Genomic DNA, 72089 nt, shown 5'->3' with positions numbered 1-72089 from the left:
CAAGGGATGGTTAGAGCTGTTTGAAAACCTAACTGAGGATCAAATATAATGGATGTTCGAATGGTTCCCTACCGAGGAGTTTATCGCCCGATCCAGGGATGCGCTATTTCTGATATTAATCGGTCTGAGAGTAACCTACCCTTATGTCCCTCTCCGATCTATGAGACATGCTAGTAGGAAGCAGGTTATACCAAGTGTCGACAAGATGAGTCACTTCCGGGCTGACTTCCAAGCTGATGACAGTCCTTATAAGTGCCAAGCTCAGCATATGTGACATTGCAAGATCATCATGGAAAGAGATACTATCGAGCCAGACAGATACCATGCTAGTTGCGCTCCCTACTATTCAGGCTGGTTAGAATCCAATCACGATGGTCTGGGTCAGCCAGGACTTGCTAGGGGCCACAGGATCATAGATGAGAGGGCCGAGGCACAGGTCAAATACAATCAACTGTTCAAGAGGATTCGGGAATGCAAAAGCGAGCACCGTGAGATACAGGAAGCCAACCAAAAGCTGATTGAAGAGTGGAAAGACATGGTTGTCGGTGCCAACAAGCGACTAGGATACTTGGAGCAGGGCATAGTAGACCTAGAAAGGAAATTTCTCAAAAGGATCAAGGATTTCCAGAATGCTGAGGGAAATGAGGGCGGACATCTAGCCAGAGCCTACCTATTGCTGGGACTTCGAAAGTTGGGAAAGCTGTTCGACGGAGCCAAAGATGCCGAATCTGGGGAAGGTCCTTCTGGGACCAAATAAATAGGAGTTTTCTTTTGCTTTATGAAATGTAATAAGGCCAACGACCACTAGCGATATCTTATTTCCTATTATTTAGTGTCGATTTGGGATTCGTCTACTTTTTATCAATAAAATGAGGCATTTAGCATTCTAAGTTCTCCAAATCAACTTGTCGCTAGGCCTACCTCGGGCACAAAGAGGTTCCCAAATAGGACACGATTTACATTCTTGCACTATGTGTTTAAATATCGCAACATTTTCTTTTGTTTTTACTTTTTGTTTATTTATTCCCCTCCCTAAAGGTTAGTTCGTGCACTCTGGCAACATCATCTTATTCCACGAGATCCAGGGGCCCTCCACCCACTCCTCCTCTTAGTCCTATCAGAAACAAGAACAAAGGGAAGATGGAAGATCTGAACAACACTAGAAAGGAGAACTCAACTGAACGGGTAGAGGTCACTCATGCCCATGGTACTCAGGTTTCCAAAGAAAATGCATCCCAATTGGAACAAAAGCTGCTGAAGTTCCAAGAGGAACTTGATCAGGTTCGGAATTTGGCATATCTATCATTTTCCCTCACCACTCCGGATGTCAACTTCCCAAATTCTCAAAATCCGACACCTCCACAAAATATCCCAAAGCAACAAAACCATCCCGCTCCTCACCACCACTGCAACACCTGCCATACTTCAAACAACGCTCCACTGCTCATCCTAGAACCCTTGAACTCCACAAATGACCACTTCCACACCCATCATAACACCCCCATCTATGTGGAGACTATGCCATACTCTACCCAACCTGTCTAAAACACACCCGAGTCTGATGATAAAGACTCACTCATCAGGAACCTAGCTAAAGAACTTAAGAAATTGACTAGCCGAATTCAAGGCGTTGAAGTAAGTAAGAGAATTGAAGGGCTGAACTATGAAGATCTTTGCATACAACCCGATGTTGAACTGCCCGAGGGGTACAAACCTCCAAAGTTCGAAATGTTTGATGGTACAGGGGATCCAAGGGTCCATTTGAGAACTTACTGTGACAAGCTGGTCGGATTAGGGAAAGACGAGAGAATCCGCATGAAGTTGTTCATGGGGAGTTTGAAGGGAGATGCTCTATCTTGGTACATTAGTCAGGATCCAAAGAAGTGGTCAAATTGGGTAAGCATGGCGTCCGACTTCATAGACAGGTTCAGGTTCAACACCGAGAATGTGCCGGATGTGTTTTATATTCAGAATCTAAAGAAGAAACCTACAAAAACATTTCGCGAGTATGCTACTCGCTGGAGGTCCGAAGCTGCTAAGGTTAGACCTGCCTTAGAGGAGGAACGGATGAACAAATTCTTCGTTCGGGCTCAAGACCCGCAGTATTATGAATGACTAATGTTGATTGAGAGCCATAAATTTTCTGACATTATCAAGCTGGGTGAAAGGATCAAATAAGGCATCAAAAGCGGTATGGTTACGAACTTCGAGGCCTTGCAAGCTATAAATAAGCTTTGCAGTCTGGTGGTGTGTCCAATAAAAAGGACGTAGGGGCCGTAATAGTTGCACAGAGAACCAAATCTCCTATCAAATACCAAACTTACCCAATACCTCCACTCACATATCAACCAACTTCGAACTACCAAGCACCATCACCCGCATACCAAGCTCCACCACCCACTTATCAATCACCTCCACCTCCCACATATCAGCCTACTTCACCCAGATATTCCCAACCCGCACATGTTTACCAAGCCTACAATACTCAACCATCCTGTTATCAATCACCTCCTACACGCCAAAACTTTCCTAGACCTCGACTATATTTCGATCATAGACCTCCTAAACAATACACAGCCATTGCTAAACCTATTGACCAGTTGTACGAAAGACTCAAAGTTGCTGGTTATGTCACCCCTATCCCTGCGGCAACCCCTAAGAACCCTTCTCAGTAGGTTAATCCAAACAAATCATGTGCATACCATTACGGCATGAAAGGACACACCATCGACGAATGTCGCTCTTTGAAAGATAAAATCCAGGCTTTGATTGACAACAAGATTATTGTGGCAAAGGAACCCGCTCCGAATGTCTGCAATAACCCGCTACCAGACCGTAAGGGTGGAGGCGTTCATATGACTAAAATAGAGGATGATTGGGATCTCGGGGGATCGATCGGTTTGATCATAGAAGGTGATGACCCAAAGAAAACAATAGTTACTCTTAACCTAATCGTGGTCCAGATTCAGCCCTCTGGGGATGCTGAGGTAAATATGTCAGTACCACTTGAATTTGAAACAACGTCATCTATAAAGACACCAGCGCCTATTGAGGTTGAATTCGTGTCTCCAGCAAATGCACCTGTACCATTCGAAGTTGCAGTTTTACCACCCAAGGAACATGCTCCATTCGGAGTGAAGATAACTATGCTGATCCCAGTAGTGATGTCGACCATGACACCATTCCACACAAAGGCTATACCATGGGACTATACAGCTGAGGCAAGAAGGAAAGGCAAGGTTAGGTTCGAGGAAACTATTGCCGCACAGGGTATGACGAGAACTGATAGGATCTATACCTCAGAACACCTAGCTGAGTCAAGACGATCTTTGGAGAAAGATACAGGCCAAGGAATACTCAATCATCGACCAGTTGAACAAAACACCAGCGCAAATCTCCATACTTTCTTTGCTACAAAATTCTGAGGCACACAAGAATGCTCTGTTGAAGGTGCTGAGTGAAGCATATGTGCCAAACAATATTACTGGCGGAGAAATGGCTAACATGGTCGGACAGGTATAGGAGAGTCACAAAATTACTTTTCATGAGGATGAGCTACCGCCTGAAGGGTTGGGGCACAACAAAGCACTACACATCACTGTGTAATGCGAGGATTACTTTATCACCAGGATCCTAATTGATGGGGGTTCCAGCCTCAATATTTGTCCACTGGTAACACTCAAGAAATTGGGCAAAGGATTGCACGAGATAAAGGATGAAACTATCAATGTGAAAGCCTTTGACGGCTCCCAAAGATCCACCATTGGGGAGATTAGTCTGTGTTTGCAAATGGGGCCAACTTGGTTCGATGTTGACTTCCAAGTGATAGATGTACCGGGATCATACAATCTGCTGCTAGGACGACCATGGATTCATGCTGCTGGGGCTGTGGCATCGACACTGCATCAGGCAGTGAAATTCTAATGGAACCATCAAGAGGTAATCATTCACGGTGACAGAAGCAATCCTATATACAGTCGCCAGACCATTCCGTCAATAGAAGGAAGAAGAAAGCTAGGCAGAGAAACTTACCATCATATCGAAAGGGTGAATGTTGTTGACAATGACAAATAGTGGGATAACAAGATCGAGAGTATACTAAATTGGTGTGGATACGAACCTAGCAAAGGGCTCGGTAAAAACCTCCAAGGAATCGCTAAGCCCATAAAACTCAAGAAACATGGCACCACCTTCGGTCTGGGATATAAGTACACCTAAGAGGAATTCAACCATTGGTCGCCACCATGGCGCGGTCCTTACTATCCGCTGGAGCAGCCAGTACCACACTTGGAGAGGACTTTCCAACCGGTCAGTGTTATCTATAGGTCAGAAGAAGAAGAAGTACTTGCAGCGGTGAAGAATTTATTCCTAGAAGACAATGACATGGACTGTTATGTTGTTCTCGAGGAGGAGGGGGAGGAAGGCCCTTCCATACAGGTCATAAGCAGAGGGGCCCACCTCAATAAATGGACCATCAGGACAACCAAAGCCCGACGAGCCTCGGGGTAGCAAGGCTAAAACAAGCACTGTTTTAATTTACTGAAAGATTTTATTTTCCCATGTTTTCAATTCCTGCAATAAGATCTCCAATGTTTAAAACAATTATGCAATTTATCAAAGCATTTTGATTTTTCTTATGAATCAACACTTATTACTATTGTTTTCTCTCATTCCTTTACTTATACAACATTACTATTACTTATCTTGATGAACCGATGACTGTGAAATGTAACGAGACAACGCAACAAACGGACATAGATTCAGAGGAAGATGATATACCAGAAGAGATTGTTAAAGAAATCGAAAGTTTTAAGAATAGACCTAAGTCCAACTTGGATGAGACTGAGGTCATTAACCTGGGAGATGCAGAGAATGTCAAAGAAACACGAATCAACGTCCATTTGTCACCATCAGAAAAGGAAGAGTACATAGAATTTCTAAGGGAATATGAGGACATATTCGCCTGGTCATATGACAACATGACTGGTCTGAGTACATCTATTGTGGCTCACAAACTGCCAACCAATCCAATATGTCTACTAGTAAAGCAAAAGCTCAGAAAGTTCAAGCCTGATATGAGTCTGAAAATCAAAGAAGAAGTCACTAAGCAGGTCAAAGCTAAAGTTCTCAGGGTAGTAGAATATCCAACATGGTTAGCCAACATCGTGCCAGTACCAAAGAAGGATGGGAATGGTCAGAGTCTATGTCGAATACCGAGGTCTTAACTGGGCAAGTCCGAAAGATGACTTCCCTTTGCCGAATATACACATCCTGATCAACAATTGTGCCAAGCATGAGATACAGTCATTTGTAGATTGTTTTGCTGGGTATCATCAGATCTGGATGGATGAAGAAGATGCTGAGAAAATGACTTTCATTACACCATGGGGGATGTACTGTTACAAGATGATGCCGTTTGGATTAAAGAATGCTGGGGCCACCTACATGAGGGGCATGACTACCATTTTCCATGATATGATACATAAGGAGATAGAGGTATACATAGATGATGTTATCATCAAGTCCAAAAAGGAGGAAGTTCTTCAATAGATTGAGAAGGTACAACCTGAAACTGAATCCCGCAAAGTGTGCATTCGGGGTTCCTGCTGGGAAACTACTTGGGTTCATTGTGAGTCGCCGAGGAATAGAACTAGATCCATCAAAGGTCAAAGGTATTCAAGAATTGCCACCGCCAAAGAACAAGAAAGACGTGATGAGTTTCTTGGGGAGACTTAACTACATCAGCCGGTTCATAGCACAGTCTACAATTATCTGTGAGCCAATATTTAAGATGTTGAAGAAGGACGCCGCTACCAAATGGACTGATGACTGCCAAAAAGTTTTCAACAGAATCAAGGAGTACCTGTCAACACCACCTGTCTTGGTCCCACCAGAGCCAAGTAGACCTCTATTACTCTACCTTGTAGTATTGGATGGAGCTTTTAATTGCGTTCTAGGGCAGCATGACGAAACAGGGAGAAATGAGCATGCCATCTATTATCTCAGTAAGAAGTTCACCCCGTATGAGGCCCGGTATTCTCTGTTAGAGCGCACTTGTTATGTTTTGACTTGGGTAGCTCAGAAGCTGAGGCACTACCTCTGTACCTATACTACATATCTCATATCAATGATGGATCATTTAAAGTACATCTTCCAGAAGCCCATGCCCACTGGCAAGCTAGCCAAGTGGCAAATCCCTTTGAGCGAATTTGACATTGTTTACGTCACTCAGAAGGCAATCAAGGGACATGCACTAGCAGATCACCTTGCTGAAAACCCCGTGGACGGAGAATACGAACCCCTAAAAACGTATTTTCCTGATGAAAAGGTATTGTTCATAGGGAAGACATTGCGGAATCCTATGACGATTGGAGAATGTTTTTTGATGGAGCAGCAAATTTCAAAGAAGTTGGCATAGGAGCAGTCCTAGTATCAGAAATCGGTCAGCATTATCCGGTGTCCGCCAAGCTCAGGTTTCCCTGCACCAACAACATGGCCGAGTATGAAGCCTGCATCTTCGAGCTCAAAATGGCCATTGACATAAACATTCAAGAGTTGCTAGTGATCGGAGATTCAGACCTGCTTATACATCAGGTCCGGGAAGAAGGGGCAACCAAGAACTCCAAGATACTCATGTATCTGCATTATGTATAGGAATTGAGAAAGAGGTTCACAAAGACAGAATTCCAACATGTTCCCAAAGTCTAGAATGAGTTCGCCGATGCATTGTCGACCCTGTCCTCTATGATACAACATCTAGATAAAAACTTCATTGATCCTATTCTGGTAAAGGTCCATGATCAGCTAGCCTATTGTGCTCAGGTTGAAGAATATGCAGGCGGAAAGTCTTGGTTTCATGATATTAAGGAATACTTGGCGAAAGGAGAATACCCGAAACATGAAAATCCTACCCAGAAGTGCACACTTCGGAGGTTATCCAATAATTTCTTTCACAGCGGAGGAATCCTGTATAGGAGGACTCCTGATTTGGGATTACTAAGGTGTGTCGACGCGAAAGAAGCATACAAGCTATTAGAGGAGATTCATACAGGGACCTGCGGTCCACATTGTAAGCACGTGATTTTTGCCCTATATGAGAATTACTCCCAAAAAATTCAAAAATAAAATAATTTTTCTTGGTGTGCAATTTTTGTGATATTTTGTGTAACTATTTGTATGTTTGTCTATGCATGTTTATTTGTTAAATTAATAAAAAATACAAAAATAGGCATCTTTTGCATTTTTAGCATTTAATGTCCAAATGAACAATTTTATGCTTAATTATTACTTAATTGTGCGTTAATTGTTATTGGAAGTTAATTTGCGCTTTTATAACTTAATTTAGTTCTTAATAATAATTTAAGTACTTTTATAATTTAGTTTTAGAAAAATAAAAGAAGAAAAGAGAACAAAAATACAAAGAAAAATCGGATTGGGCCACTTCTTCAATTTCAAACCACAGGCCCAAATAATTGCCCAACTTTCCCCATGACCCGGTCCGTTTCAAATCGGGTCGATCCGGTCCGCTCCATTAACCCAACACCCCTTCTTCATTTTTGTCCAACACAAAACAAAACCAAAAAAAAAAAAGTGAATTATCACTATTAATAGTTTTATTTTTTGTTTTTTTATATATAAAAAAAATCCAAAAATATTTTATTTTATTTATTATTTTTATTTTAAAAAATATATATATATAGTAATTTCGGAAATGATTTTAAAAAAATAAAAAATAAAAAAATAAAAAAAAGTAAAAGAATGTAGAAAATTTAAAAAAAGTAAAAAGTTTTAAAAAATTTAAAAGTAAAATAAGGTTGGAATTAAAAAATAAATATAAAGGTATCTGAAAATTTAAAAAATTTAAAGTAATTGAAAGTAGCATTTTTAAAAGAAAAAGAAAATATAGTGGTTTGTTTTTTAAAGAAAAGTTAAATAAAGTGAGATTCTCTTTTAAAAAAATAAAAAGTGGGATTTTAAATAAGATAAAGTAATTAAATTTGGAATTTTAAAAATAAAAGTAAATAAAGGTGGGATTTCCTTTTCTAAAAAAATAAAAGCAATTTGTAAGTGGGATTTCTTTTAATTGAAAAAATAATAAAATAATAAAAAAACAAATCTGAAAATTTCGAAAATTTTGCTATAAATAGTAGAGAAAATTTAGGAAGAAGGTGGGAAAAAAAGAGAGGAAAAACTAGATAGAGAGAAGAAAAAAAGAGGGGGCGGAGTGAGAAGTATACACCCGATATACATTCCGGATACACTGAATATACAAGGGCAGAATTCATTTTGGAGAGTTTTTAGGACTTGAATGAAAAAACATTAAGGAAGAATTAGAGATTATTGGGAGAATATTTTTGAGAGTAATACATTCTGGAGAATTTCAAGAGTGTTAGAGAGTAAAAGAGAAAGACGACTTGAACTTCTACTTGAATAAATTCCGTTTGTCTTTTCTCAAGTGTGATTCAAGGTCAGAAACTACTGCATCTTGTATCTTTTCTCGCTTCTGCTTTGACTGTGATTGCACTTTGGCATTGCTGATTTTTCAATCCGTTGCTGGGTTATTCTACTGGTTGTTACTGGTTTGCGGTGTTGCTGAATCTGTTGTTGCTGTGGTATTATTGCTGCTGACTCTCCTTCTTTTGTTCTTGTACTGCTGTTTCCAGGTACACATTTGTACAATCTCGGCTTGAAGCAAAAAATGAAATATTAATCAGGCTTTGTTCCTGTTGAATTCCTCCTGTTTAGATTTGTGGTTGAATATAATTTTCTTTTCTTTGTATAAAAATGTAGTTGAATGATTAATGAGTAATGAGGTTGCATATGTATAATTTCTTCATCTAATAATGTTAGTTTAAATTAATCGGAGAATAATTAATCTGTTTTTGATATTATTATGTATCTATCTCATGTTCTAGCATTAGTAAATAACAGAATGAAAGCAGTTTTTCTTTGTACAAACTCGATCGCAATTTTTCATTCGCATTAGCCGTAAACTAATAACTAATAAGTTACGTTTTTCAGCATGTAAATAATTAAGAGATTTTCTTTTATTTTAGAGACGAATTTAATAGAAAATATAGTCACTGTAGGTTTATCCTTAAAATAAAAATGAGACGAGCCTCGCCAAATAAATCACACATCGCTGGGGCCCTCAATAAATACATAAGCATTTACTAGACTTTGGATTTGGCCGTTTAATGAACGTTCACGGCCTCTTCCTAAAATAACAATACGTTAGTCTCTTTAGGACGCGCCTTAATAAATCTTACCTTCTTAAACTCGGGTGCACATTTATGTGACCCAAATCCAAATCTCAACGGAGTCGAAATGTGTTTCTAATCACGGGTACATTAATTGTGACGTGATTCGAGATGCGTGTCCACAACGTTGCAAATTCCTTTAAAAAATAAGAATGAGATGAGCCTCGCCAAATAAAAATACAAAATTGCGGGGCCCTCAATAAATATTTGCTTTCAAATTGCTTAGATTTCGGGATAGACCGTTTTAGAAAAATTCCACGGTCCTACCCAAAATAAATACTCTAGTCGCCTTAGGCGCACCTTTAATAATTTAATTTCCTTAAACTCGGGTGCACATTGATGTGACCCAAATCCAAATCTCGACGGAGTCAAAGTGTGTCGACGACCACAGGTACATTGATTGTAACGCGGTTCGAGATACATTTTCACAACGTTGCAATTCTTGATAAAAACAGTAAATGATAAAAGCGGTTAAAAGTTAAATTTTGCACATAAGTTCACACTTGTATAAAATCAGATAATCAAGCCGAATATAACAATTGAGTGACCGTTCTAGAACCACGAAACTCGGGAATGCCTAACACCTTCTCCCGGGTTAACAGAGTTCCTTATCCGGATTTTTGGTACGCAGACTGTAATATGGAGTCATTCTTTTCCTCGATTCGGGATTAAAATTGGTGACTTGGGACACCCTAAATCTCCCAAGTGGCGACTCTGAAATAATTAAACCAATCCCGTTTTGATTGTCCTTTAATTGGAAAAAACTCCCTTGCACCCTCGCGGGTGCGTAAAAAGGAGGTGTGACACACATATGAAGAGTTTTGTCTTAGCAAAGAAGATACTCTGTGCTGGTTACTTTTGGATGACTATGAAAACGGACTGCATCCAATATGTCCGAAAATGCCACCACTGTCAGATACACACAGACATGATAAAGGTACCTCCAAACGAGCTTAATGCAACAAGCTCACCATGGCCGTTCGCCGCCTAGAGAATGGATGTTATTGGACCAATCGAACCAACCGCATCAAACGGGCATATGTTTATCTTGGTAGCAATTGACTATTTTACCAAATGGGTTGAAGCAACATCTTATAGAGCAGTAACCAGGAAGGTCGTGGCAGACTTTGTCCGCAACCGCATTGTTTGTCGATTCAGGATTCTAGAGTCAATCATTACCGACAATGGCTCCAACCTCAATAGTGACTTGATGAAAGCCATGTGTGACACTTTCAGAATCAGACACAAGAATTATACAGCCTAGAGACCTCAGATGAATGGAGCCGTAGAAGCCGCCAATAAGAATATCAAGAAGATATTGAGGAAAATGATAGAGAAGCATAAGCAGTGGCACGAGAAGTTATCATTTGCTCTTCTAGGGTACCGCACCACAGTCCGCACATCAACTGGGGCAACCCCTTATATGCTGGTTTATGGTACAAAAGCAACCATTCCAGCCGAGGTAGAAATTCCCTCCCTAAGGATCATACAGGAAACTGAGCTCGACGACGCAGAGTGGGTGAAAAATTGTTATGAGCAGCTAGCCCTCATAGACGGAAAGAGGATGAATGCAGTTTGCCATGGTCAACTTTATCAGAACAGAATGTCCAGAGCCTTCAACAAAAGAGTCAAGCCAAGACAACTCACACCGGGCAGCTGGTGTTAAAGAAAATCTTTCCACATCAAGATGGAGCCACAGGGAAATTCTCTCCCAACTGGTAGGGTCCATACATGGTTCACCGGGTTCTGACAGGAGGAGCCCTAATACTTGCAGAAATGGACGGAGAAGTTTGGACAAAGCTAATTAATTCAGATGCAGTCAACCGTTACTGTGTGTAATCTTTATGCTTTCCTATATGATGTAATTTGAACTACACCTGACCTGATTCCCGTTTAAGAGGGGATACGTAGGCAGCCCTATGGTTTCGGTCACAATGCAATAAAATTTTTATTTCCCCCGCAATTGGAAACTGGGGCAGAATTTTGAGGAGGACCCTCAATATTCCGAAGTAATTTCAGCCAATCGTCGCAAACAAGTGTCAAAAGCATCAACCCAGTAAACTGGGGCAGAATTTTGAGAAGGACCCTCAAAATTCTGTAACAAGAAGGGCTGCAATGTCTTGAACCACGTCGCAGTCATTGGTTCATCAAAAGAAAGCTATTCTTAATTATGTTTTAATATATGCCTTTGCTAAATCATGCATGTTTATTACCAAAATTGCCTTGTTTGGCAACACTACCCCAATGATACAAGCAGTATAACCAGATCAAAGCCGAGCAGGTCAAGCAGAGCCAGCGGGAATACGAACTAACCTCCCCTCTTTACAAAACTCACGATTTTTCTTTGGATGCAGGCACTTGAGTTGCAAAATCATCGAATATACTATACACTCATGAGACTCACATTGCTTAGAAATATAACTCTTAGAAGCGTGCACTTACTAACAGCTGCTATCCGTACGTAGTGTCCTCAACAGACACAGTATCCCCAGCAGTCGCAATATCGCAATCCGCTATCAGCTAAGAAAATTCTATTATCATTTTCCCTTTTACTTCTTGCATAAGGCTACCATTCTGCCTTTCGAGGTTAATCTCTACCTCCGTCTGCACTCTTGCATTGAATAAGGCTACCATTCTGCTTTCCGAGGTTAAGCTCTACCTCCATCTGCATGGCTGAAAGATCGCCACTTTATTTGCATGCTGAAAGATCGCCACCTTTACATTTGCATGGCTGAAAGATCGCCACCTTATTTGCATGGCTGAAAGATCACCACCTTTACATTTGCATGGCTAAAAGATCTCCACCTTATTTGCATGGCTGAAAGATCGCCACCTTTACATTTGCATGGCTGAAAGATCGCCACCTTATTTGTATGGCTGAAAGATCGCCACTTTTACATTTGCATGGCTGAAAGATCATCACCTTTACATTTGAATGGCTGAAAGATTGCCACTTTTACATTTGCATGGCTGAAAGATTGCCGCCTTATTTACATTTTCACGGCTGAAAGATCGCCGCCTTATTTATATTTGCATGGCTGAAAGATCGCCACCTTATTTGCATAGCTGAAAGATCGCCACCTTTATATTTGCATGGATAAATTATTGCCACCTTATTTGCATAGCTAAAAGATCACCACCTTTACATTTGCATAGCTGAAAGATCACCACCTTATTTGAATGGCTGAAAGATCGTCACCTTTGCATTTGCATGGCTAAAAGATCGCCACCTTATTTGCATGGCTGAAAGATCGCCACCTTTACATTTGCATGGCTAAAAGATCGTCACCTTATTTGCATGGCTGAAAGATTGCCACCTTTACATTCGCATGGCTGAAAGATCGCCACCTTATTTGTATGGATGAAAGATCGCCACCTTTACATTTGCATGGCTGAAAGATTGCCACCTTATTTACATGGCTGAAAGATCGCCACCTTTACATTTGCATGGCTGAAAGATTGCCGCTTTATTTATATTTGTATGGCTAAAAGAACGCCATCTTATTTTCAAGGCTGAAAGATCGCCACCTTTACATTTGCAAGGCTGAAAGATCGCCACTTTATTTGCATGACTGAAAGATCGCCACCATTACATTTGCATGGCTGAAAGATCGCCACCTTATTTGCATGGCTGAAAGATTGCCACTTTTACATTTGCATGGCTGAAAGATCGCCGCCTTATTTACATCTGCATGGCTGAAAGATCGCCACCTTATTTGCATAGCTGAAAGATCGCCACTTTTATATTTGCATGGCTGAAAGATCGCCACCTTATTTGTATGGCTAAAAGATCGCCACCTTACATTTGCATGGCTGAAAGATCACCACCTTATTTGCATGGCTGAAAGATCGTCACCTTTACATTTGCATGGATGAAAGATCGCCACCTTATTTGCATGGCTGAAAGATCGCCACCTTTACATTTGCATGGCTGAAAGGCTGCCACCTTATTTGCATGGCTGAAAGATCGCCAGCTTTACATTTGCATGGCTGAAAGATTGCCACCTTATTTGCATGGCTGAAAGATCGCCACCTTTACATTTGGATGGCTGAAAGATCGCCGCCTTATTTACATTTGCATGGCTGAAAGATCGCCACCTTATTTGCATATCTGAAAGATCGCCACCTTTATATTTGCATGGCTGAAAGATCGCCACCGTATTTGCATGGCTGAAAGATCGCCACCTTTATATTTGCATGGCTGAAAGATCGCAGCCTTATTTACATTTGCATGGCTGAAAGATCGCCACCTTTACATTTGCATGGCTGAAAGATCGCCACCTTATTTGTATGGCTGAAAGATTGCCACCTTTACATTTGCATGGCTGAAAGATCGCCACCTTATTTGCATGGCTGAAAGATCGCCACCTTATTTGCATGGCTGAAAGATCGCCACCTTTACATTTGCATGACTGAAAGATTGCCACCTTATTTGCATGGCTGAAAGATCGCCACCTTTACATTTGCATGGCTAAAAGATCGCCACTTTATTTGTATGGCTGAAAGATTGCCACATTTACATTTGCATGGCTAAAAGATGGCGCCTTATTTGCATGGCTGAAAGATCGCCACCTTTACATTTGCATGGTTGAAAGATCGCCACCTTTATATTTGCATGGCTGAAAGATCGCCACCTTTACATTTGCGTGGCTGAAAGATCACCACCTACTGCATCTCATGGGCTGAAAGATTGCCAAATCATCCGAAGGCGTCGTTGTTCAGAGGCATCATTTTCATAGCTCGAGAACACCATATCATGGCCTGAGGACCCCTTTTAATCTTTTGCATATCATTATTCAAAGGCATCATAGTTCGGAGGCATCATTTGCATAGCCCGAAAGCATCATTTCATGGCCTGTGAATCCTTTATTATATGTTTCATGGCCCAGGACATCATGGTCTGAGGACGTCATCCTAACCGTCTAAAGACAACATTCATGGTCCGACGGAAACTTGCATCATGTTTAAATTTACGCACAATATACGATCGTATTGCTCATTTGCAGGTAAATCAGCGAGCAACTGCCATCTCAGCAGGAGCGATCCCGCTCCAGTTCCCGCAACCCTGTTAGACTTTGATCATTCACACCGTCCTCAATATCGCATCCGTTTTTGAAAAGTCTCTATCGGCATACTTCACCGACGGATCCTGAACTACATATGGCCTGATTCCTATAAGACCAGGGATATGTAGGCAGCTCAGAAGCCAAAGTACAGCCTAAATCTCCTCGAACCATTTCGTTCGGTCAAAATTGGTCATCATATCTTTACCCGACAACTCTTTCATCCTTCCTAGGTAAAGAGGGGCAACTGTTGATACCCAATTTTTTCCTGTATATTTTTATATGCAAATTACCTTTCAAATAGCATATGTATGCATATATAAGTATGTCCAAGGGTTTTCTTATTTTTCATTAATTTTTAAATATTTTTAGATCAATTTATTGCCCTATTTTATCAAGAGAAACCCAATAATTATTCCCAAAATTGTCATTTTGGCAATTCACTTATTAGATTCTTATATTTATACTAAAATATAGCTAACATAATTTTTTTGCATAATTTTACAAATTTATTTAGTATTTTTAAAAGCTAAATTGCATATAATTGCAATATTAGCCTATTTTAAGATTTAATTGTGTTTAAAATTATAAAATTGACTCCAGTATTTTTATTTTTATAATTATATATTATTAAATATTTTACTACCTTTAAATTATTGCCATAAATTATTTTACTATTTTTTATAAAATAAATAAGGGAAAATAGCTATTTAAATGATAGCCCATTTGTATTTCAATTTTGGCCAGATTGGGCACCCCTAATTGAACCCAATTTCAGATCCCATTACCTAGACCAAATCTTAAATTTACCCAACCCACGACCCTCTTAATAACCCGCCCAGATCCCCCTTTCAATCCCAGCCGTTGATCATTTAGATCAACGGCTCACACTCACCCTTTCCTTTTTAATTTCCCAATACCCCCAAACCCTAATCATTTCTCACCGGTACCGCCCCCCGATTCACCCTCTCCCAAATTCTCTCTCAGAAACCCTAGCTGCCTCCCTCCACTTCCACCCTAAAACCACCGGAATCCATGGCTTCCAAGGCCATAGAAGTCCTATATCGGCCTCTTATATCTCCTACACGTTTGGTTATTGAAGTTTCAAGGCCTGACCATGAAGAAGCTTGGCCCAAAGCTTGTTTGATTCGAGTTCTATAGCCACCTACGGCCTTGCTCCGGCAAGCCATGGCTATTCGAGCCTGATCTCGACTTCTCCTGCTTAGATCAACAACTCTCCAAGCCTTTCTCACCATCTGGTTTCTTTTGAAACTCTAACTTTTGAGGTTCTTCTGATTTTTTTAGATCTGTTCTAGATCCGTGTTTTCCCTAAACTTTTAAACGGTTTCTCGAGATTTCTTTCAACAAACTATGCCTTCAAAACCTTTATCTTTCCGATTTAGGGTTTTTGTTAAGTTATATAGATGCTTCTCTCATTTTGTTTTTCTCTTGTGTGTTTCTTCTACTATGTTTCTTATTAGTTTCTTCTACTGTGATTTTTACGTGTCTCTCCTAGTGTGTTCTTATGAGTTCTTCTACTGTGTCTTCCTATGTGTTTCTTCTACTATGTTCTTATGAGTTCTTCTACTGTGTTTCGCATATTTTTCTTTACTATGTTTCTCATGAGTTTCTTCTACTGAAAGATGCATGTTAAAGGTCTCAGTTCCTTTCTGAAATCTTTGAACTTGTTTGATTTCAAAAGAAAAAAAACCCTAACTTCTTTGAACCTATTTCAAGTTTCTGAAATTATCTCATCTACTTCTCGATTAGGCTTCCAAAGCTTTGTTTCGACCTTTGTTTCTTTATATGATTTTGATTTCTTGTTAAAATCTTCTAAGGTCTTTCTACTGGACCCTTTGTATGCTATTTGATACTCTCTCTCTCTCTTCTACATTGCTGAGTTACTGAGACTGACCTATGTGACTACCATATTCCTATAGTCAACTACTTATTGATTTTGCAATTGCATGACGTTTTTCTTTGTCCTAAATTCAGCCTCACATACTTTTGTGCTCTTTATATGTGGTGAACTTCCCTCTAAAATGGCTTTCAATTTTTGATTAATTTCAGACTTCCTTTGTGTAAGCCTGATTGATTTCTTTCCTTGTTTGTTGATTTCCCTGTTACTTGGTCGAAAACTTTCCTTAGCTTTTCTGACTTGGTTTATTCATGGACCAGTAATTACAAATCTCTGACTCCTTGATTTACTATGTACTAATTAATTTTAACCTTATTTATTTAATCGTGTATTTCAAAAAATTTCCCTTAAGTAAACTCCTATGTATCTACCCCTAATTGCCTACTTTGTACAAGATGCTTACTTGATCCCTTTCCTTAAATAATTTTGTTCATTACCGTTTAAGTTTAAACTCCTTAATTAAAAGAAGTCTCGTACTAATTGATTTTAATTGATACCCAGTTCCTTAATTATTTTCTTACCTTCTTTTCGCCTGTTTTCACACTATAAATACCTGTTCTTCATTGACACAAACACACCAACACTCATAGTCTTTCTGAACTTATACCCATACTCAAAAGTATTTTCTCTTGTTACTTGTACTATGGCCTATTTGCATGTCTTGCTGCTTGCTTTTCTCTATTTGCTTCTTTAAAAACTGGTATGTCCTGATTTAAGGTTTTCAGTACCATAACAATGTGTTTACTTACTACCTTTGTATGCATGTCTGCCTACTGCTTATGTATAGTTCAACACTTATTCTAGCATGCTGAAATTTCTTTCTGCCTGTTCTATTATGAATCCTAAACCCCTACCCCTATGTGTTCATGCTATGGTTTGAGGCACGACAATACTGCAAATTATTGTCCATGAATCAAACTTGATCCCCTGGGATCCTAGCCTCTACTAATGTGTGTTCTAGCAGGCTTATAGGTATGCTAGCATCCTCTATTGCTGGGCATGCCTAAAGCCTACCCTTGCCTAAGCAATAGGCTCTTCACAATTTCCCTATTCCCCTAGACCCCTTATGGGTACTTACTTGTAGTTGTTTCCCTCTCCTTTCCCCCATTTAGCATTCTGTTCTTCACTAGCAGACTTTCTTAGTCTTTAAGTTCTGCCGCCCTCGTGTGAGCCTTGCCTTGGGACCCTTTGAGCTCCCTCTGAACATGGACACTTGAGGGCTGGCCTTTCCACACTGCACTTATCCCTGTTCTAATAATATATTTGGTTGTGAGCATTGCCCGGAGTCCCATTGAGGCTCTTAGGGACCTTTGACACACTCAAATGGGAGAAAGGCTTTGGATCATGATCTCTTAGAGTTGGTTTACCTCATAACTCAGTGATGAAGTCAGAATTAGGCTCCCTCTAGTTGTACTTTTATTTATATTTTTCTAATGTATTCTTATTTTATTCCGGGTTGTAATAATTTATAATAAACTCTTGGGGATGGCTAGTGAAAAGGGTGGGTAACTATGTATGCAAAGGGTAGATACCATAGGTATTTTGAATTCTGCATATTCAAATGCATATAGAAATCATGCCTATAGGTCATTTTGAATTTTGCATGTCCCAATTCTTACATAGATACCATGTCTATAGGTATTGTGAATTCTGTATACTCAAATGCATATAGAAATCATGCCTATAGGTCGTTATGAATATCCAATTCTCATATAGAAATCATGTCTATATGTATTTTGAATTCTGCACATTCAAATACATGTAGAAGTCATGTCTATAGGATTGTTCAATTTTGCGTATTCAATTACACCTAGATACCATACACATAGGTCTTAAGCAAAATTATGCAAACTAGATACCATATTTGTAGGATTAAAACCAGTCTTATGCATTTAGGTACTATGCCAATAAGGTTTTCTGCATTTTTACACCATGACTACAAGGTTCAAAATCAACAACGCGTAGAAAGCATGCCTTTAGGAACTCCTAATCGAACTTGAGCCGCTTCATTCACGTATAGAGCTAAAATTGGTAATAATGGGTACTGTCAGTTGCAGAACTTGTAACCAATTCATTAAGGCTTGCCTCTCTTTTAACAATCTGATTACCCTTATTTAGCGAGTTTAACCAGTATGTTTTAGACCCTAATATTTCATTGTTTTTCTGAATCCAGTAGATATTATGCCTATAGGATCCTTGTCCAATGCTTAGGCAAGCCTTAGGGTAAAATTATAAGTTGAATCTGTTTTTGTTAATTATTACAACCAGCAGGCAGGCCTGATTCGGACTTCTTAACTGAGTTATGTAATAAACTAAAATTGCCTCAGTAACCGTCCTTCTTCATCTATAATAATCAGACCTAAACACTATGTGTAAGTCATGTTGATTACGTTCTTCTTTGTTCAAGGGAGGTATATCTGAGCCTCTGCTTGTTATGTGCTTTCCCTCAACTTGCAATACGTGTTTTGTATGTCGCCTTAGAGTTTTTACCTTTGAAACTACAAATAAGCCCAATATCCCTCCTTTAGGATTAGTAGTCTTAAATGCCTCCGGGACTGATAGGATTGGGACGGATAATAGCATGCAATAAGTAAACGAGACTAACCCACGCTTTAAATACCTTAATGGGGTAGGAAGGGTAGATATGGATATGATGACTACGCGATAACGTCACGTGTATCTCCACATTGAGGAGTGATTACCGAACGTTGTGTGGGGTGATCCATATTTTTAGTAAACCTAGGACCCCCATTTCCTTTACTCTTATTTCTTTAACATTTTCATTCTAGAATTCGCTTCCTCAAATTGCTCTTTTAAACTTTGTCTATTTTCAAACCTTTATATGTGAAATCCCCTCCTATTTGAGCTTTATTTGTCTACATGTTAATTGTACCCTAAACTCACAATAATTGTCTGGCCGGAAACCACACTAGTGGATTCTGAGGGGTGTCTAACACCTTCCTCTTGGAATAATTTCAAGCCCTTACCTAATATCTGGTTATTCAAATCAAACCCTCTTGGTGTACTAATGCACCCTAATCATTAGGTGGCGACTCTTCAAATCAAACCCAGTTCCCAAAAGGAATGAGTTGTCCCTCCAAATGTCATAAACCCGATTTCGCAAAAAAAAGGGGGGCACGACAGAGACAACCCAACTTTACTGCTTTCTTTTATTTTTTATTTTTATTTTATTATTTTTGTGGTATTTGTTTTGATTTTGTAGGATTATAAGTAATGGAAACAAAGCCAATAGAAGGGTGAAAAAACAAGCTAGATGGTGAGAACAAAGTGTGGGGTGCCCACACAAAGGACCATATCTAGGGGAAGTCTGAGTACCAGTGAGCTGCTAATTCTTCGGCCTTTAGCCTTTTAGGGAGTTTCTTACACCCTCGTTATTGTTTTGCTTTATTTGTGCATTGGGGGACACTACGCTCTTTTAAGTGTGGGGTGGGAGAATTTTCCTAGATAATTAGTAATTGTATGTTGGAAAAATATTAACTTACTTTTTTTTCCGTATTTGTGTAGTATTTTAGTAGCTCCTAAGAAAAATTAAAAAAAAAACTAAAAAGGTAGAAACATTATACTTTTCCGAACGATGGATCTCCTAGACATTTTTCTTGAAGGATTGAAGTCGGAAGGAAAAAGACAAAAAAAATTTCTTTAGTGTAATAATTCGCCCTTGGTTTTTCTTTGTCCCACAGTTCTTTTTTAAGGGTTTTGTTTGAACTGAGTGTATTTAGTTTTATTTTTTTAGGAGTAGGAAACATTGTGATGTAATTGGAATTGAAGCAATATCTCGACTTTGTTATGCCTTGAGAATAGTGAGTACTTTGGTTGTGACGCCGAGGCTCAGTTTTTGACTCCTGTATAAGTACCTTAAATTGTATGATCTTATCTTTGCTTAACTGCTTTGACTAGAGTATCTTGATGAGTCCAATCTTGAGTGAGTTATGTGTCATGTGTGTGAGAGGTTTGTGTATTATTCTGTGCAATGCATTTGATGTCTAGAACTTGCCTCGTGTGTTTGCAAAGCAAAATAGTAGTTTTGTTCAGTCTTGGAAGTGATATAGGCATTTTTTTGTTGAAACAGTTATATATTTTACCCACCTAATCGTACTTCGGGAGTAGGCTACGAGTAATATTAACCCTGTCAACTAATAAATCAGACAAATTAATTAAACAATTTAAGTGGAAGATTCAACGGAATTGCTAGCTAACTCATAGCCCTAGAATATCGTCTCTCATTGAATTTGTCACTAATATTACCAATTTGTTTCCTTTATTTATTAGTTTACTACTCTAGATTAGCTTTAGTTAAATATTCATACTTTAGAAAATCACTTGGATAGATTAATGGTCTTAGTTTAATTTAGTAAATAGTTAATCACAAGTCCCTCTGGGTACGGTATCTGGACTTACAATCCTATATTACTTGTACGACCACGTATACTTGTGTGTGCGTTTGGGAGAAATACTCATGCACTAGTATAAGTGACATGATAAGGTGTATGCATGTGCGAAGTATGCTACCATAGTTCAAATTAGGCAATCACATTATGAAAGTAGCAGTTTCATATTCAATCAGGAGATTAACCTCAAACATGATTTGAAAATCTCACAAAGGGGTACAAGCATAAGAAGCATAATGACTTAAATCTTAGCAATCAATTCAAAGCATATCATAGCCTAAGGACTACCCCGAGCATAATAATACTCCGGTACACGCACATGGGCTCATCCCCTCACATGTGTGCCACTCATAGCACACAACCATCACTAATAACTCAGACAACTAGTTCCTCAACTAAGTTTAGGTAAGATACTTACCTCAAGAAAGAAAATCAATACTCTATGAATTCTTTCCTGCACGAAGCGGTCTCCGAATGACTCAAATCTAGTAAAAACAGCTCAATAATATTAAATAAGGCCTTAGAAAACAACCCAAAAAATAAAGCTTTGATCTTTTTAAAATACACAAAGTCAACCAAAAATGTCAGCGCGGGCCCGCACCCAGGAACATGAAAAAAGTAACAAATCCCGAACACTCATTCGGATACAAGCCCAACCATACAAGTTTCATACAATTCAGACTCCGAATCGGGGTTCTCATTTTTTATTTTAGAAAATATTTTGCCAAAACCCCAATTTTCCTCACTTGGATTCACCAATCAAATGCTAAAATCAAGGTTAGAATTATGATTATAAACAATCAAGTCAAAACATTTATCCCAATTCAAGTTGTGTCCTCTCGAAAATTGCCCAAATCCGAGCACCCAATCTCAATTATTGATACAATGTGCAAAAGTCCTGAAATTCAACTCTTGAAAGGTCTGCCTAGGTATTCCCTTCACGAATGCGGCACGTGTGTCCCTTTCGGGAAGCACAAAATGATGATTGCCTCAAATGCACCTTCGTGTTCGCGTCAACACCAGCGCGAACGCGATGAATAACTCACCTAACCTTACACAACCGCGACCAGGACATCACGAATGTGTAGGCCAACATCCCCCAGCTCCCTGCTGCTTCGCAAATGGCGAACCCCACAGCGAACGCGATGAAGAGCTACTTCCCAGCTCACACTTACTCTCCACGAATGCGACTGCCATGTCGTGAACGCATTGAAGAATCAGAAACCAGCAAAATATGCACTTTCCAAAAATGCTCCTAGTGATCCAAAATCCACCCGAGTCCCTTGGAACCCCGTCTAATCACACCGACAAGTCCATAGTCACTTTTAGGTCTTAACCAATGCCTTCAAACACTTGCCGTAACTCCATAACAACGAATCAAAATCCAAAACACAGATAGAACTTCTCTTAAGTTCAAGAATATTCAAACTTCGAACAAAGCGTCCGATTCAAGCCTAAACAATCTGGAATGAACTAAAATTTTGCACAGAAGTTTCAAATAACAAAATGAACTTATTCCAACTTTAGGACCAAAATTCAAATTCGATAACAGCAAAGTCAACCCCCGTTAAAACTTATGAACTTTCCAAACCTTCAAATTGCCAAATTTATCCAATAGAACCAAATCGACCTAGAAACCTCCAAATCCAAATCCAGACATATAGCTAAATTCAAAATTATCATACAAAAACTATTGGAACCATCAAATTACCATTCTGAGCTTGTCTACACAAAACTCAAAACTCTGTATAACTTAAGCTTCCAACCATGGAACTAAATATTCTAATTCGCTCCAAAACCTTTTCGTACTTGTCACGCCCCGACCTCAAGGAGCGCAATCGGCGCTCAACCAAGATACTCCGATCAAGAAAGCCTACTTGATGACTTCTACCCAACCTTACCCATGAACGATATAAGAATCAATAATAAGAGATAGACATGAGAAGAGTAAAGTGTTTCACATTCTTTTTCAATTACTCAAAGAAGATTCATTTACAATTTTCAAAATATTACAAGTTCATCGTTATAACGGAAAACATATTTGACAAATACCAACACTTCTAATTCATTATCCAACATCGAACACCACACACAATATTTCTACGTAGCCTCTAAGTACAACCGAAGAGTAGTATAAAAGTGACGGCGACAAGGCCCCGCTATACCTCAAAACATAAAGTACAACATCAAGTGACATAAGGCCCGGAACAGAGTAGGGCTCACCAAAACCTATTGAATAGAGAGTAACTTCTAATGAGGATCAAAGCTGCCCGCTGACCAACCACATGCATTTATTGAAGATGCAGTGCCCCCGGCAAAAGGGACGTTAGTACATATGGAATAGTACTAATATGTGAGTCTAAATGTTCTCTTTCGAAATAGAATGCCAATATAAGAAGGAAAAAACCATGGAGGTAGCAAGTAACAATCAATGGTATCCAAATGCCAAGTTAAAACACAATAATTTTCAAAATAGAAAATATAATATTATTTTCTTGGTTGGGAGGCCAGTAGCACCGATATACCACCGTATTTTTAGTATGGAGTCCGATTACGCCCGATCGGCTAGGCTATCTCTCCACGAAAAATATGGATTGACATAGTGGTGCAAAAAAAAAGTGTTACCAAGAGCATGAACCACCATGCGTGCGACATGGCGTCTGATCTCCACCCGATCGACCATGATGCCTTTCCACATATGTCGTGTGGGTAGACTTACAATAGACTTCTTTCCAAAGTATGGAGCAAAATGACTTGCAATCACAATACAACTTAAAAATCATAAACGAGTAATACACTATTGTTTTTTTTTGAAATACTTCTCTAAAAAGGAAATGCACAGTTTCAACTCATGGGTAATTAAGAAGTCAAAATACATTGGAAACTCTTACAAAGAATATCATGGTGATTTACGATTGAAACACAAATTAAAATTATATGCTCTAGTTACAACAATCATGGCTACATTATATGTCTCGCTCTCACTTCCTTCACTTCTAAACATTGTCATAATTTATCAACAATAAGGGCATTTGGAAAAATAGATATTTGATATGCATATGAGAAATATGAGTCTTAGGCACACTGAGTTTTCTTTCCAAGTTAAGCATAATAGACTTTTATTTAATATACTAATTTAAGTCATAATATTTTAATACATAAACCGCACTTGAACACATTCTCGAAGAGGTCATAATAAGATAGGAGCAATTGAAACACATTTTGAGTATATACATCTTTGAAAACAATGCTTACTTGGGATAATCGACTCTATTAGGAACAACTCGGAACAGAGATATTAGGAACCTGGGCCAACCATACTTGAAACTTACAGGAACATCATGGAATTCGATTCTAAGAGAGAAGTTTAGCCAACATACCTTTCTTGAGCATTCCTTAGATTGCTACAATGTCCCAATACTCTTAGCAATATCAATCTATAGGAAGATAGCAAAAATCGGATAATAATTAGAAGGATTCTCATGGTATAACTCTCTTGTGAATTTTGTCAAACACCTATTATGTAAAATTGACTACAAGACTCTACAATGGTAATCCATTCCTCCCTCAACCAATTTTAACAAAAAAACTACCCAAAATAGTCCAACAACCTCCACATACTACTACCTATTATCACATGTGTGGCCTATCTCCAACTCGATAACCTACTTAAATCCATAATAATTGCATGAAGATTTTAGGACAAGGTATTACCCTGGTAGATGATAGTCTAGTGAGTGGCTTCCCTTGAATCTTCAAGATTGGGGCAAGAATTGATGATCAAAGCACTTGGGTTATAAAAATAGAAAATGGACCCTCCGAACTGAACTCTGCGGTCGTAGAGTGAACCACAGAATAGATATGCGGCCCACAAAATAGACCGCAAAAATGATCCCAAAAAAATTAGGCTGGCCTGGACAAGTCTGCGGTTCGCAAACCAGTTATGCAGCCGCGAAATGAACCACAGAATCATCCTCCAAAATTCTTCATGCTAACTCTGTGACGGAAGTACTGACCGCAAAACGGATATGCGATTGCATAATGTAAACCTTCAAAATTCAACAATTTTTCTGCTCAACTTTGCGATGGGTATGTGGCCCGCGGAGTGGTTCTGCTGTCGTGAAATTGACTGCAGAATTGCCTTCTTCTACAAAAAACTTCCTTCAACTCCTCAATACATTTTTCAATCCAAAAAATATGTACCTTCGAATACATTAGCCTACATCGGTATCACAAAACCTTAAATTCTTTGAAATTTTTTTACAGGCCTTACAGAACCCAAACCATCCATCTCCGCAAGTCACATAATAACAAATACACATATGGGGAGCATCAAATAGGAGAACGAAGCTAAAATACACAAAATAACCAACCTAGTTGTTACAATTTCAGTAAAGAAGAGTCGAGTCGTCTCTTTAGCAGATACATACTTCGGAACCGCAATAAAAATAGCATATTTAAAAAATCGATCCACCCCGATAAGAATGATAGTAAGATCTCCGACCTTGGGCAAGCCGGAGATAAAATCCAGTGAGACACTCTCTAAAGGCCTCTTTGGCTCTTCTACCTGCAATATATTTAGCTATTCTACCAATGTGATCTTGGACAATTTTTTTTGTTTTCTAAGGTAACTATGGATACTTCATATCTTTCTTGCACCGTAACGAGAATTTTTTGAACAATTATTGAATTCTTAAATTTAGTACCAACCAATCTTATATTGTTAACCATTCTAAGCGATCGATCTGAATATTCTTTGACGGTCTCAGATTCCTTTATTTTCTGCAACTCAAATTCTCTTATTAAATTCAACACTTTCATGCCCTCTATTCTTTCATCTTCTGTATATTCTTCTTTCATATAATCTCAAAACAAATGCCGATTTGAGAGCCATAACTCGTAAAGATTGTCATAGATATACCAGCAAATTAAGTTACCTTTATTTTTGATTTTCTGATTTTCTTGTCGTTGTGGCTCTTGATCTAGCCCACGATGGGATTGTCGGGAAGCGGAACAACATTGTAATCCTTTTCCATGGTCTTACAAAGATCTAAAACCTCTAAGTGAGTCTTCAATCACACTGTCCACAGTTGGTAATTTTTACCATCAAAGATTAGAGGAGTCAATTGAGAAAAATTCGTTTCAATCTCCATCTTATTCAAAAAAAAATTTACTCACTCAGATACCTTAAGAAGATGGCTCTTGATACTAATTGTTGAATTTTTTTAGAAGAAATTGGAAAATAACGTAGGAATTGCTAAGAGAAGTAATACTAGAATAGAAGTAGCAAATGAAACTGTGTTTCTCATTGATTAATTTCAACTTAGATACATAAAGAAAATAACTGAAAGACTTGACAAACTGCTGAAAATATGCTAAAGATAACACAAATAACAAACTCTTACTTTGAAGCCACGAAAGATTATAACAGCTAACAATAGAAATCCTAAAACCTAGCTATTGATGGGCTAATTTTCGGCAAATTTCTTAGAGATAATGCAGTTGTCTTTTTATTTTTGCAACTTCCTAATGCATATTGTCAACAAGGAATATGAAAATACATAAGGGATAATAAGGTAAATTAGTTGGTCACATCTCAAGTGCTTTTAAGCCCAAAATATAATAAGTTTGGGTAGATAACTTATTGCTTTTGGCTTATTTTGAATTGTTTTTGGCGTAAAAGCTTTTTTTAAGTTTGTCATACATCAAAACATGTTGAAGAGTTCTTTTGAGCTAGTTTGACGAGCAGGGGCAGATGCAATAAGGATGAAGCGGTGTCATCATCGGAAATTTTTGTTAAATGTATATATAAATATTCTATAAAATACCATGTGTGACACCACTTGTCATCAAGCACTTCGAGGCGGTTTGTGTAGCGCCTGATTTTTGAAGGCAAGGTCGCGGGATCGAACATGCTTTGCAGGGTTTTTAATTCTTCATTTTTGTTATGCTTTGCGGGTTTTTTAATTCTTCATTTTTGTTTTGAGGATTTCAGCTGGGAAAAAAAAAAGACAAGTATTTGATGAAAAAGAATTTATCTCTTGAGATGGAGAGTGTTTCTTGCTGCGTTTGTTTTGTGGGGTCAAGTAAGTTAATTTGTTACTTTTTCATTATTTCATTCTTTTAGTTTTTTTTAGAATTTCTTAAAATTATTTTACTTTATGAGTGTACTCTATAAAATTATTCCGAGGTCTCAAAAGATATTTTAATTTGTAATTCAACTTAAATTTTAATAGATTATCGTAAAGCATCTTCCAAACTTTCAAAATCAAGTTCAAAATCTCAAAATTCATCTAACTTGGAAGAAGGGGTCAATGGTCGTAGCAACATCGACAAATTGAAGGAGTTAATTTAAATTCCTTAAAGGTTGACCCTGAAAAAAGATTGACAACTCAAAAATATTATCCAAATAACCATGATGTAATAAGAACAACGTATCTTCAAAAAAGTCTTTTCCAACCTCGAAATCACAATTTTTCTTAAAGAAAATTTATGATAAATTTGTTGCTTTGATCTTCAAAGGTTTGTTAAGTTGTTGGAGAATAGTGTAACCAAATATATGACTTTTTACTTTTATTGTTACTTAATTCAAAATGAATGCATTAATCAAGGGGGAGGAAATGTGTCTTTAAGTATAAGGTTCAAATAGGGACGGATGCACCAAGGTTATGTTGAAGCAGTGTCGAAAATGTTATTTTTCACTTCTTAATGTGACACCACTTACAAAAAATCTTGCTTACGCCCCGGTTAACCAGAGCTTAAACCGATCTCGACGCCCTCTTGATATGTGAACTTACCCACCGAAATATTTGGACAAATTTGACGGCCAAATCAAGTGCTGCTTTTTCAACTCAAATAGAAAAACAAATTTCTCAAAGAAAGAAAATAAACAAATGATGCCACATGTGAAGTTTGTCAAAAGCATCTGTCATGCGACACCATTTTTTTCCAGGTTACCTCCTATTTTCCAACCAATCCTCGATTTGTATTCCAGCATTGAGTCCCTTTAAATTAGAAAGATTCAGAACACATGAGACCATTGGGTCGCACAGTAGACAAAAAAGTCAATTCTTCACTTTTCATAATGAGCGTGATCATATTATATGTATACATTTAAAAGTTCTTTGTGTGTATATAGATAGGTCACACCAAAAGTAATAAGTCCAATTGAACCCATAGAATGTCGTTTGTTGACATTGTACGTATTATTGCAACAATGGTCTGCCAGAGTTCAAAGAAGGAAAATGCACTAAAGAGTAGTTGTAAAGGAAGAAGAAAAGGTATTTCCTCGGTGTAATGGAAAAACAGTTCATATCCTCGTTTCCCAGTAATATGATATTCATTTTCTTTCAATGCAGTGGTTTTGGGGGCAATTGTATGGTCCTAGATAATGCAAAAGGTGCTGCATATTATGCAAAGAGTTCTTGTTTATGCGTGAAATGTAGTCACTGGTTTCAAATTTGAAAGCTATTTCTCCCAAAAGGACCACTCGAAAATGTAAGCTCCTCTTAAAAATTTCCTATCCAGCCAGCTAAATCCAGTAAGTGTGGAATGAGGTAGGTTTTTTATGCCCAAACCTCATCAAGTGAAACTCCAGGATTATCCACAATATCATCCAAAATTCCCCTATAACATTTCTGCAAAAACATATGGTCCACTTTTAAACAGGTGAATGACTTTCAACCTGGGAAAATTGCGGACTTGCAAGTCAAAACAAGAACTCCCTCTATTTCAAAAAGATTGACACTATTTTCTTATTAATCTGTTTCAAAAAAAATTAGCAAGTTTCAACATTTCTTATAAAAAGCATTTATAGTCACACAAATGTTATGACAGATTTTAGACCACAAATTACAAAAGTTTTACGGTCACACAGATGCTATGGCTTATTTAGGACCACATATCTCAAAAGTCTTCCCTTCTTTATCAAAGTTTGTGTCAAGTCAACAAAGACAACCTTTCTGAAACGGAGGAAACACTCAATAATCAGATCAATGTCTGCAGCACACATAATACTAAGAGTGTCTACTTACAGATAATAGATATATCTGCATAGTAAATAAGTATTTGTCTCTAGTTTTATTCATGACATTGTCGACATGGGAGAAGACTTTGGAAATACAGAAGGAAAAGGTTACAGAAAAAAGATAACTCTTCTCTTCTGATGTACAATGGAAAAAAGTTCCCTCTATGTACAGGAACATACTATCAGAAACATAGTTACAGCCAAGCACTTATTTCTGAACCCCACTTTTACCAAGGACCTGTCTGGGTCCTTCTCAAGCATCGTCTTTTAGCTCCTCGTTGAAGGTTCATCATCTCCTGAACCTGTAACATCAAATGTAAGTAGTGTCAACTGAACTGAAGCAGCCAAAATGCCTTAACAAACTCAATTTTGAAATTTGTTAAACTAGTAGAAAAAGCAAAGCAACGTTGAGCCTCAACATATAAAGATACAGGTGGGAGAAATGGGGCCAGCCTATGTGGATTAGACAGTGAAATCGCCAAGGTAGATAGTAATTTGTATGGATGGAATTGATGTACTAGCAGAACTAGGACTTTTCAGACACTTCAAACTTTTATTAGGAAAATTTTGAAGTCTAGCATGGTAAAAACAGAAGTGACACATAAGTTTATCATCAGTTTTAGCATAAGAAACTAGATAGGTAAGTAAACTTTATGTAAAAGAAATAGAGCAGCCTAGCACTAAGATGGTGCTAACAGCTAAGGCTTTCTACAGGTTAGGAATCCCCCATGCAAAAACAAAAGGACAGGATTCCCATTGTACAAAGACAAATGTTTCTATGAAATCTAGCATGCTTCCTTATCTACCTTGGCAATTTCACTGTGAATGGCACGGCAAAAGATACCCTGAAAAGGTTTAAGAATGAAGACCAAATTTGGACATTGCAGAAAGAGGTGGAGCAGCTTTCTACCTCACTGTTACACATAAAAAACCTACTGCATATTGCAATTTCCCCTACTCTGCAGATTACTGCGAGTGAGACACGCATTGCGAATGACAAGCCACATAGAACAACTAATTTCGTAAGGTGCCTTGGATTTCCATAACGACTTCCATGGACAATTGGTAAGGTTGTCCCCTACACTATTGATCGTCATATAACATGAATTTAGAGGAGTCCATTCTGTTGCCTAGTCCATTCCATGCAATACCAGCTTTAGCCTTTAAAGACACTTTTTTCTAAATCTTTCAACAGGAGAGCAATTCTAGGAACTTCCGAATCAAAGCAATTTTTCCTAAAACTTATAAATCAACTTCTAGCATTCCAGCATCATGAGACAAGGTTTCCTGCAGTGTTAATGAAAACCATAAAGACCATGGACAGAATATTTAATGGTAAATGTCCAATCCAAGCATCATTCCAAAACTTTGTATTCCTGCTATTACCAATATAGATCTGTGCAAGTCTCAAAAGTAGGGCAAAGGATGCAAATATTTTTCCATAAACCTAATCCATCAGTATTGTGGACTAAAACCCTATGTTGCTCGAACTCTCCGAAAATGTGGCCGGATACGTGTCGGATCCTCCAAAAGTAGTGCATTTTTAAAGGATCCGACATGGGTGCGGCTACATTTTGGAGAGTCCGTGCAACATAGCTAAAACTAGCAAAGTTTATTAAAAAAATCATGTTGAACCCGTCAAGCCCTAGGGCCTTTACACCCTCAGAGCTTCTAATGATTTCTTCCACTTCCCCCTCTAAGAAAGGCATTTGTAGCCACTCCTTATGCACTTCTGATAATCTGGGACAATTTGATGGCCTCCACTCCTCCTTCTCCTTATACAGATTGTCATAAAAGTTGATCATCTCTCTCTTGATAGTTTTCTGGTCCTCCACCACCTACCTGTTCACTTTCAACTTTTTCATGGAATTGTGCCTTCTATTCGCATTTGCACCTGGTATTTTTGTCCCCAACCTTAATTCACAAGATTTTTTATCTTTGCCTCCATGAGATATCTTCAAGTTTTACCACCACCTGAAGCTCCATCACAGTGGCTGCCCTTTGTGCTAACTACTCTTCATTTAGCATACCTTCTTCTTTAGCACTTTCTAAAGCCTTTTGCTTATTCAAAACATCTCTTTCTTCTGTATAGGCAGCATTATGACTCACCATCCATGCTTTTAAGTTTTGCTTCAACATCTTTAGTTTACAGAAGCATATAATCAGGATAACCTTTAACCACAAAAGAATTCCACCAATCTTTTAGCCTTTCCAGGAACCCTTCATAATCGATCAACATGGTTTCAAACTTGAACTAGGATTTTTTCTTTCCCCATCTGCCACATTGTAATTCTTTCAGATTATGGTCTGACTAATGTTTGGTTACACTAACTTTTTAATGTTGTTGAACTGATCACCCCATTCACTGGAAAATAAGAATCTGTCAAACCTTGATACCATCTCTGAATTATCCCCCGCAGACCAAGTAAAATTTCCTCCACAAAGATACAGGTCAAATAAGTTTCACTCTTGAATAAAATCCTAGAAGTCTTGCATTTCTGAAGTGTCTTTGCTATTCTCTCCCTTCTAATGTATCTAGCAACATTTAAATCACTTGTCATCATCAACGGTAGTTGCCTGAAACCTCTAGTTGCTGCGAGCAAACCATAATCCCCTTCTAAGTACCTTCCGGTGAGGACCATAGATAGCTGAAATGGTCCATTTAAAATCACTGACAGAGCTTGTCAATAATGAGCAGTTACCCCTGACACGATCAACTGCTTCCCATAGTCTCTTATCCCATAAAATAATCACACCTCTTGATGTTGATAGCCTCAAACACTCCTAATTTATCTGTTAGGCCAAATTTGTCTTGTCATTTTCACTCTCCAATGTTGCATTTTAGTCCCTTGAAAGCAACACAAGTAGCTTTCCAGCTATTAACTAGAGACTTTGTAACCCTCCTCTTCCTACTACAGTTTAGACCCCCCACATTCCAACTAATAATTTTAACCTAAATCCTGGTGCAATTTTACCCCATCTTTTCTCTTCCGAATCCCCATAATCGATGTTAAAAACCAAATATTTAAGTTCCCTAAGACCAATTTGTTTCTATTGAACCGGAGTTCTGCATTGTATGAGACTTGATTAAATTTGTAATTTTTCAATTATGATTAAAAAATACGATAGATAATACCATGCAATTAAAAGTTAATAAAATCAAATAGTATTGAACAATGAAAGAATTTCTAAGTAACGAATAAATAAACTTACTCACAAGAAAAATAATAAAAATTATTATAAAATTCTAGAGATAAAACTTATCTGAATTTGAGAAGAGAAAGTATCTTCTAAATTATGATGAGAAAATTCATACAAATAGTAAAACAAAACTAAAACCATAATACATAAAGTCAAAAATAAAAAGTTATAGAACAATGAATGAATTTCAAGTAAAAGAGTAATAAATTAATCACCAACTTTCTCAGGAGTAAGAAATCTATATTATCCATGTTATATTATATAAGGTAATAAGCAAGGACATTAAATCTAAAGGCAAACTAACAAAAAATTCAAATGATAGTGCAATAATACTGAGCAACGAATAAAGCAATATTCTTTTGAGCCGAGGATCTTTTCGAAACAGCCTCTCTACCTTCATTAGGTAGGGGTAAGGTCTATGTACACTTCACCCTCCCCAGACCCAACTTGATGGATTTCACTAGGCTTGTTGTTGTAACGAATAAAGCAATAAGGATAATCGAGGAACAAAAGGAGAAAAAATGGTACAAAATATAAAATGGTATGATTTAGTAAATCAGAAAGTGTATTTGATTTATAATGACAAAAATAATACATATGTAAAACATCACGTAACTTAAATCTTAATAGATAAAGTCAAAAACAAAAAATATTAGGCAATGAAAGAATACAAAGCAATAAAGCATAATTTTAAATGATAGTTGACTTTAATAATTAAATCTTAAAAGTCAAAATTTTAATAAAAAGTCAAAGAAGAAGAAAAACTTATATTTCTAGGCATATAATACAAAAATATCAATTATTAAAAGAATTGGTACATTTATAACTAATAGAGAAAAAATTAATTTATATTTTGGACGAATTCAAATGAAGATGTAATAGAGAACATATATTATAACATAACATGAAAGTTGGTTCCGAAAAAAGCTTGGCTTTTATAGTGAAGTGTTGTTACATAGAGATGTTATAAAGAGCTCTGACTGTAACAGAGAAAAAAAAAATTTATATTTTGGACGAATTCAAATGAAGATGTACAATGGAAAAAAAGTTTCAAGAAAAAAATTTTAGGAGTAAAAAAAATTGATATCTTTATCTATATCATATTAAAAAGAGAGAATTAACAAAAATACCAAGCTAATAAAACGTCATAATAACAAATGAAAAATACTAAATATAGTAGATTATGTAATAAAAAAAAGTGAGGAACTGAAAAGTTATTCGATGACCATATAAATCTTTTTCTAATTTCATAAGATGTTCTTATTGGGCATGTTTCACCGGATAAAAGAAAGGAAATTGAAATTTAATTCAAGAAATATGATATAATATGGTCAAACAAATCAGATCACACAACATGATTTATATTCTCCGCGCATCGCGCGGGTGCTATACTAGTGAGAATAACACAATGGGCTGTCATCTCTAGCAACTAAATCTATACAACTGCCCGTCTCTAGTTTTTCAGTTACTTCGAAGTTCAGAAATCTTTCATTAGTTAGGCCATTTCTCTGTGAGGTAGGAGCTCGGACATACCGGAATGAGTTGTCCAGGAACCATTCGTATTAGTACCGGGAGCTATGTTAATGACATCGTCGCACTTAGGCTTGTGAAATTTCCACCGTCACTGGGTCCAACCTGGGCTCATTAAAGATTGCATTCTGATGGGCCAAAACAAAATCAGACAAGTAGTCCCCTTTCTCAATTAAAACAGCATTCGCTAGCCTAACATTCAAGGCCCATAGTAAGAGAACTGGGGTCCTTTGGGCAAGCATGCTTATGACGTGTATGGTCAATGAGATTGTTTTTTCTTTGTGAGCAAAGAACCCACACTTCTTTGTGAGCAAAAAAATCACACCGTATTTTCAGACCAATGAAAATGCTTGAAAATGATTTTAAAGTAACTGCCACCCTAAAAGAAACTACAGGCTGATAGAAGAAGTTTCGAAATGGGTACACATGTAAGTAACGCAGAAAATTGTAACAGACGTTCTATGCACTAAATAAAAATATACTAGTCATACACAGAGATGACAGGATTCTAATGAATATAATGCATTTTGGTCTGGTACCAATGTGATGGTATCAGTCAACTATATCTGTATCTGTGATCCAAAATCAAGCAGACATGACTACATGATTCACCAAGACTTGTTCACTTTTCCCTTCAAGAAAGTAGATAAAGCATGAGGGGTTTGACTTAGAAGTAAGAGGAAAACAATAATTTGAAGTACCCGATTCTTCTGCATTTCCATCATCTCTGCCTGCAGCAACACAGTCTAGTTAGTGATGCATCATCAAGAAGTGGCTATGCATGGATTCACTGAACAAAAGGTCACCTGTTTCTTCCGCAATTCTTCGTTTTCTTCTTTAAGTTTTGCAACTTCTGCTTCTAGCTCCATTGTGTAGGCCTACAGTATGTTAAACAGGTGGATCAGCAGTGATGAAAGTATAAACCATATTAAATAAGTGTTATGCTGGTAAGTATAGGAATCTGGCAGTATGTTAAACAGGTGGATCAGCAGCGATGAAAGTACAAACCATTTTAAATAAGTGTTATGCTGGTAAGTAGAGGAATTTGGTAGGGGCAGATTCGATGTTTGCTATATTTATGAAGATTAAAGCACAAGGTTTTGAGAAATTTAAAATTTGTGATTGCTCTCTAAAGCACACATTCTCTAAAGCTTCTCATGAAGTGTATCCTGTCATGTCTTGCCACATCAGATAGCTATCATATTACCGTTCTGCTATATAAGATATCCAATCTTTTTGTGGAGTTGAAAGATCCATCATGGCCATCGATAATAAAGCAGAATGTTTGTTTAGAAACATTTTCTTGTGTGGGTTGGGGTGGGGTGGGGTGGGGTGGGGTGGGGTGGGGTGGGGGAGGGAGTTAGAGGCACTATTAATGATCATTTTTCTACACCTTCCAAACAACACAACGGATGACAGATAGAGGACACGGTTTTCTTTGGTAAGTGTAGCAAACCAGAGTAACAACAACAACAACCCAATAAAATCCCACAAGTGGGGTCTAGGGAGGGTAGTATGTACGCAGACCTTACCCCTACCTCAAAGGAGTAGAGAGGCTTTTTCCAGAAGACCCTCGGCTCAAGATAATAAGAAAAACAAAAAGGAGAGAATATTAGTTTCACCACAGAGATCATAGGAAAAATAGGAACATAAAATGCAGAAGGAAAATGCAAAACAAAAATAACGGCTAGTAAATAGGTCCTACACCGAAAAGAGAAAATAGTACGACACGACAATGCCCCTAGCTATTTCAGACAAAAACCCTACCAGACTAGGCTCACAACAGTACAAGGTAACGCAAGACTCATCTACATCCTAGCCTACAACCGTAATACTCGACCTCCATAACTTCCTATCAAGTGTCATGTCCTCGGAAATCTGAAGTCTCGTCATATCCTGCCTGATCACTTCTCCCCAATACTTCTTAGGCCGCCCTCTACCTCTTCTCGTGCCCTCCACAACCAGTCGTTCACAGCTCCTTACTGGAGCATCTGGGCTTCTCTTCTGTACATGTCCGGACCATCTGAGTTTCGCTTCCCGCATCTTGTCATCAATGGGAGCTACGTGCACCTTCTCTCGAATATCATCATTTCTAATCTTGTACATCCTAATGTGCCTGCACATCCACCTCAACATCCTCATTTCTGCTACTTTCATCTTTTGGATATGTGAGTTCTTAACAGGCCAACACTCAGCCCCATACATCATGGCCGGTCTAACCACTACTTTATAGAACTTACCTTTGAGTATCGTTGGCACTCTCTTGTCACACAAAACTACGGATGCTAACCCCCACTTCATCCATCCTACCCCAATACGGTGTGCGACATCCTCATCGATCTCCCCTCCCCCGTGGATAACCGAACCAAGGTACTTGAAGCTGCCTCTACTTGGGATAACCTGTGATTCAAGCCTCACATCCACGCCCACTTCCCCCGGCTCAGTGCTGAACTTACACTCCAGGTATTCCGTCTTTGTTCTGCTCAGCTTGAAACCTTTAGACTCAAGAGTCTGTCTCCAAACTTCTAGTCTCTCGTTAACACCGGCCCGTGACTCATCAATCAGAACTATGTCATCGGCAAATAGTATGCACCATGGCACCTCCCCTTGAATATGGTTTGTTAATGCATCCATCATCAGAGCGAATAAGAACGGACTGAGTGCAGAGCCTTGGGGTAACCCCATTTCAATCGGAAAATGCTCAGAGTCGCCTCTTACTGTCCTAACCCGAGTCTTAGCCCTATCATACATGTCCCTAATCGCCATAATATAGGGAACCGACACACCTTTTGTCTCCAAGCATCTCCAGAGAACTTCTCTAGGAACTTTGTCATACGCTTTATCTAGGTCAATAAACACCATGTGTAGATCCTTCTTTCTCTCTCTGTACAATTCCACTAACCTCCTAACAAGGTGTATAGCTTTTGTGGTAGAACGACCCGGCATGAACCCGAACTGGTTGTCGGATACAGACACTATCATCCTCACCCTCGCTTCAATGACCCTCTCCCATACTTTCATGGAATGACTCAGTAATTTAATACCCCTATAATTGTTACAACTTTGGATATCACCTTTGTTCTTATATAATGGAACCACCGTACTCCACCTCCACTTATCCGTCATCCTCTTCGCCTTAAAAATAACATTAAACAACCTAGTCAACCACTCCAAACCTGCTCTCCCTACACACTTCCAAAATTTCACCGGAATCTCGTCTGGCCCGATTGCTCTGCCCCTACTCATCTTACGCATAGCCCCCGCAACCTCCTCAACCTCGATACGCCTGCAGTGCCCGAAGTCACGGTGACTTTCGGAATGCTCCAATTCGCCTAGCACAATATCCCGATCCCCTTTTTCATTCAGAAGTTTATGGAAGTAAGTCTGTCATCTCCTCTTAATCTAGGCATCTTCCATCAGTATCCTAACATCTTCGTCCTTGATGCATCTCACTTGGTCCAAATCCCGAGCCTTCCTCTCTCTCAACTTGGCTAGTCGGAATAACTTCTTCTCCCCGCCCTTTTCCCCTAGTTCCTCGTATATACGACCATAAGCCGCAGTCTTTGCCTCCGTGACTAACAGTTTAGCTTCCTTCCTAGCTACCTTATATCTCTCCATGCACGCTCGCCTCTCCTCCTCACCTATGCTCCCCACTAACTTCATGTATGCTGCCTTCTTCGCTTCCACTTTACCTTGGACCACTTCATTCCACCACCAGGCTCCTTTATGCCCACCAGAGACACCAGTCGAGACCCCTAACACCTCTCTCACAGACGCCCTTATACAGTCTGCTATTGCTGACCACATAGTGTTTGCGTCCCCACTACTCCTCCAAGCACCCATAGCCAACAGCCGTCACTCAACTCTTGGGCTTTATCCTTAGTCAAGGCTCCCCACCTGATTCTCGGTGCTCCCCGAGCAGTCTATTTCCTCCTCTTTAACCTAATACCAATGTCTATCACCAAGAGTCTATGCTTCGTCGCGAGTGTCTCACTCGGAATCACCTTGCAGTCCTTGCATAGCACGTTGTCACACCTCCTGAGGAGGAGATAGTCAATCTAAGTCTTCGCTACCGCATTTTGAAAAGTAACAAATGCTCATTCCTCTTCGGAAATCTAGAGTTCGCAATCACCAACCCGAAAGCCTTAGCAAAGTCCAACAGCATGGTACCTCCTCCGTTCCTCTCCCCAAAACCAAAGCCTCCACGCACCTCGCCATAACAACCCGCGGTCGCCCCAATATGACCATTGAAATCCCCTCCTATGAATAGCTTCTCGGCAGGCGGAACCTGGCGCACAATCTCATCTATCCCCTCACAAAAGCATCGTTTAACCTCCTCATCTAGGCCCACATGCGACGCATAGGCGCTAATGACGTTTAGGGTGTACTCACTAACCACCAACTTAATAACCATCAATCTATCATTCACTCGTCTAACTTTGACCACAGACTCTCTAAGTTCCCTATCCACCAAGATACACACTCCGTTCTTACCTCTCTCGACCCCTGAGTACCAAAGTTTATACCCATCCGCATCCTTCGCACTCGACCCTACCCACCTTGTCTCCTGGACACACGCTATATTGACCCTCCTCTTCTGGAGAATCTTCGCCAACTCTATAGACTTACCTGTCAATGTGCCTACATTCCATGACCCGATTCTTAACCTATAGGCACCCTTGTTCCCTTTACTTCCCTTGCCTCCCGACCCACCCCCTAACCCCTGCCCTACCTCCCGCCCCACCCCTCGCTCCCCTCGAGGACATGACCTCACTCGACCATCCCAGACCACAGCCACTATACCTACGACAGACTAAGGGTAAAATTTAAAAGAAGAAAAAGAACGGGGACACCAGAATTTACATGGATAAAGTATCTAGTTGCTTTTTCTTCTATCTCCAAGTGTACTCATATATTCTATGTTTACGACCTTATATTATTTTTAAGATACTGAAAAAGGTTATTAGGTCATAAAACCTTGATCAACCCCTGCCCTTAACATGAGACTGCACCCACAATACCAAGCCTCTACATACCACCACACTCAACCAGTTCCCAGTAACCATATCTTTACCTGCCTACCATTGCACCTCAGCCTAGACAACTGATATATACACAGGGAGAATACCCTGGCATTGATACCACAAGGGAGAGTGTAGTACCTGGAATCAGAGTGATAACAATTATAGTAGAGATTAAATCATTTTAGCAAAAGTCCTACTAGCCTAGCTCACAGAGGCGGTCTTACCAACAAATTGCTACACTTAACATTAATTCGGAAAACCTCTCACTATAATAAACACATTTACTAAAAACATGTAACACCCTACATTATATAAGGATCAACCTCCCATACTTTGAGAAAAGAAACAAGAGAGAATTTAGCTAGAAGAAGACATGGAAGAAGACATTTCTATTACATATTATATTTACAAAGGTTACCAGTTGTTTTCCAACTACTACAAAAACTCCTTTAGCTTTATGTAGGATATGGAGAACTACTACAACATACAATTTGTGAATTTACATAGCATAAGTAAAACTAAAATAAACATGACAAGTGGTCTTCCACAAATAAAAGATATAAAACTTAATGCTAGATCACCTATGTTAGTTGGTGTTTCATGTGCAAAGGTTCGGGGGAAGATGTTGATCATCTCCTTTTGCATTGTCGAGTGGCTTCACGACTTTGGACTTTGGTCCTTAATTGGTTTGGAGTGCAATAGGTGATGCCGGGCACCGTGAAAGAGGTGATGCAAAATTGGGACGACATGAATAGGAAGATAAGTCCAAGGGTGTGGAAGTTTGTTCCTTTAGCTATCATGCGGGTTATATGGAAAGAGATAAATAGGAGAGCTTTTGGAAGGGTTGAGTTAGGTTTTGTAGAGTTGCAAAATAGTCTTTATCTCAAGTTTCTTTTTGGTGTATCCATGAGGTGTCTATTTGTATTGATGATTTGGCGTCTTTAGTTAAGAACCATATTTTGGTGTAGGTTCTCTTTTTCTGGTATACTACTTGCATATGAGGTTTCCCCTTCTATTAATATAATTATTTACACCAAAAAAAAAAAAAGAATGCTAGATAAGTAGTAGGGAATCTCTAACATTTTAGAGACTTTTAGTAATGATGGACAAGACACAGGATAGAATAGAGAATCTTTTTCATGAGCTAGGGAATAAGTCATAGGATAAAGTGATCTATTATAGCAAAAAAGATATTGAATGGAGTAATTTGCATGGCATGGGATAGTGGGCTTTTTATAGCACAACAAGATATGGGATAGTGGGATTTTATGGCAAAGGGACCTAAAAGATAGTGGAAAATATGGAATAGTGAGAAATTTTAACGGTACATAATTAGACAAAGATAATAGAAAAACATGGAATAGTGGAAAGTTTTGACAAGACATGATTAGACAAAAGATGGTGATCTTGAAAGAAAGGCTTTGGATTTTAATTGGAAATTAGGGTGAGATAAAAATGGCTAAAGGGTTTAATGACTTGTGAAATATTTTAACCCGCCACTTTAGGCCATGCTTTTTTTTGTTAACCTTATTTTATTTTTCAACCCCCTTTTTTCTTTTTGTTTGGCATCTTACCAACCTGTTTTTTTCTGTTTTTGTGAAATTTCTTTTTCCATATGATGATTCTTCTTCTATATAATTTGTTCCTCTTTTTTTTCCTTCCGTTTGGTGAAGTATTGGTTGGCATATTATCTAATCCCAACAATTTCTACTGGATCAATTTCATTTAGGTCTTGAGAGTCTTGAAAAATTTCATAAGGTGCATTGTACTCCTTACATCCTTTTACATTTTCCCATGAAGATGACTCGAAGTATGATTCCAGCTTGCTTCTTTTCGCCATATCGCATTTCGAATGCCTATTTTGTTAGACGATTATCATGTGAGCTTCATAATATGAAATGTTCAAGCTAAATGGTTCTCTCCTTAAAAATTTATAGTCAAACACTTGAAAGGTTAGAATAATATTCTTGCAGATTTTTTCAAGACCAGATGAATTTTCAAAGAAAAATCTTGTAAACAGCATAAGCCAAAACAAAGGTCAACAAGTTAGTTATTCATATTCTCAAAGGTCTCAATATCATCATCATAACCATCTCATCATCTTCCACATTTTAGTCCCAGTTGATTTATCCATCCTATTGGAGAGAGGGACTTTTATGAGCGATGGAGGTTTCGTTCTTAAACCCTTTGGTGTTAACCCAGAATATCTATTTTGCTAGGTGTTCATAGCACAGCTCAAGAATTTTCCTCAAGAGCATTTATGGTTCTTTTGGTACTTGTGTCACCAATAATATATCTTCATGGAATTTAAGTGTGATAAGTTTAGGGATTTTGAAAATTTTGAACCTTTACTTAAAATATTTCTGTTGTGGTTAAAACCTTAGAAATATGGGGGTCATTATTTTACATATTCCCCTGGATGCAAAACATTTATGTTTCATAGGCCAATAAATATTGTCAATGATGTTGTCTAAGCACTACTCCCTCGGAATAGGGATAAGGTCTGCGTACACACTACCCTCCCCAGACCCCACTAGTGGGATTTACTGGGTCGTTGTTGTTGTTGGTGGCGTTGTCTAAGCAATGCATTCAGTGTCATTTTAGTTGCGATTGTCAGTCATGATCTTGGATTTGGAAGAAGATATTTTTTGAGTAATAAGATTTTATTAACGTTTGGGCAAAACGTGCTCGTACACAAGAAGTATACCCAAAACAATGTAGAAACTTATAAACATAGATGATTTTCTATGAACGACACCCAATCTTCTATATATTCAGGAACCCACTGGGCGCACCAAAAAGAAATGAAGGAAAAGAGGCTACGCGTAACTGTACAACAATCATCTCAACACCCTAAAAAATTCTCCTATTTCTATCCTTCCAAACAACCCACATAAGCATTAGCAGCGCAATCTTCCACACCGTGTGTCGTCTCTTTCTACCATTATTCCAGCAGAACATTAACTCCTTCATGGTGCCTGTCATCACCCAATATATACCAAACCATCTTAACATTTCCCACCACAATCTCGATGCTACCGGACAGTATATGAGTAAGTGATCGACGTCTTCACCCGAAACCTTACACATAAAGCACCAACTAACATAATTAACCTTCCTTTTTCTCAAGTGTTCATCCGTGAAAATCACTGTTCTTATTGCTAATCATGCGAAAAAGCAGACCTTTCTTGGAATATTTGGGATCCAAATTGAACTGTGGAAAGACAACTTCCTTCCTAGTCAAAAGCTTTCCATGTGGACTTAACAGAGAACACTCTATTATTCTCCAACCCTCACCTCCAAACATCAAAACTATCATCTGGTGTACAGTGTACTTTGTCTGTGGAGTAACTCGATCAAACTTTGAAACTCTACCACCTCCCAGTGCTGAAAGTTGGAAGAAGAATATTATGAAGCTCAAAGAACAATCTTCCAACAAAATAGGTGCATCGTAAATGAGATATGGCCAAAAGAAAAAAGAAGATGGAATTATACTTCGAGCCATCCTCATCGGGAAATGTAAAAGAAACACTTAGGGGTCGTTTGGTTGGAAAACGATTTATACCGGTATAAGTTATGCTGGTATAAGTTATATTGGGATACGTTATGCTGGGATTAGTTATGCTGGGATTGTTGTTTATTCATTGTTTGGTATGTTGTATTAAGAATGACAATTGCATAATTTCTAAAAAGAAGGTATAAATTATACCGGTGCTAATTACCCCACCTTCTATAAGGTATAAGGTATCCCAGTGTTAAAATTAACACCGGGATAACTTATACCTGGTTTGCTAACCAAACAAAGTATTAAGGTGGTATTAAATTTTTATACCACCCTTATACCTTCTTATACCTTATACCAAACGACTCATTAAGGAGTACAATGCAAACAACAACTACACGTCAGTCCCAAACAAGTTGGGGTCTGCGATATGAATCGTCATTCCGTCATTGAGCTCCACTCATATCATCATCATTACCAAAATAAATTGTAAGGCCCCGTAAAATTTCGTCAAGGAATTTAAGGTTTTATGGTGCCGAAGTAGGCAAACGTGTCGGAAAGTTGTAGAAAATTTCGCGGCGAGGGTTGTGCAATGCATTGTGGAGTTGGTGGAAATTTTTGCAGAACATGGCGTTATAGCGGTCCACTATGCGACCGCAGAACTATTCTGCTGGCCACAGATCCGTCGCAGAGTGAACCAGGTGAAACTTATTTTGAAGGTCATTCCGTGGTCCATTATGCGACTGCATAACCGTTTCGCAGGCCGCACATTCGTCGCAGAATCAACATGAGAATTTTCGGAGGGAGATTTCGCGGTGCGTTATGTGGTCGCATAACTGATCAGCGAACAGCAAATCTGTTGCAAACTAGGCCAGGCTAGCCCAATTTTGGAGGACGATTTCGAGGTCCCCTTCGCAAACCGCAAACATGTTCTGCAGTGCATTCTCCGATCGCAGATTGGGTTCAAAACGTCCATTTCGTGTATTTTATAATCCGACCCTATTTTGATTAAATCCATTGAGGCTCATTTTGAAGGCAAAAATCAAGCATTTTAGAGAGAGGTGAGAGCTAGCTAGGGAGAAAAGGTGAAGCTCAATCACTTCAACACTCCACTCTTTGATCAAGCTTTGGAAATTCAAGCGGAGAACACACAAGGTTTTCTTCTAATAGGTTAGGTTCTACCCCTAGCTCTCAATTCCGAAGTTGGGCTGAATATAGGTAGTGGGAAGTATAATTCATGAGAGTATGAGTTGGTCATTTGTGCATGCATGTACCAATCGAGAAGGTGGGGAGGTTGTTGAACTAATATTGGTGAGCTATTGATGTGGGAATTGGTTGTGGGGTGAAGGATTACCACCATAGGACCTTGTAATCAAATTTGCACATCTAGTGTTTGATGAAATGCCGAAGTGAGATGAACCTATGGGCACCCTCCTAATTATGGTTCGATTTTGTTATGTCTCTAAAGATTGAAATCGCTAGGAGTTTTGGAACATTGTAGTAATTTTAAGGAAAGCTCATTGAGGTATGTTGGCTGAACTCTTTCTGTAGAATCGGATTCCACGAAAGACTTCGGTTATGGTTTGATCAAGTTCCTATTTCCATCATTTCAGTTTGTTCCATGGTAGCTTATCCAAAGACTTATGACTTGATTCATATTCTAATTGTAAAACGTTATGCTCCTCTTTTATGCCTATTCCCAATGTGTTTTGAATTCTTATATGCTTATGAGCTGAAGATATGATTCTTTTCTCAATGTTTCAAATACCTTTAAATGTTTTAAGATGATCCTTGAAGAGGTAATGAAAGAAAGAAAGTATGAAATATGAAATGCGGCCATCATGCCAAAAATGATGATTTACATATGAGGCCAAGAGTGCCACTGAAAATGAAAGAAAGTATGAAAGGTTATGAAAAGTATATGATCCTTTTTATGATAAATGTTTTTGCGATTGTCATTAGGTCACCGAGGAAGGCTGGGTTAATAATGCCCAAGCCTGAAACTTCACCTGCCGGTGTAAGGATTGATTGAGGAACAAGTTCCCATTATACTATATTGAGATTATTCCCCTTGATTGGGATGAGTTGATAGCCAGCAAGGACAATGTCGACCCACACAGCATTGTGGTGAGACGACTTAGCCGATTGGGCGGAGATCGGATGCCATGTCGCGCACATGATGGTGTTGTGTTTCTATGTCAATCCTCATACTTTGGGGAGAGATGGCTTAGCCGGTTGGGCAGTGATCGGACTCCATGCCATGGGCATGGTGGTGTTTGGTACTAAGGATCTCCAAACCAAAAATGGAATTGTTTACTTGAGGCCTTATTTTGTTTTAACTTGGCATTTAAATATTATTGAATTATCTAAATGTTTCCATATTTCTCTCATATTATGTTGGCATCCCATTCCATGAGAGGGTGTTTAGCTTTATATACTAGTACTATTCCATGTGTACTAACGTCTCTTGTGCCGGGGATGCTGTATCTTTAATGAATGCAGGTGGTTCCACAGCAGGCGGCATCGATCATTGCTAGCAGTACACCCTCTTCTAAGTTGACTTGGTGAACCCCACTTCCTCTCGGGGCCTTGTGTCTTTTGATCCTTATACATTGTATTTTGAGGTATAGCCAGGGCCTTGCCACCAACACTTTCATACTACTCTTCTAATCCATTTAGAGGCTCTGTAGACATAGTGTGGGTTGTGTTTTGATTTGGAAAATAGACTATAAATGTTGTAGTTATCGCATGTTCCACTTTTTAATATAAATGTGTAATCTTTCGGAAATTGTAAATGAAGCCCCCTTTAAGTAATGAAAGATGATGTTGCACACTTTATCTTGTTCACATGTCTATCTCTTGTTATTAATTCTCAAATAATTCTTGGGTAAGGTTGGGTAAGAGGCATCAAGTAGGCTTGCTTGACTGGGATATCTCGGCTGAGTGCCGGTTGCGCTCTCCAAGGTTGGGGCATGAAATAAATAAAAGTTCTAGTAATGAGGATTCATCATGAATTGGCAAGTTTTAAGGAGTACAATGCATCTCACAAAAATTTTCAAGACTTCAAACAAAAATGATCCAGCAGAAATTGTTGAGATCAGATTAAACTTGTCAACCAATACTTCAGCAGAAGGAAGGAAAGAACAATGAGCAAATTAAATGGAAGAAGAACCATCATAGCACAAAGATGTTTCACAAGATCAGAAAAAAGGAGGTTGAAAAATAAAACAAGGTTCAAAGAAAAGAAAGAAGATTTCACAAGTTTACAAATCCTTTTTTATCATAACATAATTTTCTCATTAAACTCCAAAGCCTTTCTTTCAAGACCCCCATGTTTTGTCTAACTATGTCTTCTCAAAATTTTCCACTATCTCATATTTTTCCTCTATCTTTTGTCTAACCATGTATTGTCAAAATTTCCCACTATTCCATATGTTTCAACTATCTTTCGGTTCCATTTTCCATAAAAACCCACATCCCATGTCTTGTTTTGCCATAAAAATCCAACAATCCATGCCATGCAAATCACTTTATACCATGTCTTGTTTGCTGTAAAATCACTCTATCCTATGACTTGTTGCCTAGCTCATAACTATATCCATGTAATGGTGGGCTCAAGGAACTAAAAGCCATTTATCACAGCCCCAGAGCCCCTAACAACAATTAGGACGAAACGTTTGATTGGCAAACTTTTATACACACCAGAGGAGAAAATGATAACATTCCTTGTCCAGGAACATGCATCTTTCCCTTCTGGATTTTTGGTGGTTGAAGAGAAATAACCCTCCACAGACAATTTCTTTTACATGATTTGCATAGAGAGTAAATTTAGTTTCAGCAGAATGGATGAATGAGTTATATCCATCAAATGCACCATATATGGATACGGCATATGGCTAGCAAAACAGGAAGTTGCATATGGTCAGCAAAACAGGAAGTTCAAAAATATTGGGTAAGCAAGTTCTGTGACAGCTTAATTATGAATCGAATAAGATAGAAGCATAATGAACTGTTCTGATCAACTCGAGGGGTATGTTTTCTCTCAACTGGATCACAAAGTAGTTGCGAAAGAACAAAATGAACAAGCATTGGTTCGCCCATGCCAGTGAAATGATGATACATAAGCTTTCCCAAGACACACATACCAGTCCCATGTAACAACAACAACGCCTCAGTCCCAAACAAGTTGGGATTGGCTATATGAATCCTCATTTCTCCATTTAAACTCAACACATATCATCATCATACAAAATATCTACCAGTCCCACGCATCTCAATTTATAATCTTGAAGAGATTAGGTGAAAATATACACTTCAACAAGTGAAAAAAACCACCGATGTTGCAGAAATATATTGACTAAATCCTGGGTAAATGACAGAAATTTCACTATGAACTATTAAAGAGCAGATTTATTGGGCTCTAGCATACACTTGGTGGGAATAGATCACATACCAATTCCCTTCCAAGTAAGCTAGGTATACACATGCATGGAGACATTAAAAGCTTTGAGCCTATATGTAAGATCCAAGGGATATTACCTGCTTCCGAGCTCTAGATCTTGCAGCAGACTCTCTATTTTTTATCATTCTCCTCTGCCTCCTTTCAACAACTTTCTCCACAGCACCGCCTTTCCTGCCCCTTAAACCACCACTAAAGACATAAGGTACTGGAGATATCGAAGATGTATCTCCATTACTCTTCCCAAGTCCATCTGATGAAACTGCTGGAGATCCTGTTGCGCCAGTTACACCTCCAGCTCCAAAACCAACCATATTCATTCCTCCACCCGTCAAAGCAGCAGTTTGAACCAAACTACTACCAAGTGCTGGATCAGAAATACCAACAATCCCACCCCTCATCCCTGGACTGCCTAATTGACCACTAGTTGGGATGGCCATGGGAGCACCATAAGCCAAACCAGGTTGCTTAGGAAAAAGGGGTTGCTGCTGCTGTTGTTGCTGTTGCTGTGGCTGCTGCTGCAGTTGCATTGTTCCTTGCTGTTGTTGCACAGATATGATCCCATTCACATTCAGTGGTAAATTACCGGACTGAACACCAATTCCACTATTATTATCGATGTTCCTACTAGCCACCATAGCTGTATTCCCATTGCTCTGTTGATATCCAAATCCCACTCCAAGACTATGTCCAGCATGTGACATATCACCAAAGACCCCAACATTACTAGCTTTTGCAGCCAACTGTGCATCTTCTCTCACAACACCAGCTCTAACCAAGAAATCTTCAAGTGTCATCTCTCCTAAAGTCTGTTGCCTACGAGGCATGTTCGATAACCCCACATCACCATTTCCATCCTTTCCACTACAATACTCTTTTGACATATCCCTCCACACTTCATCAACAGTCTTCTGACTCAGTGTCCTCGGTAAAGTTAAAGACCCTTGCCTCTGTAAATTCCCACCTGGAACACCCACTTCTTGTCCACCAACCCCAGAAGTTCCCATGTTCTGACTCTCTTCTGCACTCCATATGTTCTTTAACAACTCATCCATGTTCATTGACCCAAAATCCTTTCCACTCCCTCTCAGAAACTCATCAAAAGTCAGTGAATAAACAGACGACTGCCGCACCAATGGAACACCAGCACCACCACTTCCACTCTCCCCCGGTGGCTCATTTCCATAGTTCTTTATATTCAAATTACTCCCCATTTACCTAAAAACTCGAGTCCTGCTTCTAGCGCTGAACCAGCGATAGGAAAAACACTCAACTTTAGATCAAAATCTATCTATTTCGTCTTGAATTTGCCTAACTAGGCAACTAGCTTTTCGCCTTCAGCTTTTGAGCATTAAATTTCAACCACAAGCACTAACTCACGGGCTTTGACTTTTATGGCCAACTCTCCCCCAATAGTACTTCAAAGTTCACTCCTCTATTCAAATTCAAGTACCTGGTTAGATCAATAAAAAGTTACTTCACCTCAAACTCACCAACCCCAGATCAGAAAAATCCTCTAGCAGTGAAAAACTCTACTTGAAATTGGCTGCAGTTTTAGATAAGAACAAGAACCCCAGAGTACAAAGACCCTTTCAACCTATATAGTAGCTGCGCACATGCTTTCGGATGTGTGTCTAAAAATACAAAAAACTAACAAAGAAAGAGTTCAACTTCAAGAAAGGACAATCAAGCAGATATCCAGTTGAAAAACAAAGCTAATCTTTGACTACTTAGTATTTATTGGTCCGTGCCGAAAATGTGTGTCATACTTCCCTTTAAAATTTGTATGTCAATCCTTATTTAAAGTTCCCCTTTTAATTTTAATAAAAACATTTATAAATATATATATTATAAATATATATATATATAATTTATTTTAAACTAGAAATTTCAAAAGTATTACGTATCCTTTTTTTAAAAAATCGTGCTTAATCAAAAATATCACCTCCCCTAAATTAAAATGGCGGATGTAGTGAATTTCATCATGTACAATCTTTTTTTATTTAGTATGTTTAGAAAGAAATACCTCTTTATATTTAAAAATAATTTTAGATTTTTTATTTTTTATTTTTAATAATATCTTTATATATAGAGAGACCATAGAATTACTAAGGATCACGAAAATTTTACTAAGATCATCTCCAACCTAACGCTATTTTTGATGTCAAACGCTATTTTGGCGTAAGATTTTGTGTTACCATCTCTTACACTATCTTGGTGTATGAATAGTGTTGCACCAAATTTGGTGTAACATTATTCATCAACGCCATTACTATTTATCAATATTTTATTATTATCTTTTATTATATAACACTTTTAATTTAACATATTATAAATGTTGTAATTACATATACTTTTATGTACTATCTTTATGATATTAATTTTATATTTTAATTTTAGTGTACAATTTTTATAAATTAATTTTTGTATATTTTATTTTTATATAAAATTATAAGTTAATTTTATTATAAGTTATAATTGTATAAAAATATATAACAATCAAAAAATTAAAAAGTGCAAATCTAAAATATAATATGTTGTTAATAAATAACACAATGTTAATTAAATAACATAAAAATAAATATTTAATACAGTAGCGACTCACATAGATTAAAATTGAAATTACATTAAATAACATAATGGGATGAGAAAATTACAACAATAATCTAATACTCTGGTAGGTCACTTTTAGATCCACCAATATCATTAAAATATAGAGTGTATGGGGCAGATGATTGTTGTGGTTGTGGCTGTTGAAATTGTTGACTTTTTTTATCCATTATTCGTTTTTGTTGTTTTCGAATAAATTCACGAATATTTGGATCATCAATAGAATCTAAATTCGACAATAAAATTTTATTTTCTTCTTTAAATTCTTTTAGTTTCAAAGCTCTATCATTTATATCCATGTCTTTTGCACTATGTAATGCATTAATAGAGCATTTATGGAAGCAATAAAAATTAGACTAAATTTTACCATAATGTAATATTTATTTAATTATATCTTATAAATGATTTTATTTTTATTTAAATTATCCATTAGTAAGTATAATGTATAATATATGATTATAATTTATATTATTTAAAATTTTATAGTGTAAAATAATTTTATATTAAATGGCTATTTAAGAAAGAAATATAAAGTATATGGGATGAATATGTAAAAAAGAAAAAGAAAGGATTTGTTTTATAAAATAAAAAATAAATTTAAATAAAAATAATGATACAATAAAGAAGACAAAAAAGAATATAAAAGGAGTATTTTTTTTGGTGTAAGTGTAATGGATTGGAGTTAATTTGCACCATTTTCGTGTAAGAAAATGGTGCAAGGGTTGGAGAGTTACTAAGGATCAGAAAAATTGTATATTTCAAAAAAGAAATTTCTTATACTTTTGATGAAGTACTTAGAAGTAGAGACCATAGAGTTACTAAGGATACTCTCCATGAAACTTATTTTGCTCTGACATCTAAGTTTTAAATTATTGGTTAGGTTACCTTCTGGGTTAATTAGTATTAATGCGTGATTTTAGTTAATGAGAAGGTGAAGTGGGACGTAGTGTTTGGACGCTTATATGAGAAACTTAGGGACAAAGACGGGGACATGAAGCTATACATGCTAGCCAAAGTGAGAGACGGGAAGATCTGTGACATAGACTAAGTGAAACGCATCAAAGACAAGGATGGAAGAGTATTAATGGACGAGGCACATATTAGATGTGGATGGTAGTCATACTTCCATAAATTCCTAAATGAAGAGGGTGTCACGACCCAATTTCACCTTAGGTCGTGATGGCGTCCAACACCGTTATCAGGCAAGCCAACGCGGAAATATTAGTGAATTCTCATTTTACTTACCAAAGCAGTAACAACATTTTTTTTAATTTGCAATTAAAACAGGAGATAATAAGCAATATTCAATAATAGTTATACAACCCAAAAGAACTGTCTACTAATGTGTGTGCCAAAACCTGGTGTCACAAGCTAAGGGTAACTAGTAGAATATACAAAATAATAGATTTATACTACTGTCTGAAATAGAATAGACAATCAAAAGTAAGAAAGACTTCATCAAGCTACTAATCGGCATAGGAAGGGAAGTAGCTCACTATGGAAGTCTCAGACTATGATCAGGGACGCGCACCGGTCTGATAGCCAGATGTACCTGCCTCAGAGCCTGTACAATTAAGTACAGAAGCGTAGCATGAGTACATAAACAATATGTATCCAGTAAGTATCCCGTCTAATCTCGAAGAAGTAGAGACGAGAGGTCAACTTGATACCTACTAGGGTCAAATAATATAATATGATGTTATGCCAGGCATGATGGTCACAATTATATAGCAGTTGAAATAAAGATTTCTAAGTCATGTCATTTTAATATCACAGTTAATCCTTTACATTTCAAACCATGTATCAGGCAAGTCATCAATGATAATTCACATAAATATCATGCGCACGTTATGCCGAGGTCGACACCCCGATCCAACATAAAAGAAACTGTGCACTGCTAGAGGATCGAATGGCGCGAACCATAGATGCATCTATTTCTACCGAGGCGATCGGCCCAGTCCACAAATATCAATTATCAACAGAAAAATACAAGAAGGCACATTTATACTCAAATAAATTCATACAAGTGTTCAACATAACATATGTTCACTTATGTTCATTTCCAATTCTCTAGCATATCCTAAATGATCACATTAGCAAGAAGACATATAACGTTTGTAAATATAGTATGATACGGGCCCTAAACTACCTGAATAATTAATATGATAGTAATTACGCACGGACTCTCGTCACCTAGTGCGTACGTAGCCCCCGCATTTAGTGGCAAATTATACAATTATTACTCATATGGGGACAATTCCCTCTTACAAGGTTAGAAAGGAGACTCACCTCGCTCCAAAGTGCATTTCTAATACCAAGAACGAGCCCGAACTCTCAATTTGGAACCGAACGATCCAAAACTAGTTAAATGGGGTAAGAACTAGTCAATACAAGCTCATAAGATCACATTCTAACTATTAAAGCAATTTTCCAACCTTAAACACAAGTTTCCTAAAATCCGACCCCAGGCCCACATTCCCGGATTCCGAATTTTTTTTGAAGAAAGTAATTCTTTGTAACCTAAGGATCAATAATATATGATTTCTACTTCGCTTCATAACCAATTTCGTGGAAAAATCTAAGTTTTATCAAAACCCTAGGTTTTGCTCTAACCCCATGACTTTACCTTAATCTTAGTGTTTAATCTACCTAAGACACAAATATTAAACTAGGAATATGTGGGATAAACTTACCTCGAGATGCTAGGTGGAAGTCTTCTCTCAAAAGCTCTAAAATCGCCTAATGGAGGAGTGAAAAATGGCAAAAATAACTTAGAACCCATATTAAATGAAGCTTACTGCTTCAGCGATTTCCGCATCTGCGGTCCTGGGCCGCACCTGCGACCACCGCATCTGCGGAAGGGAGCCCGCTTCTGCAGAATTTCACCTGGGCCGCTAGGCCGCATCTGTGAGTTGCTAGCCGCTTTTACGGCTTCGCTTTTGTGGAGGAATAGCCACTTCTGCGATTTTGGGCCTGCCCTGGCTTGGCCGCATCTGCGTGAGATGGACCGCTTCTGCGGTTAGCCAACTGCAGGTGCGGTTATGACAGGAACTGAAGCTTCAACACTTCTCCAATTTTTCCAACTTCACTCGAGCCTCGTCCGATTGACGCTCGGGGCTCCCAGGCCCCGCCCGAACATACCGACAAGTTTGAAATCATGAAACGGACCTGCTCGAACCTTCGGAAAGCCTGAAACAATGCTAAATCTAAGAATCACCCCTAAAACCAATTAAATCAAACTTATGAACTTCAAGTTCTTAACTCTCCTCTAACGAGCCGAAATGCACTTAAACTACTCGGATTGATGCCAAATTTTGCGGGCAAGTCTTAAATGTTATATTGGACCTGTACCGGGCTCCGAAACCAACATACGAGCCTGATACCCATGTGATCCATCATTATTTAGTTTCTTTAAATCCTTAGAATTTCAGTTTAACAATTTCCAATAAAAATTCATTACTCGGGCTAGGGACCTCGGAATTCGATTCCGGACATACGCTCAAGTCCCATATTTTCAACGGACCCTCCGGGACTGTCAAAACACAAATTTGGGTCCGTTGGCTAAAAATGTTGAACAAAGTCAAACTTAGCCTTTTAAGAAAATCTTAAAGAATCAAGTGAGTCTATTTCAACCCAAAACTCTTCCAAAACCTGAACCAACCATCCCCACAGGTCGTAAATCAGATAAAGCAAGCACAAGAAGTTTTATTTGGGGGAACAGGGTTCTAAAAAGCAAAACGACCGGTCGGGTCATTACATTCTCCACCTCTTAAACAAACGTTAATCCTCGAATGGACATAAAAAAGTACCTGAGGTGCCGAATAAGTGTGGATATCTGTTCCGTATGTCCTCCTCGGACTCCCAGGTCGCCTTCTCGACTAGTTGGCCCCTCCACTGGACCTTCACCGTTGAAATCCTCTTGGATCTTAACTGATGATCCTGTCTATCAACAATGGCAACTGGCTCCTCCTCATAACCCAAACTCTCATCCAGCTGAATAGTACTAAAGTCCAACACGTGGGACAAGTCGGCATGATACCTCCGGAGCATGGACACGTGGAAAACCGAATGAACTCCCGATAAGCTGGGGGGTAGAGCAAGCTCATAGGCAACCTCCCCAACTTGCCTCAACACCTTAAATGGGCCAATGAATCTTGGGCTCAACTTGCCCTTCTTCCCGAACCTCATAATACCCTTCATTGGCAAGACTTTCAAAAGGACCTTCTCACCAACCATGAATAATACATCACGCGCCTTCTAATCCGCATAACTCTTCTATCTGGACTGAGCTGTGCAAAGCCTTTCCTGAATCAACATCACCTTATCCAAGTCATCTTTTACCAAGTCTGTGCCGTATAACTTAGCCTCACCATACTCAAACCACCCAATAGGGGAACGATGTCACCACCCATATAAAGCCTCAAATGGAGCTATCTCGATGCTGGACTGGTAGCTGTTGTTGTAAGCAAACTCTGCCAAAGGCAAGAACTGATCCCAATGTCCTCCAAAGTCAATCACATATGCTCTAAGCATGTCCTTCAAGATCTGAACTGTCCGCTTCGACTGCCCGTCGGTCCGTGGATGAAATGTTGTGCTAAGCTCTACGCGGGTCCTCAACTCACCCTGAACAGCTCTCCAGAAATGAGAAGTGAACTGAAGGCCTCTATCTAATATGATGGAAACATGCACATCGTGCAACCGGACTATCTCCCGAATGTAAATCTAAGCCAGTCTATCCGAAGTGTAAGTAGTCACAACCGGTATAAAGTGTGCCGACTTGGTCATCCTATCCACAATGACCCACACTACATCAAACTTCCGCAAGGTCCGGGGCAACCCAACTACGAAATCCATAGTAATGCGCTCCCACTTCCACTCTGGTATAAGCATCTGCTGAAGTAGGCCACTCAGCCTCTGGTACTCGTACTTGACCTGCTAGCAATTCAAACACCTAGCCACATACTCCACTATGCCTTTCTTCATCCTCCGCCACCAATAATGTTGCCTCAAGTCACGATACATCTTTATAGCACCTGGATGAATAGAATACCGCGAACTGTGAGCCTCCTCCCGGATTCTCTCCTTTAGACCATCAACATTAGGAACACATAAGCGACCCCAGAGTCGTAGAACACCATCCTCACCAATAGAGACCTCCTTGGCACTACCCTGCAGCACTGTCTCTCTAAGAACCGCCAAGTGGGGATCATCAAACTGTCGGGCCTTGATCTGCCCCAATAATGAAGACTGGGCAACAACACATGCAAGGACTCGGCTGGGCTCCGAAATATCCAGCCTCACAAGTCTATTAGCCAAGGACTGAATGTCCAAAGCTAGTGGCCTCTCCCCTACTGGAATGAATGTCAAGCTACCTATACTCTCTGCCTTCCTACTTAAGGCATCCGCGACCACATTTGCCTTGCCCAAATGATAAAGAATGGTGATGTCATAATCTTTCAATAACTCAAGCCACCTAACTGCCTCAAATTGAGATCCCTCTGCTTGAACAAATGTTGCAAGCTGCGATGATCAGTATAGACCTCACATGGCACCCCATACAAATAATGCCTCCATATCTTGAGAGCATGAACAATCGCGACCAACTCTAAGTCGTGCACAGGATAATTCTTCTCATGAATCTTTAGCTGGCGCGAAGCATAGGCAACCACTCACCCCTCCTACATCAACACACACCCCAATCCAATGCATGAAGCATCACAATATACCGTGTACATACCTAAACCGGAAGGTAACACAAGAACTAGTGTTATAGTCAAGGTTGTCTTGAGCTTCTGAAAGCTCGCCTCACAATCATCGGACCAATGGAAAGGAGCACCCTTCTGGGTCAATCTAGTCAGAGGTGATGCAATAGATGAAAAGCCCTACACGAATCGCCTGTAATAGCTTGCTAATCCCAAGAAGCTCCTGATCTTGGTCATTGAAGTAGGACGTGGCCAACTCTGAACTGCCTCAATCTTCTTGGGATCTACCTTAATACCCTCTCTTAACACAATATGCCCCAAGACTACCACTGACTCTAGCCAGAACTCACACTTGGAGAACTTAGCATATAACTTATGCTCTCACAAGGTCTGAAGCACTACCCTCAAATGCTGCTCGTGCTCCCCCAGGATACAGGAGTATATCAAGATGTCGTTAATGAAGACGATGACAAAGGAATCAATATAAGGCTTGAACATTCTGTTTATCAAGTCCATAAATGATGTTGGGGCATTAGTCAAGCCAAAGGACATCACCAGAAACTCATAATGGCTATATCTCGTCCGAAATGCGATCTTCGGAACATTTGAGTCTTGAATCTTCAACTGATGGTACCCCGACCTTAAGTCGATCTTAGAGAACACCTTAGCACCCTGCAACTGGTCGAACAAATCATCGATGTGCGGCAACGGGTACTTATTCTTGATGGTAGCCTTGTTTAACTGGCGGTAGTCAATGCACATCTGCATAGTCCCATCCTTCTTCTTCACAAATAACACTGGTGCGTCCTAAGGTGAAACACTAGGCCTAACAAACCCCTTTGCTAACAACTCCTCAAGCTGCTCCTTTAACTCCTTCGGAGCCATGCGGTGCGGTGGGATAGATACAAGCTGGGTGCCTGGAGCCAAATCAATACAGAAATCAATATCATGGTTCGGTGGCATGCCAGGAAGATCAGAAGGAAACACATCGGCGAACTCCCGAACTACTAGAACTGAATCAAACATCGGAGACTCTACGGTGGTGTCCCGAACATAAGCCAAACACCCCTTCTCGACCATTTGCTGAGCCTTCAGGAAAGAGATAACCCGGCTAGATGTATCAACTATGGAACCCTTCCACTCCAACCCTGACAACCCTGACATCGCTAAAGTAACAGTTTTGGCATGATAATCTTGGACGACATGATATGGAGATAACCAATCCATGCCCAGGATGATCTCAAAATTGATCATATCAAGCAATAGGAGATCTGCTCTAGTCTCGAAACCATAAAATGTGACCACACAGGACTGGTAGATCCGATCCACAACCACAGAATTGCCCATAGGAGTGGACAAATGAACATGAGTGCCCAAGGGCTCAGGAGCAATAACCAAAAAATGGGCAAACAGAGATGACACATACGAATAGGTAGACCCTGGATCAAATAATACCGAAGCATCTCTACCGCAGATGGAAATAATACTTATGATGACGACATCTGAGGCCAATGCATCTGGCCTAGCCGGAAGGGCATAAAATCTGGTTGGAGCGCCGGCTGGTTGGCCTCCATCTAATTGAGCAATAGCTGGCTGACCTCTCCATGCCTGGCCTCCACCTCTAGGATGGCCCCTACAAGTCTGCCCTCCACCTCTAGGTGGTGGGGCAGCCGGTGCTAAAATCATAGGCTGCTGACCCTACTGTACTGCCTTGCCCCGAAGCCTGGGGCAATATCTCCTCATATGACCAAGGTCTCCGCACTCAAAACAACCCCGTGGTATGGCGACCTACTGCCCTGATGGCTAACCCTGATGGCCTTTAGACCACTAGAAGAAGCTTGAATGCTGGTGGACGGTATGAACTTTTCTGTATAGCACTAAAATAAGAATCAGAAGAACCCTAAGGACCTGAATACCCACCGGAGGAACCTTGAATAGCTGGTGGGTGGTAAGAACTCTCTTGTATGGCGCTGAAATAGGGATGCACCGGAGCACCCCGAGCAGGTGGTGGTGCTGAATATGAGGGCCTACTAGGCTGTCCCCTCCCAAACTAACCTTTGCCCCTGGCCGAGGCACCTCTGAACTCTCCGGAGAATCTAGCCCTCTTATCCTGCTACATCTGCTCCCTACCCCTCAGATGGTAGCCCTCAATCCTCCGAGCAATCTCCACTACTAACTGATAAGGAGTCCCCATCTCCACCTCTCGGGCCATGTTGGCCCTGATGCCAAAATGCAACCCTGCAACAAACCTCTGCACCCTCTCTGCGTCAGTAGGAAGTATCATCAATGCATGGTGTGATAGCTCAGAAAACCTCACCTCATAATCGGTCACGGACATCTAACCATGCTCAAGCTACTCAAACTGATACCACAGCTCTTCCCTCTCAGATGGTGGAATATACCTGTCCAGAAATAACTGCGTGAACTGATTCCAAGTGATAGGAGGAGAACCTACGGGTCTGCCAAGAACATAAGACTGCCACCATTTACGGGCCCTGCCCTCTAGCTAAAAATTAGTGAAGTCAACCCTATGCGACTCCAATATCCTCATGTTGTGCAGTCTATCCCTGCAACTATCAATGAAGTCCTGAGCATCCTCATGACGCTTAACCCCAAAGACAGGATGGTGAAGTCTAGTCCATCTATCCAACAACTTCTGCGGGTCACCATCCGCATTTGGTCTGGGCTCGGGTATTACTGCAGTAACTGGTTGAGTCCCATCCGTGGGTAGTGCACCCGGAGTTTGATACACTGCAGCTGCATGACCATGAGCCTAAGTAGTAGGGGTCTGTACTCCCCCTCCTGCCTGTGATGTAGCTGGATCTGCTGGAAATAAACCAGCCTGAGTCATGGTGTCCATGAATCACAGCATACGACCCATGACCTCCTGGAATTCCAGTGCTGTCATAAAGTCCGCCGGGGTAGGCTCAGCTGCGAGTACCTCTCCCTGCTCCTCAATAATAGGATCTCCCGCATGATCTGCTGGTGGTGCTACTAGAACAGCTCTGGGATGCCCTCGTCCCCTACCTCAGGCCGGTGCCCTCCCCCGGCCTCTGCCTCGGCCTCTAGCAATGGGGGGGAGCAGCCCTTCCCGGATCGGGAACATCTGTCGTGCGTGTCCTCACCATCTGTGAGAGAATAGAAGAGAGAAATTTAGTGTACCATCCACTGCACGACAGGAAATGAATAGAAGAGTAGTTTCCTAACACCTTATAGCCTCTCGAAGATAAATACAGACGTCTCTGTACCGATCTGCAAGACTCTATTAGGTTTGCCCATGACTTGTGAGACCTACGTGAACCTAGCGCTCTGATACTATGTTGTCACGACCTAATTTCACATCAGGTCGTGCTGGCGCCCAACACCATTGTCAGGCAAGCCAATGCAGAAATATTAGTGAATCTCATTTTACTTACCAAAGTAGTAACAACATTTCTCTTAATTTGCAATTAAAACAGGTGATAATAAGCAATATTCAATAATAGTTATACAACCCAAAAGAACTGTCTACTAATGTGTGTGCTAAGACCTGGAGTCATAAGTTGTGGGCAACTAGTAAAATATACAAAATAATAGATCTATCCTACTGTCTAAAACAAAATAGATAGTCAAAAGTAAGAAAGACTCCATCAAGCTGCTGATCAGCACAGGAAGGGAAGCAGCTCACCGTGGAAGTCTCAAACTATTATTAGGGACGCGCACCGGTCAAATAGCCAGATGTACCTACCTCAGAGCATGTACAATTAAGTACAGAAGCGTAGCATGAATACATAAACAATATGTACCCAGTAAGTATCCCGTATAATCTCGAAGAAGTAGAGACGAGAGGTCAACTTGATACCTACTAGGGTCAAATAATATAATATGATGTTATGCCAGGCATGATGGTCACAATTATATAGCAGTTGAAATAAAGATTTCTAAGTCATGTCATTTTAATATCACAGTTAATCCTTTACATTTCAAACCATGTATCAGGCAAGTCATCAATGATAATTCACATAAATATCATGCGCACGTTATGCCGAGATCGACGGCCCGATCCAACATAAAAGAAACTGTTGCACTGCCATAGGGTCGAATGGTGCGAACCATAGATGCATCTATTTCTACCGAGGCGATCGACCCGATCCACAAATATCAATTATCAACAAAAAATACAAAAAGGTGCATTTATACTCAAATAAACTCATACAAGTGTTCAACATAGTATATGTTCACTTATGTTCATTTCCAATTCTCTAGCATATCCTAAATGATCACATTAGCAAGAAGACATATAACGTTTGCAAAATATAGCATGATACGTGTCCTAAACTACCCAGACAATTAACATGATAGTAGCTACGCACGGACTCTCATCACCTAGTGCATACGTAGCCCCCGCATTTAGTGGCAAATTATACAATTATTACTCCTACGGGGACAATTCCCTCTTACAAGGTTAGAAAGGAGACTCACCTCGCTCTAAAGTGCACTTCCAATACCAAGAACGAGCCCAAACTCTCAATTTGGAGCCAAACGATCCAAAACTAGTTAAATGGGGTAAGAACTAGTCAATACAAGCTCATAAGATCACATTCTAAATATTAGAGCAATTTCCCAACCTTAAACATAAGTTTCCTAAAATCTAACCCGGGACCACGTGCCCAGATTCTAAAATTGTTCGAAGAAAGTTATTTTTTGTAACCTAGGATCAATAATATATGATTTCTACTTCACTTCATAACCAATTTCGTGGAAAAAATCTAAGTTTTATCAAAACCCTAAGTTTTGCTCTAACCCCATGATTTTATCTTAATCTTAGTGTTTAATCTACCCAAGACACAAGTATTAAACTAGGAATAAGTAGGATAAACTTACCTCAAGATGCTAGGTGGAAGTCTTCTCTCAAAAGCTCTAAAATCACCCAATGGAGGAGTGAAAAATGGCAAAAATAACTTAGAACCCGTATTAAATGAAGCTCACTGCTTCAGCTATTTCCGCATCTGCGGTCCTGGGCCGCACCTGCGTCCACCCCATGTGTGGAAGGGAGCCCGCTTTTGCGGAATGTCACCTGGGCCGCTAGGCCGCATCTGCGAGTTGCCAGCTGGTTTTGCGGCTTCGCTTCTGTGGAGGAATAGTCGCTTCTGTAATTTTGGGCCTGGCCTGGCTTGGCCGCATCTGTGTAAGATGGACCACTTCTGCGGTCTCGCACCTACGGCTGGCCAACTGCAGGTGCAGTTATGACAGCAACTGAATCTTCAACACTTCTCCAATTTTTCCAGCTTCACTCGAGCCTCGTCCGATTGACGCTCGGGGCTCCCGGGTCCCGCCCGATCATACCGACAAGTTTGAAATCATGAAACGGACCTGCTTCAGAATGCCCGAAACAACGCTAAATCTAAGAATCACCCCCTAAAACCAATTGAATCAAACTTATGAAATTCAAGTTCTTAATTCTCCTCTAACGAGCCGAAATGCACTTAAACTACTCAAATTGACACCAAATTTTGTGGGCAAGTCTTAAATATTATATTGGACCTGTATCGTGCTCCGAAACCAACATAAGATCCCAATACCCATGTGATCCATCATTATTTAGTTTCTTTAAATACTTAGAATTTCAGTTTAACAATTTTCAATAAAATTCATTACTCGGGCTAGGAACCTCGGAATTCAATTCTGCGCATACGCTCAGGTCCCATATTTTTATACAGACCCTCTGAGACCGTCAAAACACAAATTCGGGTCCCTTTGCTAAAAATGTTGAGCAAAGTCAAACTTAGCCTTTTAAAAAAATCTTAAAGAATCAAGTGAGCCTATTTCAACCCAAACTCTTCTAAAACCCAAACCAACCATCCCCATAGGTCGTAAATTAGATAAAGCAAGTGCGGAAAGTTTTATTTAGGGGAACGAGGTTCTAAAAACCAAAATGACCGGTCGGGTCGTTACAGAGGGGGACATGGACATTATGTTGGGTGATTTGGAGCACTCTGATGTTTTGATTTTGGATATTGTAGGCGTATTATAATTAAGGAGGTCGAGGAGTCTATAAAGAAGATGAGCAGGGGGACGGCGACCGAGCTAGACAAAACCCTAGTGCAATTTTGGAAGAGCGCGAGTAGGCTAGGATTGTAATGGCATAATGTGTTGTTTAACATCACTTTTAGGATAAACAAGATGCCCGAAGAGTGAATTTCGGATTTAGGCGTATGTTCACGTTAAGTATCGGATGATCCGAGAGCATTTCGGCGCTTATTGTGGAAAATTGGTGTTTTGAAGGTTTTAGAATTTGCTAAGTTTGATATAGAGAGAACTTTGGTATTATCGATATCTGTTTGGGATTTCGACACTTTGAATAGGTTCGTATTTTGATTTGTGACTTGTACGTAAAATTTGGTGTCATTCCGAGATGTTTAAGTATGATACAGGCACGTTCGTCGAAGTTTGAAAATTGAAAGTTGAAAGTTGAAAGGAGAATTGTGATCGTCGATTCGTGATTTTGATGTTATTCATTGTATTTTAAGCCTTTGGACAAGTTTGGATAAGATATTGGAACTAGTTGGCATGATTGGACGGGGTCCCGAGGGCCTCGGGTGTATTTCAGGATGGTTTCAGACCAAGTTTGGACGATTTGCTGCTATTGGATACTAGTTCTGGGTCTGTTCTTTGTGAACGCAGAGGGAAGCTCGTATTCGCGAAGAAGGAGTTGAGCTGGAGGATTGTTTTTTCATCACGTTCGTGATGGGGGCTCGCATTCGCGAAGGTGTGGGGTAGATGTGCATCGCGTTTGTGACAAGAGGTTCGCGCGTTCGCATATGTGAAGCTGGGCCTGGAGGCTTCGCCTTTGCTTTCGGGAGTTTGATCATTTCAACTCATTTCTCTCTTGCTTGGGCGATTTGGAGGAGCCATTTTCATTATCTATCATGAGGTAAGTTATTCCCTCTTGTTGTAAGTTAAATACAAGGATTATATATGGATTTAAACATGAAATGTTGTAGAAATTGTGGGATTTTTGAAGAAAAACCTAGAATTTGTATTATGATCACGAAATTGGACATGAAATTAGGAACAAAATTGCATATTTGAGTTCGTGGTGTCATGGGTAAAATTTATCTTCAAAAATTTTTGAAATCAGGCACGTGGGCTCAGGGTTTAATTTGTTGACTTTTTGAGTGGAGTTGGAAATTGTTATAAATTGTTAAATTAAGGGTATTGGAGTATATTTTGATTGATTTTCACATTGTTTGATTAGCTTCAGATCATTTGGCATCATTTTGAGGTGTTAGAGAGGCGTTGGAGCCAGTTACCGAAATTCAAAGTGAGGTAAGTCTCATGTCTAACCTTGTGAGGGGGAATTTACCCTGTAGGTGTTATATGTGCTATATGTTAGATACTATATGTTATGGGGGATACGCGCGTATGAAGTGACGAATGTTCGTGCGTGTGCTAGAATTCATGATTAGGTCCAGGTAGATTTAGACTCGCGTCATGCCATAATTGTAATATTTGAGTTATTCTTACATGTTTAAATGCTTTAAATAATATTGTTAGTAGAGACTAGACTTGCATAGGGTATCAGACTTGATATTTTATATATTTGGCGAACTAATCGATTAGCAGTAGAGATTATACTTCCCTTTATGGATTTCTCCTGTGTTGTAAGAAATTATTCGACAAGTTTCTTAAATCTTATAACTCACACATATATTCGTGAGTTGGGCTAGTGACCTGTTAAGTTTCACAATTTCTATGGGACTGGGCTGAACGCCTCGGTAGTACTATTATTGATCGGGTCGTACGACCTCGACAGGGTTATGAGATGCATCTATGGTTCGTGCCGGTCGAACCTCGGCAGTGTACACGATTATGGGATCAGGCTGAATGCCTCAGCAGTGATCGGGCCACACGCCACAGCAGGAATTCGTGCCATTACTCTTTTGGAGCTGGGCCGCTCACCTCGGCAAAATCATGTGTAATATTTAATATGAGGTCAGTGTACTCATGAGTTTTCCTGACTCGAAATGTGACCATTTGTTTGGGGCTGACCATTATGTATTCCATTTGAGGAAGTATCTGACATTTGAGGACTTCGTGTTTACTCTTCAGCTGAGGATTTCATTATGTTCTAATATCTATTCCCGCTATTTTGCATGCCATGCCTCATATCTGTCTACTTTATTATATCTGATTTATTGGACCACTAGTAAGTACTGATGTCGATCCCTCGTTACTACTTCTTCGGGGTTAGGCTAGATACTTACTGGATACGCGTTGATTTATGTACTCATTTTATACTTCTGCACTGATTGTATAAGTACTGAAATATGTACACTTGGTGGTCATCGTGGCACATAGGTGCAGCTGCTAAGGAGATTTGTGGTGAGCTGCAATCCACGTTACGATCCGCAACACACAGAGTCCCCCTCTTATTCATTTATTAAATCTTGTCTAGTTTATATACCAGACAGATGTTGTATTAGTATTGTATTTTCTAGTAGATGCTCATGCACTTGTGACACAGGGTTATGGGAATTTCTAGTAGATGGTTATGGTATTTATCTAGTATTGTCACCTTTTCCTTTTATATATTTTTATTAATACTTTATATCTCCATATTTTTCTATGCCTAATTTCCTTTACTTAATAAAACTCATAATTTTAAAAATAATAAAATGTTGTATTTTACTACTTTCAAGTTAAACTCTATTCCAAGATACATGTTTCTTCATTTTAGATATAACATCAGCTTTATCATGAGTAAAATGCCTATTGTCTTATTTAAAATGTGATGTTTGTTGTTAGTTTTTCCTCATAAGATATGTTTGATGACTTTGTTTGCTATTCTGATTTTTACTTTTGCTAAATCTTAATCACATGTGAAATATGAACATGCATGAGTAGATAGTGTATACGGTGATCTTCAATGGAAAAAGTAATACCAGGTCGAAAAATCAAGAACGTCGAGCTCAGGGTCGAAGTTCCTTTCCAAGGTCATGGTTGATAACATTTACCGAGGTCAAAAGAAGGCATGCTTCAAGATGATGCCGATTTGAGTCAATAACGGAAAGAGTGAGATACCTGCAATGGGCCGGAAATCATGACATAAATTTAGGAATGGATTGGTCTTCAACGGTTAAACAGTTGTCAAATACGATTTCCTACCATAATTAGAAGTGTACCTTATTTAGGACTCCCCTATTATATAAATGGAGGATCCCATCCATTTGTAACACATTGATCACTACTTATTGATAAGAAATTATACGCTTGCTATTTTCTTGATATTCTATTCACTGTTCATCTGAGTTGTTCATTCATTTGTTCTTCCTATTATCATACCTCAAAGTTGTCATAGCTCGAGGTCGAGATTCAGCTTACACACTGGTTTGATCTACTTTATTCTTTAATTTATCTAATTAATTTCTTATTTATCAATTGGTATTGAATCAAATCACATATCGTTAAAACCACAATATAAGTTTAATTGTTACTCAAATTTTAGGGTAAACAGTTTGGCACCTTTCGTGGGGCTAAGGATAATAGTGATTGTTTCAGTGTTGATTCTAATAACACACATTATTTTCACACTTGTCCTTATCAAATATTTTTTCTCTCAAGTTAAAGCATGTCAAACTCACAAAACTCACAAGTACATGGTAATGATGGTTCTCGGATTTCACGAGGAAAACAACAATGTAATTGCCCCAGGAGTCGGGGTGCCACCGACTAATCTCAAGGGAGTACCAATCACTGATCCCATCGACATCAGTTCGCATGTTGCTCTAAATGTGGACCTAGGCACGGACCCCGAATGAAGTATATGCAGGGAAGGCTGATCTGGTGGCCAAGGTACACAAGGCAAAGAAGATGGGGGAGTTAGTCTCCGGGTAATATTCAAGATGCTACAGGCTCAGCAGGCCACTATTGCTCAGCTTCAAAGTCAACATAGAACTTCGATTGTGGTCGAGCCGGAAATCACTCGTCGTACCGAGCCAGTGCTAGAAAGGTCGAATGGTAACGAATCAGGGACTGACCCTACAATTATGAAAATGCTCGATGAGCTCACTAAAAGAATTGAGTCGGGGGAGAAGAAAATCGATGATAATGATAAAAAGTGGAAACATACAATTTCCGAGTTGATCAGATATCGAGGGCACCCTCGATCTTAAAGGGTTTGGATTCAAAAAAGTTCGTACAAAAGCCTTTTCCTCAAAGTGCTGCTCCGAAGCCCATTTCTAAGAAGTTTTGTATGCCATATATACCAAAATACAACGGGACCATCAATCCTAATGAACACAACACTTCGTACACATGCAAAATTAAAGGAAATGACTTAGATGATGATGAGATTGAGTCTGTTTTGCTAAAAAAATTGGGGAAACTTTGTCAAAGGTAGCAATGATTTGGTATCACAACCTACCGCCAAATTCCATCGAATCATTTTCCATGTTAGCAGATTCTTTTGTGAAGGCACATGTCGGGGCTATAAAGGTCGCAACAAGAAAATCAGACATTTTTAAGATAAGACAAAGGGAAAACAAAATGCTAAGGGAGTTCGTATCCCGATTTCAAATGGAACGCATGGAGTTGCCACCAGTCACAGATGATTGGGGCATTCAAGCTTTTACCCAAAGGTTGAACGAGCAGAGTTCGATAGCTTCACAACAGTTGTTACAAAATTTGGTCGAGTATCCAACTGTATCTTAGGCAGATGTGCATAATCGATATCAATCGAATATTAGGGTCCAGGACGACCAATTAGGATCCCCCTATGGTTCAGTACATCTAAATAGGTTAGCAGTTAAAACCCTGAGGGACATCGACATGGAACCAAGTTCGAACAGGGACCGATATCAACCATATACCGTGGATCGAATAAACAATGGCTCGGGATGCAATCCCTTCCGGAATGATCGAAGAAATGATCGAGGACAAAATTCTCGGGGGCTTATGAGTAAGAGCGGCTTCGATAAATATGTCGATCCTATAGAAGCACCTCGATTATCGGAATATAACTTCAGCATTGGTGCATCGGACACATCAATCAGCAATCAAAAGGATCAAAGATACTAGATGGCCCAGAACCATACAAGCTGATCCTTCCCAAAGAAACCCAAATTTGATGTGCAAGTATCATGGAACACATGGTCACAAGACCAAGGATTGCAAGAAATTAATGGAAGAGGTAGCTCGTCTATTCAACGAGGACCACCTTCGAAAGTTCTGTATACGGTAAAAATGAGAGAGTATGATTTTATGATCGTTATGGTACTTCGTAGAGACCGCTCCCAGAAGGATTGAGGCTCAGCTTGGGGTTCGACCCAGAGGGTTCTCAATGATCGACCTCGAGGAAGTGCAAATCAATGGCTATGATGGACAAACGGGAAGTTCCCAAGGCACGTGTTTAAAGTTGACCAAGTCTATTAGGCCAGTTCAAGCCCGTACGGTGGCATTAAATGATTGTACCAGCCCTAAATCCTTATAATAAATCCGTCTGTACTATGTTGGGATTCTTCCTTATATATAAAGGGGACCCTTGTCATTTTGTAAAGCATATACAATACACAACATTCAATACAAGAACATTCTCTGCTCTCTAACTTAAACATATTCTCCCTTGATTCTATTACTTACATTTATTGCTTACATTTATTGTGTTTCATTAATTGTTCTTCATTTATTGCCCATTATTTATCATAAAGAGCTCAGATCAAATCTTTTAAAATTGTTAGTCCTTCATCGGCCGGTCGCAGCCTAGCGCTTAACCTGACCTCGAGCCCATATAGGCCAGCTCGAGGCTCCGATTCTCAGTCTCTTGATTTGCTTAAACATATTGCCTTCAAGCTCTTATCTTATTTTCTAGTCTCACACTTAGCATCCACTGCCTGACAACTAGCATAAAAATAAATTACGTATTTTTAGAACCACAAAATCAAATCTAATTGTAATTACCATTTTCAAGGTAAACGGTTTGGCGCCCACCATGGAGCTAAAAATAATAGTGATTGTTTTCTTGCTGGTTTACTACATAACGCAAGTTATCTTTCACACTTTTTCTTGTCCAAGAAGCTTTGATTTTAGGCCAAAATATCTAACTTAGTAAATGCACATGAAAACAACGGTCTTGAAGACCATGGAGAGAATGGTGTAGCTGTTCCAGGTATTGTTGTACCACCACAAAACCCTGAGGATGCACCAGAACCAATTCCCGTGGACGTGGTCTCACGCAACGCCCAACACATTGACATAAGCTCCCACACTGACAGGAGTATACGACAAGAAACTCAACAAGAAGCTCAGGAAATCCCAGCGCGAGGGGAGCAATAGGTTAGCCTTCACGTTATTTTTAAGATGTTACAGGCACAACAGCTGGCGATTGCTCAAGTGCAAAGCCACCAAAAAACTCCAAGCACAGCAGCACCGGAAACGACCCCTCGAGCCAAACAGGTATCAGAAAGATCGAGTAACAAAGGGTCAGCAGCCGACCCCGCTATTATGAAGATGCTCGAGGACCTCACAAAGAGGATTGAATCGGGCAAAAAGTTAATAGAAGCTAACGAAAAAGGTGGAGACCTACAATTCAAGGGTCGACGAGATCCTAGGCGCACCCCCGATCCTAAAAGGTGTTGATTCAAAGAAATTCGTACGAAAGCAATTTCCATCAAATGCCATTCCAAAGCCCATCCCGAAGAAATTCAGAATGCCCGATCTTTCGAAGTACAACGAAACCTCGGACCCTAACGAGCACGTCACTACTTACACTTGTGCGGTGAAGGGAATCGACTTGAGGGAGGACGAGATCGAATTCGTCCTGCTAAAAAAATTCGGAGACACACTTTCGAAAGGGGCCATAATGTGGTATCACAACCTAACTCATTCGCCATGCTGGCAGATTCTTTCATAAAGGCACATGCCGGTGCCATCAAGGTGGCTACAAAGAAATCCGACGTCTTCAAAATCAAACAAAGAGACAACGAGATGCTTCAGGAGTTCGTATCTTGCTTTTAAATGGAGCGAATAGAATTACCACCAGTCTCCGATGACTGGGCAGTACATGCCTTCACCCAAGGTTTGAACGAATGAAGCTCAGTGGCTTCGAAGCAGCTAAAGCAGAATTTGGTTGAATATCCCGTCGTGACTTGGTCAGATGTCCACAACCGATATCAGTTGAAGATTAGGGTTGAGGACGACCAACTGGGAGTCCCCTCGGGCTCGGTATATCAAAGCAGACTCCTGGCAAAGGAGCCAAAGCCAAACAAGGAAAGGTACCAACTATATACCGAAGATAGGAGAAATGCCCCAAGGCGTAACATACCGAAATGATCGAAGGACAAATCGAGGTCAGAATCCTCGGAGACTCGTGAACAGAGCCGGATTCGACAGACACATAGGACCGACGGAGGCACCCCACCTATCGAAATACAACTTCAACATTGACGTTTCAGACATCGTATTTGCCATCGGTAAAATCAGAGACACCAGGTGGACAAGACCTATACTATCAGATCCGTTGCAGAGGAACCCAACTTAGTGTGCGAATTTCACGGCACACACGGTCATAGGACCGAAGATTGCAGACAGCTCCGAGAAGAAGTAGCCCGGCTACTCAGCAAAGGGCACCTCCGAGAGTTCCTTAGCGACCGAGCCAAAAATCAGTTCCGGGAAGAGAGGCGAATAGGAAGAATGAAACAGATGAGCCGTAATATGTCATCCACATGATCATTGGAGGAATCGACATCCCGCAGGAACCCATTGTCAAAATAACAAAAATATCCATCACCAGGGAGAAGCGAACTCGGGATTACATACCCGAAGATGCTCTCACATTTAGTGACGAGGACATCGAGACCCTGTCTCAACCTTATAACTATGCCTGGGTAATTTCTTTTCTTGTGAATACATTTCAAATTAAGCGTATGCTTGTGGATCTAGGTAGCTCGAACAACATTATTAGGTTGAGGGTGGTGGAGCAGCTCAGACTGCTCTACCAGATTGTGCCCGCCTCTCGAGTCCTCAATGGATTCAACATGGCGAGCGAAACAACAAAAGGGAAAATCACCCTCCCGGTCAACGTGGCCGACACGACCCAAAATATCGAATTCCATGTCATCGAAGGAGATATGAGGTACAACCCCTTCCTCGGAAGGCCATGGATACACTGCATGAGAGCAGTACCATCAACCCTTCATCAAATGATGAAGTTTCCAACGAAGGACGGAATAAAAACCGTGTATGGGGAACAACATGCAACGAGGGAGATGTTCGTGGAGCACGATGTGGCACCAGCATCAACGCCTCCAACATCGAAGGAGCCAAAGGATAAGCAAATAGTGAAGTAGTAATCACAAGACACATTCTCGGTTACACCCGAATAAAATAAGCAAAGGACTGTACCGCATCCTCGAAGCAAACTTTTGAAGCATATCGAGGCTCATAGCGCCATCACCACTAAGGTATAACCATCTCCCTTCTTATTTACATCTTACATTAACCTTTGTGCAGGTGTCCGATCAGAACAGTCGAAGCGTTGTCCAGCTCGAAGACCTTAAGGTTTCAAAGCATACTGTCACGACCCCAACCCCGGTCATGATGGCGCCCAACACACAACTAGGCAAGCCCGACAATTCAACAACATTATCCCAAATTCTTATTCAGATTATAGATAAATATCATAGAGAATTTACTAAGTCATCACTTTCAAGTGTATAATTAGTAATAAAATCTGCGGAAATTCAACTAAAATACCACACCATAGCCCAATAGAATCCGGTGTCACGAATATAGGCCTCTAATACAGAATATCCACCTATTACAAGTCTGTCTAGGAAAAATACGGAATAAAAGATAGAGATAGATGGGAGAGATCAAGGCTGCGAACACCATGCAGCTACCCCGATACTCCCGAATACTGCTGCTCAGCTAAACAAATCCTCACTCAGCCTGTAGTGTACCTGGATCTTCACACAAGGTGCAGGGAGTAATGTGAGTACTCCGACCCAGTAAGTAATAAACATAAATAAAGGCTGAGAATAAGAAATCATGGAAAAATACAAAGTAAACTATAACTGGAAGTTTAGAACAACAAATAGTGAAGCAACAAGTAAATTAAGTCAGAGTACCAAATACTGAGACAGGTATAACAGATAAAAACAAATGCATGAGTGCAATGCAACGCATATGATGGTACACTCTAGTACCCACTGCGGCATGCAGCCCGAGCCATCCATTTATTTATCGTCGACGGCGCTCACTGGGGTGTGTACAGACTCCGGAGGGGCTCCTACAGCCCAAGCGCAATATCAAGCCATCTCGTGGCATCAAATTTAGGCCCTCAGCCTCATATCAATATCAGTATAATCAACCAGGCCCTCGACCTCAATATCAATGTAATCAACTAGGCTCTCTACCTCAATATCAATATAACACTGTTGCGGCGCGCAGCCCGATCCATGCTCAGTCTAGAAATCATCATAAGCCCCTTGGGTTTTTGTAAAACAGTAGTTCTCAGCCCGAAATATCATTTAGAAATATCATTTAAGTTTTCAAATCTTAGAAAGATGGCTGAGTTTGCAAAACAGTATTTAAAACCTTGGAATGAGATAAGATGATATGCATGTATGCGAAAACAGTGATGTCAATCCCTGAAGGATTCAAATAATTGGCAAGAAGGCCAAATGTAACAATTAAATCCAAGTAAGGATGATTCTCAATTTAGTTCAAATAGAAAACGCGGTAAAAACATCTCTCGGGACGGACCAAGTCACAATCCCCAATGGTGTTCTACCCCACGCCCGTTATCCGGCGTGCAAGTCACCTCAATAAAGCGTTACGATGTGAAATTTCGGGGTTTCAAGCCCTCACGACATCATTTACATCAATTACTCACCTTGAACTAGCTAAAACTCTAGCCCGCGATGCCTTTGCCCCTCAAATTGGCCTCCACGCGCGTCGAATCTATTTAAAATCAGAACGAATACGTCACAATATGCTAAGGGAACAAGGCCCAAGCAAAAACAATCGAAAAGCACCAAAAATCTCGAAATTAGCAAAACCCGAGCTCCGGGCCCACTTCTCGAAATTCAGAATTTTTTACATCAACTGGTTCCTTATCTCCCAACGAGTTCAACCATACCAATTTTACCAAAATCCGACATCAACTCGACCCTCAAATCTTCAAATTAAACTAAGAGGATTTTCAAGATTTTACCAACTAAAATCACAAATTAAATGTTAAAACCAATGATGGATTCGAGTAATCTAGCCAAAATTGAGTTAAGAACACTTACCCTGATGTTTTTCTTGAAAATCTCTCGAAAAATCGCCTCACCCGAGCTCCACCAACTCTTTTGTCAAAAATGGCCAAAAGCCCCGTTTTATAACATTTTTCCGATTCGGGCGCCACAAGTGGCACCGGGCGCTGCCTGTGGCACTGGTTCCAGTAGCCAAAATAAATCCCGGCGCCATGGATGGCGCCCCGCGCTACCCTGGGCGCTGGCGATGGGAAATTATTTTTCCCTGACACGAAAATGGACATAACTCTCTCATGCGATGTCCAAATTGGATGATTCTTTTTGCTATGGCTCCGAAATTTCGATACGGATCTAATGCTTTAATAAAAACTGAATTTGGAGCTCATTTGCATAATATGATAGCACTTACTCTTGAAGAACGACATCAAAACATTCTTGAAATGCCCAAGTTAAACTCCAATAACCATCCAAACTCCACCCGAGGCCCTCGGGACCTCAATCAAATATATCAACAAGTCCTAAAATATCATGTGGACTTACTCGAAGTTTCATATCATGCCAAGCAACGTCGAAACTGCAATTCACACCTCAATTCGGACTTATGAGTTTTAAACTTTTCCTTTTACAAAGCGCATGCCGAAACGTATAAAATGAATCCGGAATGACTTGAAATTTGGCACACAAATCCCAAATAACATAACGAAGCTACAACAACTCTCGGAATTCCATTTCGACCCTCGGATCAAAATCTCACCTATCAACCGGAATTCGCCAAAATACTAACTTTGCCAATTCAAGCCTAATTCTACACCGGACCTCCAAAATTACTTCCGATTACACTCCTAAGTCACAAATAATCTCCAGGAGCTAACCTAACCGTCGGAATTCACATCCGAGCCCTCTAACTAATAAGTCAATGTCCGGTTGACTTTTTCAACTTAAGCCTTCTTAAAAGAGACTAATTGTCTTAATTCCTTTCAAAACCTTTCCGAATCAACTCGTTCACACCCAACACTGATAATGAAGCATAAAGAAATAGGAAATGGGGAAAACGGGGTGGTAACTTACGAGACGACGGGTCGGGTCGTCACATCCTCCCCAACTTAAACAAACGCTCGTCCTCGAGCGTACCCAGAGTTGTCCTAGAAGC

General features: G+C 39.5%; 1 protein-coding gene across 2 annotated transcripts; it reads right to left on the bottom strand.

Moving 5' to 3' along the window:
* Positions 1–28608: 28608 nt before the first annotated feature.
* On the bottom strand, positions 28609–48159 carry LOC107771050 (ABSCISIC ACID-INSENSITIVE 5-like protein 5). Of its 2 annotated transcripts, XR_012702079.1 has the most exons (5): positions 46473–48159; positions 34214–34285; positions 34109–34138; positions 33411–33535; positions 28609–28978 (listed from the first exon to the last, which is right to left on the bottom strand). XR_012702079.1 is itself a non-coding variant. In XM_075236936.1 (4 exons), exons 1-4 carry the CDS (start codon positions 47604–47606, stop codon positions 28904–28906), a joined length of 1311 nt encoding a protein of 436 aa, XP_075093037.1. In that variant the 5' UTR covers positions 47607–48159; the 3' UTR covers positions 28609–28903. The 2 variants fall into 2 exon arrangements, 1 of the variants encoding a protein (XP_075093037.1); XM_075236936.1 differs by lacking the exon at positions 33411–33535.
* Positions 48160–72089: the final 23930 nt, after the last annotated feature.

The sequence above is a fragment of the Nicotiana tabacum genome, chromosome 18 (assembly GCF_000715075.1).
Source record: "Nicotiana tabacum cultivar K326 chromosome 18, ASM71507v2, whole genome shotgun sequence".
NCBI classification, from domain to species: Eukaryota; Viridiplantae; Streptophyta; class Magnoliopsida; order Solanales; family Solanaceae; genus Nicotiana; species Nicotiana tabacum.
Note: the sequence above shows the minus strand (reverse complement) of the source record. Positions and strands in the feature narration are given on the sequence as shown.

Bases quoted from the DNA above. Each gene is read 5' to 3' on its own strand.
- LOC107771050 (XM_075236936.1), bottom strand. From the start codon at position 47,606: ATGGGGAGTAATTTGAATATAAAGAACTATGGAAATGAGCCACCGGGG. The intron at 34,139-34,213 runs GTGACCTTTTGT...GTGTTGCTGCAG, and splicing joins AAGAATTGCGGAAGAAACAG to GCAGAGATGATGGAAATGCA. The intron at 28,979-34,108 runs GTACTTCAAATT...TTGATGTTACAG, and splicing joins TGGAAATGCAGAAGAATCGG to GTTCAGGAGATGATGAACCT.